Genomic DNA, 72089 nt, shown 5'->3' with positions numbered 1-72089 from the left:
TACCATGCACCATAATAAAGACATACCCATATGTACCATGTACCATAATAAAGACATACCCATATGTACCATGTACCATAATAAAGACATACCCATATGTACCATGTACCATAATAAAAATATACCCATATGTACCATGTACCATAATAAAAACATACCCATATGTACCATCTACCATAATAAAGACATACCCATATGTACCATGTATCATAATAAAAACATACCCATATGTACCATAATAAAAACATACCCATATGTACCATGTACCATAATAAAAACATACCCATATGTACCATAATAAAAACACTGAACAGTTTATAATGCGTTTTAGGGACTCTTGTACCCTGACTGGTGTGGGCACAAGGGGAATCCGAGAAGGGCATTTTCAAGACAAAGCCTCTCGTTCCAACAGTGGGATTCAACTGAGCATAAAAGATGGGTCCTCTCCCTGTGAGACATCCATTTGGAACTAAGAGTCTCAACAGACCTTTCTGGTGAAGCAAAGTCAATAGAGTAGACACTGAATTGTGGTTGTCCAAAACTTTGCAGGGGCAAAAGTATCGTTGCACCACAAGTTGACGTGCCTGTCTCAGACTTTCAACTCCATTGTCAGGCATCCAGGCATCCCTCCTTTTGATTCATATTTAAAGCCTAAAAACAGAAATCAGTGTTAAAGGCAATTGGCCACATCGATTCCCAGATGCCAGGACGTCCATTGTGGTATTTGATGTCAGGGACCGGATGCTGGTGTTTAAAGTGATGTGTGGCCCACAGCTTGCTTTTAGAGGGAGGCCCAGGCTACGCCTATTGCTGAGTGAGTATGGACAATCCCTCCATGGATGAAACTGTCTGAAAACACAACAATGAAGAGCATCACTAGATTCCACAGAGATTAATCTAGGAGTGATAGCCCATGGAAAAGATTTCAGTGAGATTTGAGTCTATTTTGAGATTTGAGAAAAAGCATTATTACTGTAATAATGTTGTTCTGAACATTGAGAGACACTGCATCCTTCCAATATACACTATAACCCAGAGATCATCAACTAGATTCAGCGGGGGGGACCATTTTTTCTTGAGCAGATGGTCTGGTGGCCCAAACAGAATTACAAATAAATTACAAATAATGTAGACTGCAAATTGACCACAAGAAGCCCAAACATATATTATATTTGACTAAAACATAATCATTTCAAACCTTGCTTACACTTGTATACGATCACGTCTCTCTATTATGCGTTGGAATACTTGGGAACAGGAGACGAAACATAAACATTTACAGCGCAGTGAAAAAGGGAGTCCGCACATAAACACTTACAGTGCAGTGAAAAAGAGAGACTGCACATAAACACTTACAGCGCAGTGAAAAAGGGAGACTGCACATAAACACTTAGAGTGCAGTGAAAAAGGGAGAGTGCACATAAACACTTACAGCGCAGTGAAAAAGAGAGACTGCACATAAACACTTACAGCGCAGTGAAAAAGGGAGACTGCACATAAACACTTACAGTGCAGTGAAAAAGGGAGACTGCACATAAATACTTACAGTACAGTGAAAAAGGGAGACTGCACATAAACACTTAGAGTGCAGTGAAAAAGAGAGACTGCACATAAACACTTACAGCGCAGTGAAAAAGGGAGACTGCACATAAATACTTACAGTACAGTGAAAAAGGGAGACTGCACATAAACACTTAGAGTGCAGTGAAAAAGAGAGACTGCACATAAACACTTACAGCGCAGTGAAAAAGGGAGACTGCACATAAACACTTACAGTGCAGTGAAAAAGGGAGACTGCACATAAACACTTACAGCGCAGTGAAAAAGGGAGACTGCACATAAACACTTACAGCGCAGTGAAAAAGGGAGACTGCACATAAACACTTACAGTGCAGTGAAAAGGGAGACTGCACATAAACACTTACAGCGCAGTGAAAAAGGGAGACTGCACATAAACACTTACAGTGCAGTGAAAAAGGGAGACTGCACATAAATACTTACAGTACAGTGAAAAAGGGAGACTGCACATAAATACTTACAGTGCAGTGAAAAAGGGAGACTGCACATAAACACTTAGAGTGCAGTGAAAAAGGGAAACTGCACATAAATACTTACAGTGCAGTGAAAAAGAGAGACTGCACATAAACACTTACAGTGCAGTGCAAAAGGGAGACTGCACATAAACACTTACAGTGCAGTGAAAAAGGGAGACTGCACATAAACACTTACAGCGCAGTGAAATTTGCCCCCTTCCTGATTTTCGACATTTTTGCATATTTTTGGTACTTAATGTTCTTCAACCAAAACCTAATATTAGATGAAGGGAACCTGCATTTAATTAACACAGTTATGCAACACCAAATTCCCCTGTGTGAAAAAGTAATTGCCCCCTTACACTCAATAACTGGTTGTGCCACATTTAGCTGCAATGACTGCAACCAAATGCTTCCTGTAGTTGTTGATCAGTCTCTCACGTCGCTGTGGAAGAATGTTGGCCCACTCTTGCATGCAGAACTGCTTTAACTCAGCAACATTTGTGGGTTTTCAAGAATGAACTGCTAGTTTCAAATCCTGCCACAACATCTCAATTGGGATTAGGTCTGGACTTTGACTAGGCCATTCCAAACTTCAAATGTGTTGTTTTTTAACCATTTTCATGTAGACTTGATTGTGTGTTTTAGATCATTGTCTTGCTGCATGACCCAGCTGCGCTTCAGCTTCAGCTTCAGCTCACAGACGGATGACCTGACATTCTCCTGTAGAATTCTCTGATACAGAGCAGAATTCATGGTTCCTTCTATTAAGGCAAGTTGTCGAGGTCCTGAGGCAGCAAAGCATCCCCAAACCATCACACTAACACCACCATATGCTTGTCCGTTGGTATAAGGTTCATACTATGGAGAGTTTGGTTTTCGCCAGGCATAATGAAACCCATGCAATGGAGTCATTCTAGCTAAAGATGGCACAACCAGTTATTGGGTGTAAGGAGGGAATTACTTTATCACACAGGGTCTTTGGGTGTTGCATAACTTTGTTTATAAAATACTGTAAATGCAATAAGTATATAATTGTTGTGTTATTTGTTCACTCAGGTTCCCTTTATCTAATATTAGGTTTTGGTTGAAGATCTGATAACGTTCAGTATCAAACATCTTCAAAAGTACAGAAAATTAGAAAGGGAGCAAATACTTTTGCACAGCACTGTAGATGTAAACTTTGATTTAGCGAAATTACTGTACAGCCCAACCCAAGCACGTCATTTTGCGTCCTCTCATTGGAGAATAGAACATACAGCACTGTAAACAAAAACCAGTGTCCCAATATTGGGAAAAATGCTATGGATGTGAATCTCTAAAAGAAGCAGAGTTTAGGCGTTCATGTCCTCTCCGTCAGTTTGAGCAATATATTTATTTATTTATCTATAGAATTCAATTTGGAGCCACCATTTCAAGGGCACTGCTTTTCCAATCAGGCTCCTGATGGTGGCATGCGTAGTTATTGATGTTGGACGCTCACACTGCTGGCCCTTTCAAGCAGACCAATTTTCTAGCTATTTACCACACAGCTATGGCCACATTGATTTCAAGTAGGCCTTATGCTATCGCAGTTCATTTTTTATACATGCAATGACAGGCACTGATCAACAGGATTGAACTCTCAGATATAGAGCCGTACATTATATTATCTATGATTGATCCTGCTAAATATGTTTGGGTCTGTTTTGGAGGTAAGAGGTTACAACAACCCATGTCAGTGATAGTGGTTATTAGGGATGGGAGTTTAGCACAATCCCTGTCAATTTTAGTCCTTTTCAAGCCAAAGGTATTTAGTTACCAGACGCAAGTGAATCAAACTGTGAATACGACTGGTATACATGTTGATCAACAAATTCTGTGGATAATCTAGCAATTTGAGAGAAATAAAAGAAGAAACTAGACAGAGTCTGTGTCTCTTTTAAAGCTTGTAGTGAGGGTTACCGCGTCATCAAGGCTGTCCTAGTTCAGGTCTTTCAATGTCCATGGCTCAGCTTGCCTTTCTCCTTTCCTGGAAGCGCTATCAAAAGCACACTAGGTCCTGCAGTCCATTCTTAGGCTGTGCTGAATGCTCAAGGATAAATGACTTTCTCTCTGCTGTAGAACTGCTATAGAAGTTGTAGCAGAAGGGGGGGGGGGGAATAATAGCCCCTTCTTCCTATTCTTTAGACATCATTTAAATGTAACTATACATTGTAACTATGCAGCCAGATAGATATGTTGGAGCAGTTGTTAAAAATCGGAATGCAAGTTTATTGTGCTGAAATGAATTTCCAATTTAGGCAGGTTGAAACAAATGGAACTTGTTACTGCACATCCTGTAAGAGAAACACTTGAGACAAATCATTCTAGCTACATCACATCTGCAACTCTTCAATCAGTCACCATTCTGGTGTGTGACTCTGAACCTATAATAGGAAACCTTGTTTCAAAATGAGAAGGTCGGACACATTCACAGGAAACACTGTTTCAAAACGACAAGGTTGGATATAATCACAGCGAAACACTTGAAATCATGTGTGAGACAGAATTCAAAGCATAAGGTGTTTCTCAGCAGACCCTTCACTCAAATCAAGACTTTTGTGGGACAAATCCTGTATAGACCGAAAACAACCTTGAAAATATTACATTGTATTTAAATTACCTCCTCGAGTACATTCCCTGTGATTATTATGTCAAAATGTAATTTTCTTATCAAGGGTTGCATTGGGGGATACCTAAAACCAGCATATAGCAAAAGAAAATACAGAAATACTGAAATATACTGTGGGGAACTTTCGTTGAATATCAAGGGGCAATGTTGAATCTCCAGACACAAATCCCAACCTAGGAAGTTGCACCGAAGGTTTTATCTTCAAACCCTGGTTGCCTTATCTTATTTTACACCGTCAATTTATGTTATATCAAAGTAAAAACAAACAGAGCAGTGCTTGTTTTCGTCCATCTTCTAAAAGGGTTTTCAATCTCGTCGAGAGCGGATACCATCTCCCTGGGGTGTGCTAAAATAGCCTTCAAGTGTTGACTCAACGTCCGAGGCCAATATCAGACTGAAGAACACCAGGTGACAACGGTACGAAGCGTCAGAGGTGACCTTTAGGTCTGTCTATTTGCTTGTTGGAGGACGTTGGTGGTCCCTCTCCCTGTCACTGTGTCTCTCTGTCACACACACCTCAGCCCCAGGAAAAAAAAAACACACACACACACACACACACACACACACACACACACACACACACACACACACACACACACACACACACACACACACACACACTAACACATCATACAAATACACACCCAGACACACAACACAAACACCCCTAAGCCGCGGAACCAGGTTCAGAATCGGACCCACTGACGTTTACAGGGAACCCCACTGTTCCACAAGAGGCACATAAAAGGTCACCAAGGAAGTTCCTCGTTGTTGTCTTGTGACGTGAACATCAAGCAGGGGGCCACATTCAAACGATACTACAACAACGCCCAATGTGATGGAAAGTGAGTCAATGCATGCTAGATGTGTGTTTAACACTGACAGACATCTGATTCAATACTTCATTCTTTATATTATTTGGATTAATCCTTTTCGTTCTCTTAATTTGTCTGAGAATGTATCTATCAAAATGTGTAGCAATGCATAACCACCTTCTCAATCAATATTCCACTAGCATATTCTCTACCTGCAGATATACAGTCGTCCTTAAAATGAGAATACACACACACACACACACACACACACACACACACACACACACACACACACACACACACACACACACACACACACACACACACACACACACACACACACACACACACACACACACACACACACACACACACACACACACACACACACACACACACACAGAGAGAGAGTGAGTCCTGAGGCCAGTCCATTGGAATGCAGAGCATGTGCTCTGTCTGTCTTTAGCTGAGGCATGCAGTATGAGGTGTCTGAAGACTGGGACCTGCTGCTGCAGCACTGCTTGGGGCAAGATCAGCAAGTCGGCGAGAGCTCACTGACGACACACAAACACAGTCGCACACACACAGACTTGGGCCCCTTGGGCCTTTGAGAGGAGGTGGAGTCCCTCCAGTGTCCCAGAGAGCAATGTAGTACAGCTGACCTGCCGTTCTCAGGGAGGACGCGTGACAAATGTTTTCCGGGGCCCAGCGGCTAGACGCCACAGTAACACCACTACCAAGATGATTGATTTGTGTCAGGACACGACTACCAGGGAGGCCAATAGGGGGCGGAGTGGTGTGTGTGTGTGTGCGCGTGTGTACCATACCAGGCCTGAGATTGGACAAATTCATTATTTAAAGCAACAGTACTAACAACTGTATTAAATCCTCGCCAATGTGTGTTTATAGTTTTGCTGAGATACACAGAGCACTCTGGGAAAGACATCAACAGCACTTTGATTAACAAAACAAACAACAACCAAATACATTAAAGATTCAAGTCAATTGTGATTTTCATGATGAGCGAATTTTGTTGTTGTTGTAAAGAGCAGGAGTTTTTATTTGTTGCCTATCTAACAGCCTAGAGCCTATTAAAGAAGCATACTTTTGTTCTGAACTGTACATTACGTGGATGTTGGATGAGAGGAAGCAGGAATGAGGGGAGGCAGGAGAGGAGTGCAGGGATGAGGGGAGGCAGGAGAGGAGTGCAGGGATGAGGGGAGGCAGGAGAGGAGTGCAGGGATGAGGGGAGGCAGGAGAGGAGTGCAGGGATGAGGGGAGGCAGGAGAGGAGTGCAGAGACCTGGAAGGTATTATTTGTGTGTGTGTGTGTGAGTGTGTCTCTCCATTATCTCTACCTCCACTAGATATTAAGACAATAATGGAGGAGAAAGGATTACGGAGCAACACTCAGGAGAAAATGCTGAAGCAATTCACAGCAGAGAAGGACGGAAGGGAAAAGTGTTGAATGGGAGAATGGATCCATCCAGTGCATTCAATCCAAGGTCCTTCATTCCACGATTGAAAGAGTCAAAATGAAATCGCTGTATTTTTTCTTTCAACCCCTTCTTGAAAATGAATGTTCCCTCGTAATCCGAAAAGCTTAACCCTACTGGCCGTGGAATGTGTATTTGCCGAGGAAAGGTGACAAGCCATGTCAGTTTACAAGATACGATGCATCTCGACAAGCTGCGACCTGATGGCAAATCATGCCTAGCATTATATCTCTGGCTTACTGCCTTGAAAGTATAGATTTCAGGTTTTATCCCTTACATTTTATGTGAGATGGAATACAACCAGAAAACATGAAATACATTGCATCTGTAAAAAATAAAAATAAAATAAAAAATACGTTCCTCAAAATTGAATTGTTAATGCATTTAAGCAATGCATCTGCTGTGTCAGAACCATGATCAAATCTCAGATTTGATATGAGAGTCAAAGTATACTATGGAACTACAAAGAAGCACTAAATGGCTAAACTAAATGGTAACCTCCACCAAGCCTTATTATACCTGCTCTAATAGCAGACTGGCTATGATGTGGTAGATAGATTGTACCTGGGATCCATAACATTTCACAGTGGATTGATTTACACATATCCTTGGCAGGGCCATTTGAATGGCCAGTGAACACAGACTTTATTACAAATGGTAGTCCTACAAGCAGATTTGAATAGGCAGTGAAAGTGAACGTAGACAGGCTCCGATCAAGCCTGGTAGTGGTCATTAGGCCCTTAGCCCTGATACCCTGCCCCATACAGGTCCCTGACGTCCGACTTTGCCATTTACCAAAATAAAACCAGGCCAGGGCTATCTTTATAGCCAACTACACCCCTGACTGGCTGGCTGATCAATGGCAAACAACAAAGACAGCCAGTCCACACATTTGTAGCCTAATGGGGGAGAATGGGAGAGAGTGTATCTTGTACCAGAGGTATGCTTTAAAGTCAAGCCAGGTAATACAGCTAAAGGGAGGAGAAAACCGGCACAGTCTTTTCAGAAGAAGAGGCTATGTATAGGTTCACTCCTGCACCGAGAGAAGATTATTGTTTAATGTTTAACGTTTTGACTCACTAGCTAGGTTTCCATCCAATTGGCAACAGATTTTCTATCACATTGACTGGTTGCAGATAAAAGGCTGTGTGTGATGATGTAGTGCACATATAAATACATTTTAGGGTTTAATTCCCATGTACCGAATAAGAAGTGCAAGTTAAATGGGTTTCCATCGCAACTCTGCAGATGGTTTCTCACACCAAAAAATGGCGTAATATAGGGAATGTGCCCAGTCCGGTATTGGTATTTGCGCTTTAGCCAATAGCGCTATCTGCGTGCTGTTGGCTCGAACGCGCGTATAGTCTACATGATGAGATTATTATTACGGACAAAAGAGCCAGATTATTTTACTTGTCAAACGACAGCCGAGCATCGATGATCATGTCACCAGACTAAGACCCTCGATATTTATTGGAAAGAGGCATCAAGGTCATCACCTTGCACTTTCACCACCCTGTGAAGTTCATCATCATTTCTTCAATCTGAAGGCTAATAAACTTTCCTGACGAGTCATAGTGGGACGACCACACAACATGTCATCATGTGACTCCAAGTTTACTTTAATATGATGGTTATTATATAAATATTTGTGAACAGTGTTAAAAGTGTTTCCACTGACATTTCTCGCATAATTAATTTTACAAACACAAAAAGATCCCACTTTGTCTAGCGTATTTTGTCTTGTCAACATTTGGACTGTTTCGTGAAGAATGTTCGGTTTCAGTCAGGCCTGTCATGACATTTTTTCCCCTGTGCATAAAAGACTGGATGGAAACCTGGTTACTGACTCACTATTGTGGGAGTTGAGTTGTTTTGCTTCTAAATTGACTCATCCTTGTCCTCTGACACAGACTTGAGGCTGGTAATGAAGTCCACAGAAAGTTTAACTGCATTGTTTATTTCCCTGAGCTCATGGTTCAAAACAAGTTACCTGCTCTCAACAGCAACCAGTGTGTGTGTACGATATATGACAATCATCTGTTCACTAATAGCATTAGCCTACAGCACACATAAACACACAATATAATATACACACAGTTTATTATGTACACCCATCTAGTACCGGGTTGGATATCCTTTGCCTACAGAACAGCCTGAATTCTTCAGGGCATGAAATCTACAAGGTGTGGCATTGAAACGCCGCTCAATTGGTATCAAGGGACGGACCTAACATGTGCCAGGAAAACATTCCCCACACCATTACACCACCGCCACCAGTCTGTACCATTACACCAGGCAGGATGGGGCCATGGGCTCATGCTGCTTACGCCAAATCCTAACTCTGCCATCAACATGATGCAACAGGAATTGGGATTCGTAGGACGAGTCGATGTTGTTCCACTCCTCATTGTCCAGTGTTTGTAATCACGTGCCCACTGGAGCAGTTGCTTCTTGATTTTAGCTGATAGGAGTAGAACCCGAGATGCCGTTCTGCACACCACTGTTGTACTGTTCCGTTATTTGTCTATTTGTGGCTTGCCTCTTAGCTTGCATGATTCTTCCAATTCTCCTGTAAACTCTCTCATCATTCTCTGTAAACCCTAGACACTGTCATACGTGAAAAGCCCAGGAGGCCGGACGTTTCTGAGATACTGGAACCGGTGCACCTGGCACCAATGATCATACCACAGTCGATTAGGTCACTCATTTTGTCCATTCTAATGTTCAATCGAACAGTAACTAAATACCTTGATGTCTGTCTGCCTACTTTATATAGCAAGCCACGGTCACTGTCTGTAGCAGCAAACCATTTTCATGAATGGGGTGGTGTACCAACAAAAACTGTGTGTACAGTATATCAGTGTTGTATTATATCAGTGTTGTATTGATAAGGTATTGGTAGTCAGCTCTCTATGACGGGCTGAGTATAGATATTGTTAGTGAAGAAAGAAAGGTTGGTGATTGTGTCTTGAGACTAAAGACGATCAGAGAGACAAATAAGCAGTTGTGCATGTGACTTATTTTAGTTACAATGTTGATATCAGCAACCATAAAAAGAAGACATATATTTGGAAAGTAAAAAAAATACAAAAATCACATTACCATGGGGATCTTTAAAGGAACACTCCACTCGCAAAACTCCCAGCATATGAAGTACAATAATGAAGTTCTGGAAGCTGCATGATCACCCAGCTAGCACATTTGGTTCTTTGGGAAGTTGTGTGAAAGTACGTTTTTGATTTCCCATTGGTTCTGGGAATGAAGCCATACGTTTCCTGACAGGTAAAATGAACGTTTTTTAAACGTTCTGAGAACGGAAGATGTTTCAATAACACTGCTAGTTTAGTTTAACTGTTTTGAACTCCAAGCACAGATAGGACACATGGAAATACATAATGCCAACCCAATCATTTTTTAAATTGTGGCATGGCATCAGTGAGATTTGAACTTATGATCTTCTGTTCTCTGTTCATGGAATTAGTCTACTGCACCACAAGGATGGAGCAAGCATGCCATGTTTTTTATGCATACAAAGCTGTTCAAAGAGAACCCATTTCTAAGGAAACAAGCACTCATTAAGATCAGATGTGGCCATCCAACACACATGAACACACTTAACAAGACTGAGGAACGAGCGAGTTTTGTTGATACTGAGAACGGAATGTATATGAATGTTACTAAAGTTTTCTTGCGGTTTTTATGGAAAGTTTTCTTAATGTTCTCAGAACATGAAGAAAACTGTAGGAAACGTTATGCTGAAGTACTGAAATTCCCACAGAAGAACGTTGTTTCCTAATATTCTCTAAACTATTTGAGACCATTCCCAATGTCAAACCAGTTGGAGAATCTTCCCAGAACATTACCAAGCTCTAAGAAACATATAGTTCTCAGAACGTCATGTACTGGCTGGGAGACACCCTGTCCGTGACCCCACTCTCTGAGAGTGCCTCAGGGGGAGTTTGGATATGCAAAAAGGACGTGTGAAACAGGACAACTATAAGCACCCACCTAATTATTGCTATTAGTCTCATTACACACACACACACACACACACACACACACACACACACACACACACACACTGGGATTGTGTGTGTGTGTGTGTGTGTGTGTGTGTGTGTGTGTGTGTGTGTGTGTGTGTGTGTGTGTGTGTGTGTGTGTGTGTGTGTGTGTGTGTGTGTGTGTGTGTAATGTGTGTGATATTGTATAAGGAAAGGATGTAGAAAACATTCACAGTCAGTTCACATTCACAATCCACCGAATCTTACATCTTTGCTTCCTCTTATTCAACAAAAACATTATTTAAAACACTTGAACTACAACCACTTCTACTGTGGCAATATGTCTTTCCCACCAGTTTATTAAAAGTATCTCATGTTTCGAATAGTTGGACAGAGAGCAACACCAGCGGAGTGCTAGACTGGACTGGACTGGACTAGACTGGACTGGACATGCAGTTGTAAATGAGAAGGCTTGGTATCACATTAAAACCAATAAAGATTAGCCAGAATTGTACATCTCTCATTTCAAAAGGTAGATTTGTTTTTTTAATATAAAGAAAGAATAAGAGTAGTCAACAACAAAAAAATCTTAATGAGATAGTTTTGGATTTTGGCAAGGATTTTTATTTACTTCCCCAGAGTCAGATGAACCTGGATACCATTTTTATGTCTCTGCATCCAGTATGAAGGAAGTTAAAGGTAGTTTGTGAGCCAATGCTAACTAGTGTTAGCGCTAGTCTTCAGATACAGCTAGCAGGTACATCTAGCGTGTAGTGGTTAGTGCTTTTTGAGGTTGGTTTGGTTTCGGTTCCATTATAAAGAAAATTATCACCGGTTTTAATTTTAATTTTGGTAATGTTTTCTGACGTTAAATGCACTATGCATTATGTGGGTTGAATGCTGTAACAACACAGAATAAAACAATGAATAAAAGTCCCATGATGGTAGTGACTGCCCATTACTGCTTATCACTTATTTATTCACATTACTTTACTTTAATAAAATATTTGTTTTATTTGATGACTTTTCTTTAATTCGAAAGTCCTCATCTCATCTCTATAGAGCTGCTGCCTATGCTGCCTGACAAAATCACTATTTTCGCAGTTCTTCAGAGTAAATAAGGCACACTTTTATGATTGCTGAATTCCAACTATCAATAACTTAGATCATGTATTTTCATGCTCGTGACAGGACTGCTTTCCATCCCTCTTGATCTTTTGTTGTCTCTTCTCTCAGTCTCCATATCTGCTCCTCACAGACTGGACAAGCTTAAGCAGGCACGCAATGGATTCATGTCATTATAGTTAATTACCACGTTTTCAGCACTAAACGATGTAGAATATTGGCCTGTTGGAAACTAAAACTCCCTACTACATTACACAGTTCTTATTTATCTCTACAGAAATTGCACATGGAGCTCCCAGAAAAAACCTGAACGAAATAGAATTCAAATAATTGAATCGATGTAGGTCAATTAGTTGTTTAAAAATGGAAAAATAACTGATATTTCGGTCAATCACTCAGCACTACCAACTATCAATCACTTAGATCATGTATTTTCAGCTAGAGATACCTCGCGAAGCAATTGCTTTCTCCACACAGACCGGACAAGTAAGCGGGTAGTTCATTGCCAAGTTTTCCGATCTAAACTATGGAGAACATTGGCCTGTTGGAAACTACATCTCCCTACTACATCGCACAGTTAGTTCGGGCTTGATCTGTTTTATCTTTACATAAACTGAGTATCTAGCTCACAGACAAAAAAATCAAAATAATTTAACAGACATTAGTCAATTAGTTATTTGCAATGTTTTGGTTAATCGCTCAGGACTAATAGCATGCTAAACATTGGCTTGCAAAACTACCTCTAACTTCCTTCAGGAAGATGCCTGTATCTTTGTAGTGACTGGGTGTATTGATACAGCATCAAAGGGATATGCAATGTCTGCTTTTTTTACCCATCTACCAATAGGTTCCCTTCTTTGCAAGGCATTGGAAAACCTCCCTGGTCTTTGGTTGAATCAGTGTTAGAATGTCACTGCTCGACTGAGGGACCTTACAGATAATTGTATGTATGGGGTACAGAGATGAGGTAGTCATGCAAAAATCCCATTAATTCCTTAACCCGTGATTAAATCTAAGTAAAAAAACATATAATTAAATAAAGAAAAATCAATGTTCGTCTGACCATGAGACATCCCGAAAATCAGTCTTCTCACGAAAACATCTGCAGCCTCCGAAAAGTTTGGCAAACTAATATGACCACTACATGGAAAGATGAGACTCTCACGAACACCATGGTGTTCTCTGTTTTGCTCTACGACCCCCACCCTCCCATGCAACTTATTATCTGACTTGTTAACTAAGGTCGATGTCCACGTCCCTGCGGAAATCTGATCAGCATAATAATACGTATCCCATAACAATCTGTCAGTTTAAGCTACAGATATGTGTTTTTTTTGCATTGGATTCATCTCAATCCACCACATCCGCCCATCCGCCTATGGTGAAAAAGCTATAGCGGTGTTTGTCAGACCATGAGACATCCCAAAATCGGTCTCATTCAAATAGTCTGTAGCATCCGAACTGTTTGGCCTACAAACTATTATGACCCCTCTATGGAAAGATGAGACTCTCACAAACACGATGGTGTTAGTTTTGCTCTGTGACCCCCACAAGCGTCTTGGGACTCGTCTGAAGTCGGTACAAAGGATCTGGCAATTTCTGTATGTAGGGTCCAAACAGTTTTGGCTACACACGAATATCGCTCTGTGGAAAAGTGAGACTCTCACAAACACGTACATCTCACTTGTTTTGCTCTAGAATGCCCACAGGCCTCACAAGGCTTGTCTGACGGTCCCTCTGTACCAGTTGTAAAAAAAATATGGAAGTATATATGGGGACTGTTTAGTTAAAAAATTATGTTTCCTGATCTTTTCTTATATCTCTCACATATAGGACAGACACTTCAGAACAACCTTGTGAAGATGCTGGAGGAAACAGGTACAAAAGTATCTATATCCACAGTAAAATGAGTCCTATATCGACATAACCTGAAAGGCTGCTCAGCAAGGAAGAAGCCACTGCTCCAAAACCACCATAAAAAAGCCAGACTACTGTCTGCAACTGCAAACAAAGATCGGGGACAAAGATCATACTTTTTGGGGAAATGTCCTCTGGTCTGATGAAACAAAAATAGAACTGTTTGGCCATAATGACCATCGTTATGTTTGGAGGAAACAGGGGGAAGCTTGCAAGCCGAAGAACACCATCCCAATCGTGAAGCACGGGGGTGGTAGCATCATGTTGCGGAGGTGCTTTGCTGCAGGAGGGACTGGTGCACTTCACAAAATAGATGGCATCATGAGGATGGATAATTATGTAGATATATTGAAGCAAAATCTCAATACATCAGTCAGGAAGTTAAAGCTTGGTTGCAAATGGGTCTTCCAAATGGACAATGACCCCAAGCATACTTCCAAAGTTGTGGCAAAATGGCTTAAGGACAACAAAGTCAAGGTATTGGAGTGGCCATCACAAAGCCCTGACCTCAATCCCATAGACAATTTGTGGGCAGAACTGAAAAAGCATGTGCGAGCAAGGAGGCCTACAAACCTGACTCAGTTACATCAGCTCTGTCAGGAGGAATGGGCCAAAATTCACCCAACATATTGTAGGAAGCTTGTGGAAGGCTACCCGAACCGTTTGACCCAAGTTAAACAATTTAAAGGCAATGCTACCAAATACTAATTGAGTGTATGTAAACTTCTGACCCACTGGGAATGTGATGAAAGAAATAAAAGCTGAAATAAATAATTCTCTCTACTATTATTCTGACATTTCACATTCTTAAAATAAAGTGATGATCGTAACTGACCTAAGTCAGGGAATTTTTACTAGGATTAAATGTCAGGAATTGTGAAAAACTGAGTTTAAATGTATTTGGCTAAGGTGTATGTAAACTTCCGACTTCAACTGTATTGACTCAGCTTTATCATTTTAAACTAATTTGTTAAAGGGGAGTGCATCTTCTTCATTGTGATTTTACACAATGACGAAACCTAATATTACACAAATGACAATGACAGCTATTTGTATCAACATTTTTGCTTTTTATGATAATCAAATGTATTTAAAGGATTACAAATGAGTTTCTAGGGAACAACATGTGCTTCAGAAGTACAGTAGCTGGAATACATATAAGCCCAAACTAGGCAATATCTCAATCGATTAAAAAACAAATATTATGGTGCTCCTAAACAGTATAACCCTATTTATTCAGAACACTTCAGCCCTTTAACACAACTCAATTAGATGGGAGAGAGAGATGGGCAGAGGCAGAGAGAGAGGAAGATGTAGAGAGAAAGAGAGACAAAGAGAAAGAGCAAGGGAGATGCAGAGAGAGAGAGAGACAGAGAGAGAGGGATACGCAGAGAGAGAGACTGAGAGAGAGAGGGATATGCAGAGAGAGAGAGAGACTGAGAGAAAGAGGGATATGCCGAGAGAGAGAGAGAGAGAGACAGACAGAGAGAGAGGGATATGCAGAGAGAGAGAGAGACTGAGAGAAAGAGGGATATGCAGAGAGAGAGGGCAGAGAGAGAGAGGGATACGCAGAGAGAGAGAGACAGAGAAAGAGGGATATGCAGAGAGAGAGGGCAGAGAGAGAGAGGGATATGCAGAGAGAGAGGGCAGAGAGAGAGAGGGATATGCAGAGAGAGAGACTGGGATAGAGAGGGGGATATGAAGAGAGAGAGAGGACAGAGAGAGAGGGCAGAGAGAGAGGGATATGCAGAAAGAGAGCGAGAGAGGGCAGAGAGAGAGGCAGAGAGAGTGAGAAGACCCAAACCCTTCCTGGATATCTGGTCCTTGCAGCCCAGGCTGCAGCTCCCCAATGCCTAATCCATCCAACCCAAACGCTGCATCTCATCCAGGTTTAGCTCTTCCATATGCTAGGGCTTTAGTGCTAACACCGGCTGTGCCCATCATACTGCAGCTCCCAAGGGGGGAGGAGAGAGACCTGTCTTGACTGTCGTTGTGTCCCAAATGGCACCCTATTCCTTATATAGTGGATTACTTTTGAGTATGTTCCATGGGCCCTGGTCAAAAGTAGTGCACTATGAAGGGAATAAGGTGCCATTTGGGTTGAGCCTGGTCCTGGGAGGCTTTACCCCTATCAGATCAGACCACCCTGGTATTTAGCAGGTAGACTGTACCCTATCTACAGTGGCTTCTAGAGAGTAGAGCTGAGCAGAGCTGAGCAGAGCTTCAGGTCTATCAATCATAAATAAATATATTCACCACAGGCCAGAATGTAAGGGGCAGTAGGGATTAACCATGCTGCATCTTTAGGGTTGCGTCTCAAATGGCACCCTGTTCCCTGTATATTGCACTACTTTTAACCAGAGCCCTATGGGCTCGGATCAAAATGAATGCACTATATAGGGAATAGGGTGCAATTTAGGGCCAGGAGGAAAGCGTGAGGGATTCTACTGAAGCACAGCGAGTAAATGGGTCAAAGTGCAATGTCGGAAGTAATCCTGGGTGTACGTAAAGAAATACTGGGGGGATGTAGAGACTGAATGTGGATTTCTCCTAGGTTATCTAATACCCACTCATGAGAAACAAGATCACTGCCAAGAGGATATGTCTACTTTTTATCTCTTTCTCTTTGCTTTCTCTTGAAGATACTCTTTGACTGTAGCTACATGTTACAGTTCTTTCTGACTGGGTCATTAGTAGAGCAGTGATATTGAACAGTCATATACTCAGTTCCAGTGCATTCGGAAAGTATTCAGACACTTTGACTTTTCCACATTCATTTTGTTACATTACAGACGTATTCTAAAATGGATTCAATTGTTTTCCACTCATCAATCTACACACAATACCCCATAATGAAAAATCAGAAACAGATTTTTTGAAATTTTAACAAATGTATATATATATATATATATATAAAAAACATTTACATAAGTATTCAGACCGTTTACTTAGTACTTTGTTGAAGCACCTTTGGCAGCCATTACAGCCTCGAGTCTTCTTGGGTATGCTGCTACAAGCTTGGCAAACCTGTATCAGGAAACCACTCCTGCATTGTCTTAGCTGTGTACTTAGGGCCGTTGTCCTGTTGGAAGGTGAACCTTCACCCCAGTGTGAGGTCCTGAGTGCTCTGGAGCAGGTTTTCATCAAGGATCTCTCTGTACTATGCTCTGTTCACCTTTCCCTCGATCCTGATTAGTCTCCCAGTCTATGCTGCTGAAAAACATGCCCATAGCATGATGCTGCCTCTACCATGGGGATGGTGCCAGGTTTCCTCCAGACGTGACGCTTGGCATTCAGGCCAAAGAGTTCAATCTTGGTTTCATCAGACCAGAGAATCTTGATTCTCATGGTCTGAGAGTCCTTTAGGTGCCAAGTGGGCTGTCCTTTTTTTACTGAGGAGTGGCTTCATCTGGCCACTCTACCATAAAGGCCTAGTTGGTGGAGTGCTGCAGAGACGGTTGTCCTTCTGGAAGGTTCTCCCATCTCCACAGAGGAACTCTGGAGCTCCGTCAGAGTGACCATCGGGTTCTTGGTCACCTCCCTGACCAAGGCCCTTCAACATCGAATGCTTAGTTTGGCCGGGCGGCCAGCTCTAGGAAGCTCTAAGACGCTCTAAGAGTCTAGGAAGAGTCTAGGAAGAGTCTTGGTGGTTCCAAACTTCTTCCATTTAAGTGTTCTTGGGGACCTTCAATGCTGCAGAAATGTTTTGGTACCCTTCCCCAGATCTGTGCCTCGACACAATCCTGTCTCGGAGCTCTACGGACAATTATTTTGACCTCATAGCTTGGTTTTTACTCTGACCATGCACTGTCAACTGTGGGACCTTATATAGACAGCTGTGTGCCTTTCCAAATCATGTCCAATCAATTTAATTTACCGCAGGGGGACTCCAATCAAGTTCTAGAAACAGCTCAATAAATGATCAATGGAAACAGCACTTGAGTTTAATTTCGAGTCTCATAGCAAAGGGTCTGAATACTTATGTAAATAAGATATTTCAGTTTTTTATATTTAATAAATTTGCTAAGAAATCTAAAAACCTGTTTTCGCTTTGTCTTTATGGGGTATTGTGTGGAAATTGATGTGGAAATAAATGAATTTAATCCATTTTAGAATTAGTTGTAAGGTAACAAAATGTGGAAAAAGTCAAGGGGTCTGAATACTTTCAGAATGCACTGGATGCACCTGCGTTCAGTCAATGTGGTCGCTGGAATGGGATATGGGGAGGAATACTGGGTATGATTTTTGATAACGTTCACTTTTCTAGCAGTGAGAAAAGTGAGGGTTTACTCTCCACAGGGACACTTAAAGGCCACCAGGTCATCAGATAAGACATGTGACCTTTAGGGAAGCCAATCAAATGTCTCTCCCATCTCACAGTATTGATCTGACTTCCTGAGCTTTAGTTCTCTCTGTTAATCCCTTACAGGTGTGTACATAATACATACTCAAAGCTCCTGGTCTTACATTCCTGAATATGAAACCCAATGATTTATCTAGAAATTTGCAGAAAATGGAGGTGGAAACAGTCATTCATTGTTCTTTTTCACTGTGACTACCTTATCTTCCTCCCTCCCTCCTTCCCTTCTCTCTTGTCTTGAGAAATTACCCCACGATCCAATTTGTAAACTCAGGAAGGATTGAGGTAGGGAGGAGAAAAATGGGGAGCGAGCCGCAAGATGGAAGAACCCTTCACCATCCATTTAGATGATGACTGTTAGTCTGCTTGTTCTGTTGTCCTCAGAGTGCAGCAACCTTTCCATTACCAGGCACGCAGCCACCTGCTTCTTTTCCCGTCTCATCCCCCCTCTCCCTGTCATCCCCTCTCTCTCTCTCTCTCTCTCTTACACCACTGTCCACTGCCAGGGGGAGGCTGCAGGAGGTGAAGAGGAAAGGGGAGGGAGGGGTGACACACCATAAGGGGGTAGTAAGTAATGTGACATTTTTAGCCTAGTCCTGTCCGGTCTGGTCCAGTCCGGTCTCATCTGGTCTTGTCCAGTCTGACATGATCAGGTCCAGTCCGGTCTGTTCAGCCAAGTGTAATTACTGGCCATGCCTGGCAGGTAGCAGGATGCAACAGAACTTTTATTTACTGTGACCTTTGAACAAATTGAAAATTTTCTCACAGGCAGAGTTAGGGAGTAATTGATTACGTCATCTGATTACAAAAAATGTACTGTAATCAGTTACGTTATCAGCTAAAATATTGTAATCATATTACAGATACTTTTGAAAAATGTTACTTCTTGGATTACTTTCAAATTCATAAAGGATGTTTGTGATAGCACAAATGTGTCATAATTAAAAAAGGTTTTCTCAATGACATCCAATTCAGCATTGAAAAAAAGCACAAGTTTAAGTTTGTTCCATTTGAGCGAGTCTGACAAGTCAGAGACCACTACGAGGACAATTTTGGACATGTAACTAGTAACTGTAATGGATTACATTTAGAAAGTAACCTACCCAACCCTGCGAGAGAGAGAGACAGAGAGAGCGAAGAGGAGAGCCAGAGAGAGGGAGAGCAAAGGGGGGAGCCAGAGAGAGGGAGAGCAAAGGGGGGAGCCAGAGAGAGGGAGAGATAGGAGGGGTGCTGCTTTTTCCCATCCGCCTCCACCTTCTCTCTTTTATTTCCTCAGGATCAGCGGAGTGACTCTGTGGCAACATTTCAATGTCTACTGCTTATCGGAAAGCTGTCCGCTCACATTGATACAGCACATCCTTAATTTACACTGCTTACTCCATGTGAAAGTAACTGACTGAACTTCCTCTATACATCAACAGGCTAAATATAGAGAGCTGGACCTTATTGTGAAGAAGTGCACACTGAGAAAGGAAAATAATTGGAGCTGGAATTCAAACTAGTTAGCAACTTCACATACTTTTTATACCTGTGGGAAATGTTAGCAATGCATCAATGCACATGTTCTCATGTTTATTTGGTTTTATCATACATTTTCAATACAATGTTTGTGTATATCTTTATGTATAGTTTTTGTCTGTGGGTGATTTGGTTCACAGTTAGAGGGTATTCTCAGCTCTAAACTGCTATAATGGGTGTTGTGACCTCTCTTTTTCTTCTCTGCATTGGGATTTACTGTGCGAGGAAAGCTCTGATGGTGTACTGTACTCTTCATATTTTATTGAAACCATAATCTGAGTTGAGTAAACACATTAGAGAATACATTATTAATTCCAATTTCCCTTGATTCTGTTTGTTCAGCCCAGCCCATCAGTGTGTTCAAAATCTCACTATGTCCACACACACACACACACACACACACACACACACACACACACACACACACACACACACACACACACACACACACACACACACACACACACACACACACACACACGTCACTACCATATTTAGGCCCCTGAGGGAGCGGAGGAATGGAGACGCCTGCCTGGAAGGTCAAATGTAAACAGTTTCTCTTCCCAGTGGCTTGTGTTGATTCAGAAGCGTGTGATATGTGCTGTACCGGTTTGAAAGCCTCGGCGTGACAACTTCGATATCCCCCAAAAAGGTCTACACCTACTTGCCGCTGTGAGCCCGGACTAAATCTCTCACAATTAATTACTGTGAGAGTTCCCCCTCTGGCCCCCAGTCCGCCTGTTGTTGTTCCATGTCCAACCTAGAGGGGGTTCTAGAGTCCCACAGTGCGGTGGATTCAACCATATCTGGCCCAAAGAGGGGAAGATTTGTTCTGGTCATCGGGGACCCTCCTACTGTTAGATTGACAGACATATCTGCATAGACAAGATAACACATGATAGCATTACCTTCTACATTACCACTAGAGAGCTTGATGTGCTCGTCATCGAAGCTGAAAGTCTGAAATGCATGACGACCTGGACATTTAAGGAAGATTGATTCAAGGACACCATATTCCTTCAACAATGACAGCGAGAAAATGGAGGGAAAGAGAGAGGTAGAGAAAGAGACAGAGGTAGAGGCAGACTTACACAATGTCAAATTTTTCTGGACACAATCCGTAACGCTTTGGTAGTTTGTCAAAGCCATCATACTGAATCCACCAGCATCTCAGCCCTGAAGAACTCTCTGCCATGTCTGAGCGGAATGATGCATTTTGCACAGTGCATTTGAGAGGTAATAATCACATTAGACTACATTGGAATGAGAAGCCATCTTTCTCCGCATGCAGCAGCAGGACAAAGCTGGTGCTGTCATTTCCTATTATATGGTCAATTGACAAACAGGTTCTCATGGACGTGATTCTATTTCAGGTTGAATTTATGAGAAAACAAAGTATCTGTGGGTACTATAGAGATGGATAAAGGACACACTTTGCCCAAAAGTTAGGAGATGTGCTCTCGCAGTGGTGGAAAAAGTACCCAATTGTTATACCTGAGTAAAAGTAAAGATACCTTCAAAGAAAATGAGTCAAGTAAAAGTGAAAGTCATCCAGGAAAATACTACATGAGCAAAAGTATTTGGTTTTAAATATACATAAGTATCAAAATTAAATGTAATTGCTAAAATATACTTAAGTATCAACAGTAAAAGTATAAATCATTTCAAATTCCTTAACTAACCAGACAGCACCATTTTCTTTTTTTCTTTTTATTTACGGATAGGCAGGGGCACACTCCAACACTCAGACATCTTTACAAATTAAGCATTTATGTTAAGTGAGTGTCACCCCCTGATCTGTTTCACCTGTCCTTGTGCTTATCTCCACCCCCCTCCAGGTGTCGCCCATCTTCTCCACTTATCCCCTGGGTATTTATACCTGTGTTTTCTGTCTGTCTGTGCCAGTTTGTCTTGTTTGTTCAAGTCAACCAGCGGGTTGTCTCACTGCCTGCTTTTCCCCAGTCTCTCTTTTTCCTTGTCCTCCTGGTTTTGACTCTACTCTGGATTACCGGACTCTGCCTGACCTGACCCTGACCCTGGGTCTGCCTGCCGTCCTGTACCTTGGCCCCACTACCCTCGATTATCGACCCCTGCCTACCTTGACCTGTCGTTTGCCTGCCCCTGTTGTTGCAATAAACATTGCTACTTCAACACAGTCTGCACTTGGGTCTTACCTGAAACCAGATAGTGAGTTCGCCAGATCAGAGGCAGTAGGGATGACCAGGGATGTTCTCTCGATAAGTGAGTGAATTTGACAATTTCGCTGTCCTACTAAGCATTCAAAATGTGACAAGTACTTTTTGGCGTCAGGGAAAATTTGAGGAAAGAGTACATACTTTTCTTTAGGAATGTAGTGAAGTAGAAGTTGTCAAATATAAATAATAAAGTACAGACACCCCAAAAAACAATATAAGTAGTACTTTAAAGTATTTTACTTAAGTACTTTACACCACTGAGCTCTCATATCTCTATGGTACTGTAGGTACATGATACAGTAACATGCTAATACTTGTAGATAATGTAAGTTCAACTAAATGATTGACTCCCATCATAGTACTGTACCCAACCATCCTACAATCCTAATGACACAACTACACACCAGCATTTCAAGATTCAGTCGAGTTGTATCAGAAGCAGATTCATTACTTAACAATAACAGCTGCAAATTCCAATAAAACAATGTTTTGAAGTTCACTTTCCTTGCTTTGCCTAACAACAATCTAGCAAATAAGTTTTGTGAGTTTTGAGTGCAGTATTTAGTTTCATTGCACAAACGTTTGTTAGCACGTTTCTCACACTGGCTTTAGCCATGGAGGAAGCAGGCCTGCCCCAGCAAGTGCAGGGGGTTGCCTAGCAACGGGTGCCTCTGAGGGAGTCAATGTCTGCATAACGCAACAAATTCCCATGATTTGTGAATCTGTTCAGACCGAACAGCTTGCGTGACAGCATTCACAAATCATAACCATGATTTGTGAATCTGTTCAGACTGAACAGCTAGCGCGACAGCATTCACAAATCATAAACTATTTACATATAATTGAAATGTTGGTACGTTTGCAGACAAAATGCATACTTACTCAACCTTTAAACATCCAATAAACCACCTTATCGTGTGCCATATCTCTGCCCCAAATCATACATCTGGGCTTAACGTTGACAAAATCGTTTTTATTGTCCGTCAAATTGGCACTTGTGTAACAACAAGCAAGAGGTCAACGTCAATCTACCTCCTGCTCCTCAGCAGGTAGCTTATCAGGGGATCCCATTCCCCGGGCCCAACGCTGCCTGTCGATCGATGGCCTCTGGGCTGGAAGAAGGAGAGGAGGGGTGTGTGTATGTGTGTCTTACACATGTGCGTGTGTGTATGTGTGTGTGCGCACGTGTGTGTCGATGGCCTCTGGCTGGTTGATAGGAGGGGGGAGGTCTATAGCATGGGCTGGATGGCTGCAGAGTATAAACCTAAAGATCACTGTTGGTTTTATCTTTCTTATCGCCAGGCCATTCCCAACAGTAGCAGCCATGCTCTGCTTTCCCTTGCTGCCTGATGGTGACAGTGATGACCAGAACTTATGATAGATCTGATTGATAGATAGATACACATGTCACATACCCTCTTGATAGGGTGATGCAACAAGTGATGGATGCTATGCGAGAATACTACAAAAAGCAGCAATAAACAAAATACATTTTCACTAAATGTCAATGTGGTCGTCAGAATACATAATCAATCATTTGAAAACATGAATATGGCAGTTGTTACCCACATATAAAATCCCAATAGTGTAAGTTATAAAATGAGCCCAAATGTAAAGCAAGTGCCGTGCATAGAATGTTCAACTCTGTGGGACAGCGCTTTTTGTGAAATCGGTGTGTTCATATTTGCTCTTGGAGGAAGGTATTCCTCAACCTACCAGAGTAAGATCGATGTGACATTGTATTGCCAAGAAGTATTGGAAAGTCCTGAGGGTGTTTCACGGTCATTGGAGGTCCTTGGACTGAAATATAAGGTAAAACGTTTTTCTTTCGGCTCTGTCATTGACATTTATCATCAGAGAGACAAAAAAAAAGACACAGCCGGTTACAAAGTATTACGAGCATGAATTTTAAGCCCAAGAGCTACCTGCCCATGCCCGCAACGTTCAGGCCCTACCCTATCCAGGCCCGATTGCTTCTGCCAAATTTAAGGCCCGCCCTGCCCGAAACCCAAAATCAGATAAATTCCTCCATTTGTAAATCCATCAGCTACTCCTCTCTATCTGTCTGTCACTGGCGTCCTGCGTGCAGCTCACTCTGCATTCGCTCTGGTAATGGCGGCTCTGAGTCTGTTAGTATCCATAGCAACGGCTCTGCAGTTAGCTGTTAGCTACTTTGTCACTCTAAACTCAGACAAAACTCATGGAACATTATTATTTTCTGTGAATGATCTCCCGTCCTGTCTTGTATTTGACGAGGTTGAAGCACTTCTGACACCATGTTATGATTTTAGACAGATACATATGACTGTACTGAACAAGCGAACACAAGCAAATGGCTCAGCTTCAAAATGTAATTTAGTGTTAGTGTTAACCCAGCTCGTACCCTAGTTATTGATTATACATCGGCCCTAACCCTATGTATAATGTCAGGGCCTGTCAGGCTCGGTTCAGGTAGCAGAGCTCTACAATGTACAGCTTCGTAGCTAAGTTTTGATGCATGGGTTGTCAGAGATAGGTCCAACTTTACTTTCTGCCACCCCCATTTGCATGACTAGTGCTAGCTTGCTAGCTGTGTGGGAGTGGTTGACGCCATTCGCCGAGGCAACTGTTGTGAGAGGCAAAGCAACGGAATTGGCTGCACTGTGCCAGCGGCGAATTTTGTGATTGATGGTTTATTCTTTCAACTGAAAACTACCAGAATTCTGTGGCTACAGCCCTACAATCAATAAAAAATAGTTAAATACCAGTGAATTGAAAATGTGTCCCATCTATCTTGCTCTGCAGCTGGTTAGCAGGAAGCTCACTCTCTCTTGAGAGGCTAAATATTTGTTGGAAATGGAGCAGTTTATATTCCCATCACTAGAGAAACTCATCAACACTAAAAATAACATTACAATGTAATCCAATTCAAGTGTAGGCCTACCTTTAGAGGTAAGCTATGTTATTGGACTACTGTAGTCTTCTGTGTTACAGTACAGACTTGGTGTGCGCACATGGGCGGTACACCAAGTCACAACGTACACTATCAGTTCTGTGTAAAACATAACATATATGTTAACATTATGACCACCTGACTTGAAGTGAAGTGGTTTAACATGCTGTATTTTTAAAAATTTTTATTAGCATATAAGTATCTATATTTGTATATAGTAGAAAATTTAGATTTCTAATTTCATAAATTGTTACAAACTTTCAGTTTTGCGTAAAGCAAGCAGATTTGTTAATACCCTACCTTAAATTATTGGGCTTAAAGTACTGTAAGTATGTGTTCCATACTGCCTGATTTGCAAGTGTCTAATTTGCATAATATTGCATATTTATTTTATAAATTCTACTTTTATTTTAAAACAAAAGTTTGAATTTAAGATTCCACATAAGTGATTTTGGTGCTTTGGGATGATCATTGACATAGCCGTGACCTTTTTGACATTTTCCAGTCACTTGAAAATAAGATGTCTCAGCAATGGTAAGTCCTATCCTCATTAAATAAAGTGTTCTGTGTTCTCTATAATACAAAATACAAAGTATAACACCAGAACCAAAGTTTAATTTTGATCCCTAACACCCTACTATTGAAAAGAGACATGCACACACACACTCAATCAACCCAATTGAAATGCATTCATACACTTCACAAATTGTAAATAAAAAATTCACATAAGAAGGTAAGAGTAGGCCTAGATCAGACAGACGTGTGAAGTCCCTCAGATAGACAGATAGCCCATTGAGCCCAGTGTTATCACTGTTGAAGCAGTCAGTGATTCAGTTTGCACCATAACCCAGTGTTTGTGCTTAAGAAATGAATGCGTGCGTGTCTATTTGCATGTGTGTGTTTCAGTGTGAGTCGGACTGTGAAGTGTGTGTGAGCAGAGCAGCTCAAACCCACAGAGAGAGAGCCTTGTGGCTGGCTGTGATTGCTCCAGCCCAGTGATTGACGGTAGGTCTGTGGCGACGAGACACTGAACTGAGCAGCTGATCCCACAACAATATCACCCAGGCCCAAATAAACCTGCTGGTTGACTTTACGAGCTGGACTGCTTTTGATTACACTCTTCTGCCCGTCTGCTATAATTTCTCTGTTAGGCAGGAAGCGATAAAGAGTCTAGTCTAATCATCCTGGCTGCCTCCAATGTGGAGATGACTCCATTTTGGTCTAACGTGTCGAGACCAGCTATACACATACTGTATGTACTGTACATAAAGGAAATCATGCTAGAATAGTATTATTTTTGCAAGAGTGTCTTTGTGAGTTGGAAAACATTCAGACGAACAGAAATAAAATGTCCAAATTTGCATTTCTTTGTGAAGCAGTCCTCTGTTGATGCAGCAACGAATGTAGCTAAGGAGCTGGAGGAAATGATCATTTCTCCCACTCAGCCACCTGGTCCTACTGATAGCTTTTCTTCCTATCCTGTCTGTTTCATTTGAGTTATTATGTAGTAGCAGTACTCAGAGAGAAGCTACAGTTTTAACAATAACAGGAACCAGGAATCATTTCCAACTCTACAATATAATATCTGTATTAAATCACACCGTTGTGAAACTCTGTCAAGTTCCCCTTTAAAAGTCTAAGTTATATTAGTCGATAAAACTGAAAAGAGAAGTCATCATAATGCAATGATAAACTGAAACAATCACATCTGTTTTTATTTCACTCATCAAACTGGAAAGACCTAGCTGTATCCTGAGGAGGAAAGTGCTAAAATATGAAATGTAAGGAGATGAACTAGCAGGTGGGGATTTACAAATGATGGTAATTGTCATACGTTGGTTATGGGTGCAATCCTGTCTAGTACAAGTGTTGTAATGCTACCTTAGGAAATAAATAAGAAATGGGGTCAATCAACAATTTTCTATAGTGCCATGCAGGACTGTTGACATATTGGCCATTATGTTAATAATGTCAGGTCTTCATCACAGATTGTCTGTCAGTTTGTCATTCCTTCCGTAGATAAGAAAAGATGACTTGCAGCCACCGCCATCTACATCCCCCCTCTCCCTCCCTCCCTCCCTCCCTCCCTCCCTCCCTCCCCCCTCTCCCTCCCTCCCTCCCTCCCTCCCTCCCCCTCTCTCTCCCTCTCTCCCTCCCTCCCTCCCTCCCCCTCTCCCTCCCTCCCTCCCTCCCTCCCCCTCTCTCTCCCTCTCTCCCTCCCTCTCCCTCCCTCCCCCTCTCCCTCCCTCCCTCCCTCCCTCCCTCCCCCTCTCTCTCCCTCTCTCCCTCCCTCCCTCCCTCCCTCCCCCTCTCCCTCCCTCCCTCCCTCCCTCCCTCCCTCCCCCTTATCCCCTCTCCTAACAAACTGCCTGCAGGTCCATAATCCTCCACAAACAATCAGCCCGTCCAGCTGAATTTTTTACAATGTGAAGATGTCCTGGAAACATTGAAGATTGGCCTAGTAATATTGTCCAGTTTATTGGACCATACAGCTTGGTAAATACACAGGATGAGAGATTTAATATCAGGACAATAAAGATGATAAACACAGGGCAACTACAGTTTGGCCTCTGTATGTCAAAGTCCCAATGATATTTACTACACAAACTGATTTTTTTCACCTTTGACAATAAATATTGTAGGGAAGGGTGTCCAATGTTAACCTTTAACATAAAACTTGATGTTGTCTAACTCATTGTTAATGATATACAGAGCATTTTGTGTATTCAAACAGTCTTTAATGCATCATTAGCAAAATGACCCTTGGGTAATGGTATTTCATACGACCTAATACTAAGAGACATTACAGATAGTGGATGTAGAACTACCATGTTTACCTAATTAGGAAATATCCTGGAATTACAAACCACTCAATGGCATATATATATATATATATATATATACAGTGCATTCGGAAAGTATTCAGACCCCTTCACTTTTTCCACATTTTGTTATGTTACAGCCTTAATCTATAAAAAAAGAAAGAAAGGTTCCTCATCAATCTACACACAATACCCCATAACGACAAAGCAAAAACAGGTTTTTTGAAATGTGTGCAAATGTATTTCAAATAAAAAACAGAAATACCTTCTTTACATAAGTATTCAGACCCTTTGCTATGAGACTTGAAATTGAGCTTAGGTGCATCCTGTTTCCATTGATCATCCTTGAGATGTTTCTACAACTTGATTGGAGTCCACCTGTGGTAAATGTAATTAATTAGACATGATTTGGAAAGGCACACACCTGACAATATAAGGTCCCACAGTTCACAGTGAATGTTAACCAAGCCATGAGGTCATGAAATTGTCCGTAGAGCTCCCAGACAGGATTGCGTGGAAGCACAGATCTGGGGAAGGTTACCAAAAAATTTCTGCAGCATTGAAGGTCCCCAAGAACACAATGGCCGCCATCATTCTTAAATGGAAGTAGTTTGGAACCACCAAGACTTTTCCTAGAGCTGGCCGCCTGGCCAAACTGAGCAAACGGGGGAGAAGGGCCTTGGTCAAAAAGGTGACCAAGAACCCAATGGTCACTCTGACAGAGCTCCTCTGTAGAGATTGAAGAACCTTCAAAAGGCCAGCCATCTCTGCAGCACTCCACCAATCAGGCCTTTATGGTAGAGTGGCCAAACAGAAGCCACTCCTCAGCAAAAGGCACCTAAAGCACTCTCAGACCATAAGAAACAAAATTCTCTGGTCTGATGAAACCAAGATTGAACTCTTTAGCCTGAATGTCAAGCGGCACATCTGGAGGAAACCTGGTACCATCCCTACTGTCACGTTGTATAAGGATTGGAGACAGGCGCAGGAATACGTAATAGGGTTTTTTATTTCTCCACCCAATACAACATGTCATGAAAAAGGCACGGGGACAAAGCCCAAAACAAACACGTATATAAATACACAGGGATGTAACCCAAACAAAAGAGCGAGGTTTAAACCTCTAAATATTACACGGTACGAGACCCGAAATAGCACTTGCACAATACATGTAGCACGAAAGCCGAAACAACAAAGAACAGGTATTATTATTTGACCCTGCTGGTCATCTGAATGTTTGAACACCTTGGCCTTGTTCTGTTATAATCTCCACAGCCAGAAGAGGACTGGCCACCCCGCCTAGCCTGGTTCCTCTCTAGGTTTCTTCCTAGGTTCTGGCCTTTCTAGGGAGTTTTTCCAAGCCACCGTGCTTCTACACCTGCATTGCTTGCTGTTTGGGGTTTTAGGCTGGGTTTCTGTACAGCACTTTCAGATATCAGCTGATGTAAGAAGGGCTTTATAAATACATTTGATTTGATTTGAGGTACTCACAAAACCAACGGACATGGGAACAATAACCGACAAGGACAATGGGGAACAGAGGGCACATATATAGCATACTAATAAGGGGGAATGGGAACCAGGTGTGCTTAATGAGACAAGACAGTCTGGGATTGGTGGTAATGATTCCAGTTCAGTGATGCCTAGAAAGCCGGTGACATAGACCTCTGGAGCTGGTGCACGGAATGAGCAGCAGTACCGGGGGTATCCGTGAGACTACCCCCCGGTGCGCTGCACTAGCAGCGGGACGACACCGGCCTCAGGGACGACCACAGTGGTACGGTACGGGTCGGTCAGGGTTCCGAAGGTGAAAATCCCTGGTCAGCGAAGCATCCAGGATGTCCACCGCAGGAACCCAGCACCGCTCCTCTGGGCTGTACCCCTCCCAGTTGATGAGGTACTGGAGACGCCCCGCCCGACGCCTCGAATCCAAAACTTCACGGACCGAGTACGCCGGACCTCTCTCGATATCCAGAGGAGCAGGCGGGACGTCACTGTATCCAGTCTCAGCGAGGGGACCAGGCGCCACTGGCCTGAGGAGAGACACATGAAAAGCCGAGTTAAAACAGTAATCAGCAGGGAGTTGCAAATGGTACGTTAACTCATTAACCCTCCTCAGGACTTTAAACGGCCCCACAAACCGTGGGCTCAGCTTCAGGCAGGGCAGAAGGAGGTGCAGGTTCCGGGAGGAGAGCCAGACCCGGTCGCCTGGAGAGAAAATAACTGCGGTGGCGGTCGGCCTGTGCCTTGTGCCGACGCACGGCCCACTGGAGTTGTGTGTGCGCAGTGTTCCATGTCTCCTCAGCAAGCCGAAACCACTCGTCCACTGCAGTGGCCTCGGTCTGACTTGGATGCTAAGTTGCCAGGGCCTGCTGATACCCCAACACGCACTGGAAAGGAGTGAGGTTAGTGGAGGCGTGGTGGAGGGAATTCTGCGCTTACTCAGCCCAAGGTAGAAAATCCGCCCACTCCCCCGGCCGGTCCTGACAGTAACACTTCAGGAACCTGCCCACTTCCTGATTGACCCTCTCCACCTGCCCATTAGCTTGAGGTAGACAGACCATGACCCCCAGGCGTTCCATGAACACTTTCCATATGCGTGAGGTGAACTGAGGACCACGATCTGACACAATGTCCTCTGGGATCACATAGTGCCAGAAGACGTGCATAAAAAGAGCCTCTGCGGTTCGCATGGCCGACGGGAGCCCAGGCAAAGGAAGGTGGCGACAAGCTTTGGAAAACTGGTCCACAGCGACGAGAACGGTGGTGTTCCCCTAGGAGGGGGGAAGGTCAGTGACAAAGTCCACCGAGAGGTGAGACCAGGGTCGTTCTGGAACCGGCAGGAGAAAAAGCTTTCCGTAAAGGAGGTGTCTGGTTGTCTTTGACTGAGCACAGATGGAGCAGGAAGAGACGTAAACCCGGGAATCCCTAGCCAAGGTGGGCCACCAGTACTTCTCAGACAGGCAGGTGATGGTACAGCTTATCCCAGGTTGACCCAACACAGGCGCCGTGTGCGCCCGGGTAAGGAGGCTGTCCCGCAAACCCATGGGGCACGTAGGCGCGGTTCTCCAGGCACTGTGCAGGTGTGGGTTCCGTGCACAGGGCCTGCCGTATGTCGGCATCCACGTCCCACACCACTGGGGGCGATGATACGGAACGGGGGGATGAGGGTGGTCTCCTCTCCTCTCCCTGCCTCTCCTCTGCGTCATAGAGGTGAGACAAGGCGTCCTTCAAATTCTTCAAGCCTGGCCTTTAGGAAAGTGTGAATTGGAACCTGCCAAAGATTAGAGCGCACCTGGCCTGTCTCGGGTTTAGCCTCTTCCCTGCCCTGATGTACTCCACGTTGCGGTGGTCCGTCCACACCAGGAAAGAGTGTTTGGACACCTCCAGCCAGTGCCTCCATGTCTACATTTATATAGACAAAATGTTGTCTATATAAACCACTACGCCCCGTCCTAGCATGTCCCGAAACACAGAAAAATAATGTATGAAATGAAATGTATGCATTCACTACTGTAAGTCGCTCTGGATAAGGGCGTCTGCTAAATGACTAAAATGTAAAAAAATACAGAGCCTTCTTGACCACCAAGAGTTCCCGGGCCCTTACGTTGTAGTTCCTCTGGGCTGTGCTCAGCTGCTTGGAGTAGAAGGCGCAGGGCCACAGCTTTTGAGGGGTTCCAGTGCGCTGGGACAGCACTGCTCCGACTCCTCCTTCGGAGGCATGCACCTCGACGATGAAGGGGAGTGAGGGGTCGGGATGTAGCAGCATGGGAGCAGTGGTGAAGCGTGCCTTCAGTGTCTTGAACGCCATCTCCGCCTCCGCCATCCAACAAAGCCGCTGGGGACCTCCTCTCAGCAGGGAGGTAAGAGGCAAGACCACCGTGCTGAAGCCTCGGATGAATCTCCGGGAATAGTTGGCAACTACCAGGAATCACTGGACTGCTTTCACGGAGTTGGGCATGGGCTATGACCTGACTGCGCTGACATGTTGCTCCTCCATCTTAACTCCCTCCGTGGATATATGGTAGCCCAAAAAGGACACGGACCGCTGGAAAAACAAACATTTCTCTTGTTTGACATATAGATCATTCTCCAACAGTCTTCCCAGCACAGACCTGACTAACGAGACATGCTGTGCGTGATCAGCAGAATAGACCAAAATGTTGTCTATATAAACCACTACGCCCCGTCCTAGCATGTCCCGAAACACATAGTTAATAAAGGCCTGGAAGACTGAAGGTGCATTAGACAGGCCAAAAGGCATTTCGAGATACTCGTAATGGCCTAAGGTCATGAAAAAGGCCATTTTCCATTCATCACCTGCACGAAAGCACACCAGATTGTAGGCCAGTTTCGTGAAGTACTGCGCCCCGTGCATTTGTTCGATGATGGTTGTGAGAAGGGGTAAAGGATAGTTGAACTTGACAGTGGCTTTATTCAGAGTTCGGTAATCAAAGCAGGGGTGCAATTCCCCATCTTTCTTTTTAACAAAAAATAAGCTTGAGAAGGTTGGTGACGTAGAGGGGCAGATAAAACCCTGCTGGAGGCTCTCCTATAAGTAGATATCCATGGCCTCGGTCTCCGCATAGGAGAGGGGATAGACATGTCCTCTCAGTAGGGCTGCATCAGACAGCAGGTCAATGGCCCAGTCCCAGGGGCGATGAGGAGGCAGGCGTGTAGTCTGGGTCTTAGAGAAAACCTGGTGCAGATCCTGGTATTCTTCCGGTAAATCCACTTGAGGGCCGTGGTCCGTACTTTTCACCGTAGTGGTGTTGATAGACACCACGAGACACCCCCCCTGACACTCCTAGGTGGGAACAGGAGAACTCCCTGGCTTGTCACCTCCTCGCCTATTTGTGGCTAGAGAGCAGGTCGGGGAGAAATGACTCCTCTCTCCAGAATTGGAGCAGAGGACCAGATTCCTCCTTCTCCTACGCTCTGCCTCGGGAAAACATGCAGAGCAGGAACGCCTGGGGGTCATGCATGGGCTCTGGATTCCACACGGGTCCTTGTCGGACCCGCAGGATGTTCTCCAACCGGATCGCCATGCTGATGATCTGATCAAGTGACAAGTTGTCATCACGGCAGGCTAACTCCAGCGGAGTGGAGGCCATGATGGTCAGGAACTCCAGGGCTCCGAGGCGGTCCTAGATCCCTGGCGTAGTTGGAGTAGATGCTCACCCCCCTCTCGGCCCTCCACATGATGATCAAACATCGAGCAGAAGAGGAGAGTGAAGTGCACGTAGGACTCGAACTCGGGTCCGCCCGTTTCCCAGACCGCGGCACCCCAATCCAGGGCCCATCCGGTCAGGGCTGAGATGACGGTTGCAACTCTGTCTCTCCCGGAAATAGCCTCAGTGTAGCGAGCAAGGTTCAGGACGCATTGCAGAAGGAATCTCTTGCATCTCGATGATGGGCCGTCAAATCTCTTTCAGGAGGGACAGTGGTCAGATGGAACGGAGGCAGGTAGTGGTGGTGTGGGGGCTGGTGCCGGAACCGGTGACAGAACCGGTGCATTCCTCTCCAAATGCAGGATGGTTGCTAGCACGCTGTCCATGGCGCTGCCGAGTCTGACGAGACAGTCCTTGTGATGCTTGACTGTCTCTATGATGGTCGCCAGCTCGGCCTTTCCCACTGTCTCCATTTTTGGTTGGTTATTCTCTCACGTTGCTTAAGGATCGGAGACAGGTCGTAGAAATACGTGATAGGGGTTTTTATTACTCCACCCAAAATACAACATGTCATGAAAAAGGCACGGGGACGAAGCCCAAAACAACATGTATATAAAATACACAGGGATGTAACCCAAACAAAAAGAGCGAGGTTTAAACCTCTAAATATTACACAGGACGAGACCCGTAATAACACGACACGGGACGAAATCCGAAATAACACTTGCACAATACACGTAGCATGAAAGCCGAAACAACAAGCCGAGGTACTCACAAGACCAACGGACCTGGGAACAATAACCCAAAAAGGACAATAGGGAACAGAGGGCACATATATAACATACTAATCAGGGGGAATGAGAACCAGCTGTACGTAATGAGACAAGACAGTCCGGGGTTGGTGGTAATGAATCCAGTTCAGTGACGCCTAGAAAGCCAGTGAATGAGCAGTAGTACCGGGGGAATCCATGACACCTACGGTGAAGCATGGTGTTGGCAGGATCACTTTGGGGATGCTTTTCAGTGGCATGGACTGGGAGACTAGTCAGGATCGAGGGAAAGATGAACGGAGCATAGTGCAGAGTGACCCTTGATGAAAACCTGCTTCATAGTGCTCAGGACCTCAAACTGGGTGGAAGGTTCACCTTCCAACAAGACAATGACCCTAAACACACATCCAAGACAACTCAGCAGTGGCTTCAGGACAAGTCTGAATATCCTTGAGTGGCTCAGCCATAGCCCGGACTGACAGAGCTTGAGAGGATCTGCAGAGAAAAGTGGTAGAAACTCCCCAAATACAGGTGTGCCAAGCTTGTAGCGTCATGCCCAAGAAGACCCGAGGATGTAATCACTGCCAAAAGGTGCTTCAACAAAGTACTGAGTAAAGGTTCTGAATACTTATGTAAATGTATTATTTTTGCTTTGTCATTATAGCGTATTATGTGTAGATTGATGAGGAAAAAACGATTTAATCAATTTTAGAGTAAGGCTGTAACATAACAAAATGTAGAAAAAGTCAAGGGGTCTGAATACTTTCCAAAGGCACAGTATATATATATATGTCGCCATTTCTCTTTTTCTGACCTGTCATCTCTAATGATTCTGTTTCCAAATGGCAGCTACTTTAAACCTGAAACTTAATTAGGCTAAATAGGTGTTTCTTTTTTGCAAAGTGGAAACGATATGAACATTCACTTTCTTTCCTTCCTCTCCTTCCATCCTGTCGGCAGTTTTAGATCCAGTGCAAGGCGAGTAGGTATGGTCTCACTGATTATCACCCTCCACTCACCTGACAGTGTCATTACCCACTGGCTCTGGTTCGATAGCTCCCAGAAAGGCCTTTTCAAAGGAGTAGGTAGCATTTAATTAACATTGTTACAAACAGGGATATATGAAGGCTGTGGAAGCGGTGGTAGGAAGGAAGAAAGGTATGATTGTAATTATACCACTGTGAAGCTAGCTGTATCACTCCAGACTTCTGAATATAATAAAGATGGCTGCTGATGGTGAGAAGTATTTAACAGCTCTCTTCAGAGAGGTGTGAGGAGTGTACATATTTGTGGCTGCTGATATTTGTACTTTTAACTCCTGCTCGGCTAGTTTTTTTGTGTGTATCCTTTCAGGTAAAGGTAGCATTACTGACATGTAAGTTTCTCATCACAACTTTAAGAACATTCGATTACAGATTCATAAGCTACAATTACTGTTAAAACACTATCAAACGTTAACTTGGTAGCTTCATAGTACCCTCTAAAATGTTTTTCTTCATGCGAGTGCATAAGAAGGTTTCCTTTTTCTAAAGCTTGAGGATAGGACTTGTATGACATTGTAGAATTAATTTATTTCTCTGATTTGAATCCTCCTTATGACTGATGTAACAGAGATTGGCTTAGCCACTACAAAATGGATGGTAGGCCTATCTGTCGCCAGAGAAAACTCTGATTAACTCATTAAAAACGGCTGAATGTATAATTGATGCACAATTATGTAAATGTTATTACATTTTCATATCTTTTTCCAAGAAGAATTAAATACATCATATTGAAACTTTAATTATTTACAGCCAGAGAAGTGTGTGACAGAGACAGAGAATGATACGGCTTTTTGAATAGATTTAAATCTATCCAATTGTTTCGGGCAAGGTTGGAAATCAATCTTACTATTAATGGGTGATCAGACACGTTAACATTTCGACAGGCAGAGAAGTTATTTGAAAATTAATAATTGCAAGGTGTAGTTATTTCATAAATAATTAAATCTGTTTCGGTAATTGTGAACATTTTGTTTATGCTAAACCAGTTATAATAGGCGTAACATTGACCTCTGTTCAGTTTTGTAGTAGACCTGTCTCGAGACGACATATTGAGTGTCTCGGTCTTGTCTTGGTCTTGGATACATTTTTTATGGATGTTGACTCAGTTTCGGACAATGAGGACTCATAATATCTTCCCGAGACCAGCTGAGACCAGCGGAGTAAAAACCTCATAATTATCCTAAAACTTTGTTGGTAACTAGGTAGTGGTGTGTTCTTCAGTGGCTGTGGGCGTTAGTTATGTTAATTAAGACTAAGTTAGAGTGAATGAGGCTTGTGTGGGGTTGTCTGGGATTGATATTTTTATAAAATATGATGTAATGTCAGGTAGAACCTGACCCAGGAGTCATGACTTAACAATACGATTGTTACACATATTAATATATGTAACATGGAAAATATTATCATGCTACATTCGTAAGATCATTGAAGATCTCTTGCAGATATGAACATAATTCTATCCACTGATGCTGCAGATATCAGTTTTCTTGAAATTACATCCCACAGATACAGGAGAACACACCCCTACCTAATTACCAACCCCCCAAATCAGTCCCCAGCAAATCAGATGTTTACAAAAAATTGCTGAAACCACGTGGACAAAAAAACAGCATGGAAATTCCAAAAAATGTATAACTCCACCACGCCACTCTCACGTTGGTATGAATAAGTCGGGAGACAGGCGCAGGAATGCGTAATAGTTTTTTTTATTATACCCAAAATACGGCGTGGGGACTGATTTGCTGGGGACTGATTTGGGGGGTTGGTAAATGCATGGGGAGGAAGACCAAACAAACACTATACAAAACACAGGGTAGAAACCCAAACAAAAGAGCGAGGAGTACCTTGAATAAATAACACAAGAGCACAATGATTAACCCACGGGATGAGACCCATAATCATCTGCGCAATCCACAACGGCACAAAAGCCAAAACACACAGCACAGGTTCTCACACGCATCAACAGACATTGTAACAATAATCGACAGGACAATGGTAAACCAAGGACACACTTATACAATTACTAATCACTGGGAATATGGGCCAGGTGTGCGTAATGAAAGTTCTGGAGGGATCCGTGACAGCCACTCCTCATTACCAACAATTTTTGACAGATCGGACCCTACATGATCTACTGTCACTCAATAAGCCATGTCAACTACCTTATTATTATATACATGTTTTAGATTTTTTGTGATATCCAATTGGTAGTTACAGTCTTGTCCCATTGCTGTAACTCCCGTACGGACTCGGGAGAGGCAAAGGTCGAGAGCCATGCGTCTGCCGAAACACAACCCTGCCAAGCTGCGCTGCTTCTTGACATACTGCTCGTAGCCACCCAGAAGCCAGCCACACCAATATGTTGGAGGAAAAACCATACAAAGGGTAACCGTGTCAGCATGCATGCGCCCAGCCTGCCACAGGAGTCGCTAGAGCGCGATGGGACAAGGAAATCCTGGGCAACCAAACCTTCTCCTAACCCGGACCACATTGGGCCAATTGTGCGCCGCCTCATGGGTCTTCCGGTCAGCTGTGACATAGCCTAGGATTGAACCCGGGTCTGTTGTAACCACCTCAAGCGCCTTAGACCTCTGCGTCACTCGGGAGGCCCAGCTAACTATTTTTTGATTGGTAAGTTAGTCTAGCCAAATATCTAAACTTGTAGTTATCATGGACTAATAACGAGCGGGCAAACAGGACATGTGCACATTGATTTTGTCATGGCAAAATGTGTAGAATTGCAAGAAATTAACTTTAAAACTGCAAAGATTTCTCTCCATTCCATAGTAAAATTGCAGGAAATTAGCTTTAAAACGGCCATTTGCTTATCTCTGCCCCATGGCAAAATGAGTAGAATTTAATGAAATTTGTTAGAACATTTTTAACATTTCTCTACGCCCCATGGCAAACTGTGTAGATTAGCAGAAAACTTGCTTAAAAACTGCAGAATTTCCTCTCCCCATGGCAAAATTGTCACTCCGCATTCAAGAGGGGGGTCACTAAAATGATTTGCCCGCAAGTTGGGGGGGGGCACCCCAACCAAATCTCGCTTAGGACCCCATGTTTTCATGAGCTAGGGTCCAATTGAATACACAGAATTTCTCATTTGGGTCCCAGGCTGAAAAGGTTTATGAACCCCTGGTCTAAAGAATCCCTATGTTCTTCAGAAATATGAACACAGAAATGCTGAACACTATTATTATGGTGCCGATTTGACACAATTGTAATCATGGTCTTGAATTGGACTAAAAATTTTCTGGTCTTGGTCTTGACTCGGTCTTGCTTTAGGTAGTCTCGTTTAATATGGCATGACAGATAAACACTAGCCTGCTGTAAACCGGTGCGGCAGGCACCAACTAATATACCCCGTTCAAAGGCAGTTAAATATTTTCTCTTGCCCGTTCACCCTCTGAATAGCACACATACACAATCTATGTCTCAACTGTCTCTTAAAAATATATTTTTTTACATGTCCCCTCCCCTTCATCTACATTGATTGAAATGGATTTAACAGGTGACGTCAATAAGGGATCATAGCTTTCACCTGGATTCACCTGTTCAGTCTGTGTTTTGTACACTCTGTGTATATTACAAGATTATTCGAACACAAATCAACGAATCCATGACTTAATAGATAAATAAATGAATAGACACCTTCATAAACCACATGCAACTGGGTCCTGGACTTTCTGACGGGCCGCCCCCAGGTGGTGAAATTAGGAAACAACATCTCCACCTCGCTGACTCTCACCACTGGGGCCCCACAAGGGTGCATGCTCAGCCTCCTCCTGTACTCCCTGTTCACCCACGACCGTGTGGCCATGCACGCCTCCAACTCAATCATCAAGTTTGCAGACAACACAACAGTAGTGGGCTTGATTACCAACAACAACGAGACAGCCTACAGGGAGGAGGTGAGGGCACTCGGAGTGTGGTGTCAGGAAAACAACCTCTCACTCAGCGTCAACAAAACAAAGTAGATGATCGTGGACGTCAAGAAACATCCAGAGTGAGCACCACCCTATCCACATCGAAGGGACAACAGTGGAGGAAGTGGAAAGTTTAAAGTTCCCCGGTGTACACATCAACGACAAACTGAAATGGTCCACCCACACAAATAGTGTGGGTGGAGTTTGTCCCCGCATCACCGGGGGCAAACTACCTGCCCTCCATGACACCTATAGCACCCGATGTCACAGGAAGGGGACCAGAAGCATTTCAATACACTCGCATTAACATCTGCCAACCATGTGTATGTGACAAATAGTGTTCAGATCCTAGAGAGAGAGAGAGAGAGAGAGAGAGACAGAGAGAGAGAGAGAGAGAGACAGAGAGAGACAGAGAGAGACAGAGAGAGAGACAGAGAGAGAGACAGAGAGAGAGACAGAGAGAGAGCTCCTCAGCCTGGTCAAGAGGCCTGAATTTTCTCCCTTTCTATATGCTTACATCCCACTCTTTCTTTTCTTCCTCTCTCTACCTCTCACTTTCTAATTTATCTGTATATTTCCCTCTCTCCCCTCTCAGAAGGCTGATATCCAGGAATTTAAGACGGTTTAAGGACAGGGAACTTTAAGAATCTGTCCACCGTTCCATGCATGATACTAAGATTTTTTATATATTTTTTAAGGAAACTAATCTCTGTCTACCTCGTCCATCCTTGACATCTGATACAACGCATTTGGAAAGAATTCCTTTATTTTCCCACTTTTTGTTACGTTACAGCCTTATTCTTAAATTGATTAAGTATTTGTTGTTTTCTCCTCAATCTACACACAATACCCCATAATGATAAAGTGAAATCAGGTTTTTACCTTATTTACATAAGTATTCAGACCCTTTGCTATAAGACTCAAAATTGAGCTCAGGTGCATCCTGTTTCCATTGATCATCCTTGAGATGTTTCTACAACTTCACTGGAGTCCACCTGCGGTTAATTCAATTGATTGGACATGATTTGGAAAGGCATACACCTGTCTATATAAGGTCCCACAGCCATGAGGTTGAAGGAATTGTCCGTAGAGCTCCGATACATAAAGGGTACCAAAGAATGTCTACAGCATTGAAGGTCCCCAAGAACACAGTGGCCTCCATCATTCTTAAATGGAAGAAGTTTGGAACCACCAAGTCTCTTCCTAGAGCTGGCCGCCCGGCAAAACTGAGCACTGGGGAGAAGGACCTTGGTCAGGGAGTTGACCAAGAACACATTTTCACTCTGACAGAGCTCTAGAGTTCCTCTGTGGAGATGGAAGACCCTTACAAAAGGACAACCATTTCTGCAGCACTCCACCAATCAGGCCTTTTTTGTAGACTGGCCAGACAGAAGTCACTCCTCAGTAAAAGGTACATGATAGCCTGCTTGGGGTTTGCACCTAAAGGACTCTCAGACTATGAGAAACTAAATTCTCTGGTCTGATGAAACCAAGATTGAACTCTTTGGTCTAAATGCCAAGCGTCACGTCTCGAGGAAACCTGGCACCATCCCTACGGTGAAGCATGGAGGTGGAAGCATCATGCTGTGGGGATGTTTTTCAGCGGCAGGGACTGGGAGACTAGTCAGGACTGAGGGAAAGATGAACGGAGCAAAGTACAGAGAGATCCTTGATGAAAACCTACACCAGAGCGCCCAGGACCTCAGACTGGGGGGAAGGTTAACCTTCCAACAGGATGGCCCTAAGCACAGAGCCAAGACAAGGCAGGATTGGCTTCAGGACAAGTCATGTAGCATCATACCCAAGAAGACTCTAGGCTGTAATCGCTGCCAAAGGTGCTTCAACAAAGTAAAGGGTCTGAATACTTATGTAAATGTAATATTTAAGTTACCTGTTTTCTAGAAATCTGTTGCATTGTCATTATGGGGTATTGTGTGTAGATTAATGAGGGGGAAAAAATAATTTAATCAGTTTTAGAATAAGGCTGTAACATAACAAAATGTGGAAAAAGTCAAGGAGTCTGAATACTTTCCAAATGTACTGTATAAGCTGTGTGATGTGCTGTAAATGTAAATGTAGGGTGAACCTTTACCTCCAAATTCTTGATCATAGCTGGATAGCCATACACTAGCCATAAACTATGGCTGCTGAGATGAAGGCCCATAGGCTGTGGTGTGGTTGTTATTCTCTGGCCACAGACAGACAGACCTTTCAGTGGAATTTAAGGACACTGCCAGGTCTTTGTCTGAGGTCTACTAAATGGAGTTAGACTGTAGTCAGAATACTAGAAATGCCTTGAGAGTGTTGATGTTAGGTTGCTGAGGGCTTTGTGTATGGCGAAGCAGTAGGGGAATTGAATGCACTCTACAGCAGACACGTCAACTGCCCCAAGAGTACTTTCTGTAAGTTCAATAAAAATAAATAGCCATGACAATGGGATACGGTATAACATAATATTAGAAGTATGTAATTAGATTTGATTAACGTAAATGTGACTACATTAAACCAGATTACATTTATATGGCATTATCATGGTCATAAAAAGGGTAACTTACCTTTCAGTGGGCATGGCAACACATTTCAACACAATTAATAGCAGCAGATATTATGATATATTAATATTTTCACAATTGCTGTAAAATTTGTTTTTAATGATTTTGGTATAACAATGCAGTAATTCCTTTGTAAACATAAGACAACATTTCCCTTTGACCATGTTCTCTAACCAACACAGTGCTTTCAGACCTGTGGTCACAAAGGGTTAGCAAATGGAACACAAGGCATGGAATCCACTGAAAAGAACTGCAATATTCAGCCCATCTTCTCAACTTGCAGCAGATGAGAAGAACCTTGCTAGCTACAACTGGGTCAAATTTACTGGAGGTAGCTATTCATCTGAAGTAATTTGTTTCTGTCTGCCGCAACGCCTTTGAATTGTATACATTTTGGATTTCAACTTTTTCTGTGGGTCACTTGTCACTGTGTCTGTGTTGTTGAAGCTTTTCCGCTTCACCAGAGCTGGTCCTCACGCACGGAGCCCGGCCTCACCAGCCTCACCTACACATGTTAACAGCAGGAAATTAGACTGCACATGGCACCCACTCAAGTAAGTAAGCAATAAGAAGAAGACTATTCAAAGACAGGGGGGGAAGGTATAATATGAGGAGCATGTGTAGGGCAGGTTGACGATTGTTGGGGTGAGTCTAGTCTTGGAGGCAGAACTGAAGGATCAAAATGTGACACACCATCTCAATTCGGTCTTATGTAGCAACATTTTAAATGTTGTTTATTTCACTGGATAAATGTACAGACTCAGAGCTACAAAATGGTATATCATAGACTGCAGTTGAGGAACAATGTGAAAGTAATTCTGCTTTGTGAAATTTGATAAACTTGTGAGAAAATGGCCCTTGAATGTTTTGGTACACCTTGTGGAGAGCTATTCTTGGTCTACACCCATTCAGCATCCTTCACACCCTCTTAAACTTTAGCCCCAACCATCTCTTTATTAGGATTCACATGTGAGGCCATGTGCTAAAGAGAGTGAGTAAGGTAGTGTAGTAAACAACCAAAGATTTCAATACTAAAAGTGGTGAAAGTAGTAGCAAAAAAATAGTAGTAAAAATACACTTTATCTAGTCCTTGGCCTATATCCTAATCTGACTTTGGTGCAGGTCATGTTGTTCTTCACATTACTGTCTCTGGTAAACACACACTATACAAAATAAAATCTAAGTTTATTTGTCACATTTGTTATTTGTTACATACAGGTGTAAACGGTACAGTGAAATGGTTACTTGCATATTTGCATAGTAGCAATATCAAAAATAGAATGTGTCAACATACAAAATATTGTATGAATATTATATTATGTTTACTCAGACACACTTGTCTAAATTCATAGGTAATGTGAAAGAAAGGCTATAACCACTATCCAGTCACATCTAGCTAAGTGGATGGGTCTCTATTGTCTAGATATGTACACATGTTCATGAAATACAATAGATGGCTGTAATCATCCCCAGACACACCTGGCTAACTCTCATGCCTCAGCCGGATCGCCAGGCTCCCCTGCCTCAGCCTTCCAGCCGGCGACAGGTAATATTGTGAACTTTTCAGTACATATGTGGCAATTATTTATTTCAGAAGGAGCCAGCAAAACTAGTGCACTCTATGTGCTCTAGGTCATTGGACACCATTAGACATGCAGGTGGTTATTCTTGTAACTGTTATGGCCAACTATGGTTACACCGCTTGGGTTTTTTCCAGAACAGGGGTTCCCCTTTCAGTGGAGTCAGCAGGATAACATCTATTGGTTATTCCTGTAGAGTGCCAAGGTCTGTTGCTATGGTCCTACATGCATGAAACTATTTCTGTGACTCTACATGTTGCATGTCCTAATATGAAGGCAATATGATGACGGTGGCTAAATGCTAGAGGTGATGAGCCATAAAGAGGAGTTACTATGAGTATGATGTAAGGAGGACAAATGTATAAAACGTGTGCCAAGGCTGGAAGGCAGTTGTTTTCATGATTCCAGCTCGGCTTTTATTATGAAGTAATAAAAAGTCTATTTGAACTCACAGGCTCCGGTATTTGTGAAATATGATTGACCAAATATTTCCACGACATTAACCGCATATCAGCAGGGGTGAACGGTCTGCTCCTGATCCCCAGGATCGTCCCTTGGGTTGGCGTCCAGCAGCTGGAGCCTAACGCGCCGGGGAAGGGGTACCATCACGTATGCTCTCTCTCTGGCGCTCTAGGTCACCATGCTCCCACGCCTCAGCCGGACTGACAGGTTTCCCACGCCTCATCAGAGGTGACTGGTCCGCTCTGATCCTTGGAATCGTCATTTTGGTCGGCGTCCTGCGGCTGGAGCCACGAGTCGGGGAGGGGGTACTGTCACGTGTCCTCCCTCTCCGACCTCCAGGTCACCAGGCTGCTTGTTATGGCGCACACCTGTTATGGCGCACACCATCGTTGCGTGCACCTGCGCATCATCAGACTCACCTGGACTACATCACTTCCCTGATTACCTTCCCTATATATGTCACTCTCTTTGGTTCCTTCCCTAGGCGTTATTGTTTCTGTTCTTGTGTCATGTTTGTACGTTGTCTGTGTTTCTTATTTTGTATTATGTTGTGTTTATTTATTAAAACACTCACTCCCTGAACATGCTTTCCGACTCTCAGCGCACATCGTCACAAAAACAAAACTGATTTGAGCATTAAGGCCTGCAGTCTGAGCAAGGCTTTAGTAGTTCCCTTATGCGTTGAGGATTCATAGAATCATATTGTCTATATCATTAATTTTTTATATATTTTGTAATGATAATTTCAGTTATTAGCCTAAAGTGCATATTAAGTTCCTTCAACATATAACTCCATTCTTCAAACAGACAAGTATATCATTATATTCTGTTTTGACTATAAGACTCTTCTAACAATGGCAGGGGCGAATTGGAATTTCAGGGAAATTTTAGATGGGCTGGTCCATTTTTTTGCCCAGTGGGCATGCATGACTTGAGTTTAAAAAAAAATAATTATTAGACCTGTACCAGGATGGGCACATACGCATCTCATCTCAACAGACAAGAGAGGGTATACATTTTTACAGTATACAGTGCGAATGGATGACAAGGTGATATCAAACTTTGCCCTCATTAAAAACACTACAATGTACTGTATCTCCTGGATACTGGCTAGACGTGTCGAACAAATATGTCCAGTGGCGATTTTAGCATGTAAATCTTGTTGGGGCCAAATGCATTCCAGCAAAGCCACTACACAACACAACACTAAACAATACATTAATTGCACTATAACGGTGACAAACGGTGCCCAAAAACTGTTAGGGCTGACATAAAGTCCCAACAGCAGTCCCAACATCTTACCACTGCTACACCTGGCTATCAGTGGAGCCTTGTCTGAGAGCGAAACAGTTTATTCAGCCTCCTTTACTGCCTTTTAATAAAACATAACTGATATGGCTGACTTGCTTTAAAAAACTCTTAAGGAGCCATCCCTTTTTTCAATTTTTGCCTAAATGTCATACCCAAATCTAACTGCCTGTAACTCAGGCCCTGAAGCAAGGATATGCATATTCTTGGTACCATTTGAAGGGACACACTTTGAAGTTTGCGGAAATGTGAAAGGAATGTAGGAGAATACAATTGATCTGGTAAAAGATAATACAAAGAAAAAAACAACCGTTCTTTTGTATTTGTTTTGTACCATCATCTTTGAAATGCAAGAGAAAGGCCATAATGTATTATTCCATCCCAGCAGCAATTTAGATTTTGGTCACTAGATGGCAGCACTGTATGTGCAAAGTTTTAGACTGTTCACATGAACCATTGCATTTCTGCTCAAAATGTTGTATCAAGACTGCCCAAATGTGCCTCATTTGTTTATTAATAACTTTTCATGTTCAAAACTGTGCACTCTCCTCAAACAATAGCATGGCATTCTTTCACTGTAATAGCTACTATAAATTGGACAGCGCTCTAACCACAGGGTAGCCTAGTATTTGTCAACTATTTGTTTAGCACTTTTGAAATGTAGAGTGACAGAATATAGAACATGGGTCTTTCTTACTGTGCTCTCCCTGTACAACAAGTTAGAACTTTAGGATAAATAAAGGGGATATATAAGCAGACAATGAAAGCTCTTACAATATTCAATGATTACGTTTCTCTAAAACAGGTTATAGGCTACAGTAGAACAGTCAGAACAGCAGGCGAAATTAAGAGGGGTAAATAGACCAAATTATTAAATCAAATCAAGTCAAACTTTATTTGTCACAAGCGCCGAATACAACAAGTGTAGACTTTACCGTGAAATGCTTACTTACAAGCCCTTAACCAACAGTGCAGTTCAAGAAGAAGAAAATATTTACCATGTAGGCTAAAATGAAAAGTAATAATAAAAATAAAAATAATGAGGGAATATACAGGGGGCACCTGTACCAAGTCAGTGTGCAGGGGTACAGGCTAGTTGAGGTAATCTGTACATGTAGGTGGGGGCGAAGTGACTATGCATAGGTAACAAGCAAACAGCAGTGTACAAGGGGGGGTGTCAATGTAAATTGTCCAGTGCCGATTTTTATGAATTGTTCGGCAGAACAATTGGGGTAGAAGCTGTTGAGGAGCCTTTGGTCCTAGACTTGGCGCTCTGGTAGCGCTTGCCTTGCGGTAGCAGAGAAAACAGTCTATAACTTGGGTGACTGGAGTCTCTGACAATTTTATGGGCTTTCCTCTGACACCGGCCAATTATATAGGTCCTGGATGTCAGAAAGCTTGGCCCCAGTGATGCACTGAGTCATTCGCACTACCCTTTGTAGCACCTTACGGTTAGATGCCGAGCAGTTGCCTTACCAGGCGGTGATGCAACCGGTCAGGATGCTCTTGATGGTGCAGCTGTAGAACCTTTTGAGGATCTGGGGAGCCATGCCAAATATTTTCAGTCTCCTGAGGGGGAATAGGGGTTGTCGTGTCCTCTTCAAGACTGTCTTGGTATATTTGGACCATGATAATTCGTTGGTGATGTGGACACCAAGGAACTTGAAACTCTCGACCCGCTCCACTACAGCCCCGTCGATGTGAATGGGGACCTGTTCAGACCGCCTTTTCCTGTAGTCCACGATCAGCTTCTTTGTCTTGCTCACATTGAGGGAGAGGTTGTTGTCATGGCACCACACTAACAGTTCTCTGACCTCCTCCCTATAGGGCCTCTCATTGTTGTTGGTGATCAGGCCTACCACTGTTGTGTCGTCAGCAAACTTAATGATGGTGTTGGAGTCATGTTAGGCCATGCAGTTGTGGGTGAACAGGGAATACAGGAAGGGACTAAGTACACACCCCCGAGGGGCCCCAGTGTTAAGGATCAGCATGGCAGACATATTGTTGCCTACTCTTACCACCTGGGGGCGGCCCGTCAGGAAGTCCAGGATCCAGTTGCAGAGGGAGGTGTTTAGTCCCAGAGTCCTTAGCTTGGTGATGAGCTTCGTGGGCATTAGGGTGAGGCAGATGGGCTACTAACATCTTACTACACAACATACACTTATAATTACTTTCTTAGCTACAGTATACATAACTCCCTGGCATATTACATAATTTATGAAGCAGCATACAATACATTTTTGGACTCACATTGTTATGCTCGGCTCACTTGAACAGGAAGGTGACACGGCTGTCCTCCAAGTTAACAGTTGTTTTGAGCGTGACACAAATCATGCTTTATTGACAGCATGGCCAATGTTGAATGTTTATCATTTTAAGCCCCTTAATCCCAGATTCGGGACCACACAGCCACTGTCACTAATTCCTTCCAAATCACTTGTTGAATTTGCGATTTCCAACTTGTTGTGTAATGTTTATGTCTATAATTTCTCTTCATTATTTCTTTTCATTAAGACAAGAATTAAAAACGATTTGCCAGTAGATTGTCGACTTCATTCATGATGATGACTACTAGCTAAGATTGTGAAAGTATGATGTTGACATGATCAGTCCAATCAAAGCTACTGTACATATAATGTGATTTGATGTCATTTTATCTGTGGCAATTGACCTTGAGCCTTCCTGGATTGGCACTTCTATGGCAGCAGCCGAAGGGCTATAATTTTCAAGATCTGTTCTTACACCTGGCAGTGATGTAAAGTCCACATGAGTGACAGAACACTGAGCCAATCAGGGCGCAACGCTCTGTATTTTCTGCTGGCTTGCCCCACCACCACAGAAAGCACTGAGCTAGGCTGAAACACCTGCATTTTGGAGCTGTTTTTATGTGGCTTTATTAACTCAATGATATATATTTTTAAACTGTTTGCAAACTGATATGTGACACGTATTAATGCCAAAATAACATGCAAAACAGGCAAGCCCCCCCACACACAAAAAAAACATATTTTACTTTATTTTTCAAAAAATGTAGGGCTCTGCCCCACCTGCCTTGAATGACAGTTCGCCACTGAATATGTCTATTGGTAGGAGGGGGGGGGGGGGGGGGGGCGTGCATGCATGTGTGAGTGCGGGCCTGCGCATGCGTGCGTTTGTGTGTGTGGAGGTTGCTTGGCTCTCTGCCAGGTCTAAATTGCCGCCTGTGAGTGTCTCCTAGCCATATGGGTCTATGTGTAGCGAGCTAAATGGGACCCAGTGCAGGTTAAGATGTGTCACATTTAACTGGGGATTAATTGGTGCTGGGAATGGACCATGCCATCTGTGCAATCAGCCTGTTCTTTCTGTGGTGAGAGTCCAATTCCCTTCCTACTCCCCCTAACGCTCCTCCTCCTATGTTCTGGGGGAGCACTGCTTGCCCCATAGAGAATTGGAGGCTGGGGGTAAGAATGGGGATTTGGGGGTGGGAGGACCACCAATGTGTTCCCTGAGCTCTGAACAGCGGGTGTGTGTGCAAGTAACCAGCCATTGAAAACGTACAAATTGATTATCTGGGACAGTATTCCTATATGCATTTTTCTCCCTCTTTACTTCTCTCGACCTCTTTTTTTGTCTCGTCCTCTCTTCATGTAAATCCTTCTTTTCAGAGCCAGTATAAATGACTGGCCACGACACCCACCTGAATGAGGGTGCTCTGAATGTGAATATTTAAAAGGTAATCTTTTAATGGGAGGTGATTTATGAATATAAGAAAACAGTCTGGAATTTGAAAACCCATTATGTTAGATCTCATGTATTTAGCCCACCAAAAATCCACAGTACAAATTCTGATACAAAGGCTGCTACTGCCTTCTACTACTATTATCAAAGTTCAAGTCTTTTGTGTATTTGTAGTGGTGCAATGTAGCAAAAATGTGAATCATTCAGTTCAAAAGACAATTGCAAAAATTATTCGGGTTAACACATTGTTTGAATAATTTCATGGAAAACCACCACGCAAAAGGTTTCTTCTTTTTTTTCCTCGATCATTGTGTTCTCCTTATCCACTGTTTATATAGTGCATTCAGAAAGTATTCAGACCCCTTGACTTTTTCCACATTTTGTTACGTTATAGCCTTATTTGAAAATGTATGAAATAGTTTTTTTCCCTCATAAATCTACACAAAATACCCCATAACAACAAAGCAAAAACAGTTTTTTAGACATGTTTTCAAATTTATTACAAATAAAAAACTTAAATATCACATTTACATAAGCATTCAGACCCTTTAATCAGTACTTTGTTGAAGCACCTTTGGCAGCAATTACAACCTTGAGTCTTCTCGGTATGACGCTACAAGCTTGGCACACCTGTATTTGGGAAGTTTCTCCCATTCTTCTCTGCAGAGCCACTCAAGCTCTGTCAGGTTGGATCGGGAGCATCGCTGCACAGCTATTTTCAGGTCTCTCCAGAAATGTTTGATCGGGTTCAAGTCCGGGCTCTGCCTGGGCCACTCAAGGACATTCAGAGACTTGTCCTGAAGTCACTGCTGCGTTGTCTTGGTTTTGTGCGTAGAGTCGCTGTCCTGTGGGAAGGTGAACCTTCGCCCCAGTCTGATGTCCTGAGCACTCTGAAACAGGTTTTCATGAAGGATCTCTCTGAACTTTGCTCCGTTCCTCTTTCCCTCGATCCTGACTAGTCTCCCAGTCCCTGCCCCATGAAAAACATCCCCACAGCATGATGCTGCCACCACCATGCTTCACCATAGGGATGGTGCCAGGTTCACTTGTGGTGCCAGTTCAATCTTGGTTTCATCAGACCAGAGAATTAGGTTTCTTATGGTCTGAAATTCTTTAGGTGCCTTTTGGCAAACTCCAAGCGGGTTGTCATGTGCCTTTTACAGAGGAGTGGCTTCCGTCTGGCCACTCTACCATAAAAGCCTGATTGGTGGAGTGCTGCAGAGATGGTTGTCCGTCTGGAAGGTTCTCCCATCTCCACAGAGGAACTCTGAAGCTTTGTCAGAGTGAACATCAGGTTTTTGGTCACCTCTCTGACCAAGGCCCTTTTCCTCAGATTGCTCAGTTTGGACGGGTGGCCAGCTCTAGGAAGAGACTTGGTGGTTCCAAACTTCTTCCATTTAAGAATAATGGTGGCCACTGTGTTCTTGGGGACCTTCAATGCAGCAGACATTTTTTGGTACCCTTCCCCAGTTCTGTGCCTCGACACAATCCTGTCTCGGAGTTCTACAGACAATTCCTTTGACCTCATGGCTTGATTTTTGCTCCGACATGCACTGTCAACTATGGGACCTTATATAGACAGGTGTGCGCCTTTCCAAATCATGTCCAATCAATTGAATTTACCACAGGTGGACTCCAATCAAGTTGTATTAACATCTTAAGGATGATCAATGGAAACAGGGTACACCTGAGCTCATTTTCGAGTCTCATAGCAAAGGGTCTGAATATTTCTTTAAATAAGGTATTTCTGTTTTTGTTTTTTCATAAATTTGCTGAAATGTCTAAAAACCTATTTCGCTTTGTCATTATGGGGTATTGTTTGTAGACTGAAGAGGAAAACATTTAATTTCATCTATTTTAGAATAATGCTGTAACGTAACAAAATGTGGAAAAAGTCAAGGGGTCTGAATAATTTCCAAATGCACTGTAAATGCCTGCACCTGTAAATGCTGGCGCAGCTTCACTCAGGGATAATTGCTACCTAGAACAACGAGATGAAAATCATTGTTTTCATTCTTCAAACAATTACATGCGGTCCTAGATCCTTGTAACAGTGAAATAATCAGAGATAACAAAAACGACTCAAGATAGACCCACCGAGACAATTGCTTTCTAGACCTTGAAAGACTCTTATGTGACATGAAGATCACTTTAAGGTCCGTTGAAATCACAAAGGGTAGAGCAATACAACCAACAAAAATATAAAAATGGTTCCATGTGGTCAGATAGAAACAACCCAATGTGCACACCATGATTTCCACATGGGCATTTGGGTAAGATTTGATTGAGATGTTGATCAATGAGATTTCAACCTTTATTCATCCATTCAAAAAGACAGCCAACAGTTATATTTTAATTGTGGTACTATCGAGTCTGGAAACTATACTCTACATTTAAAATATTGGAGTGAGGTTGAGTACACATTGTGATCTGATTTGACCTTAACACACCGTGAATTCAACCGGGGATTATCACCAATCTATGAAGTGTGTTGATTAGATGTTTAGAAGTAGTTGCCATTTTGTGATGTAGGCTTCTTCACATTAAATAAAGATAACAACTAAGAATTAGGAGAACAAATTGAGTGTTTTTTTTAATGTTCCACACTTGATGTTGTACACCCGGATATGTATAATTCAATTCTACTCATGGTGCAAAATGTATATTCCAGATATAGTGTCTGTACTACTGTTGGCAATTGTCCGTCTGTGTAACAATTAGAGCAGTAACTTGGAACAGCACTGTGTAAACCTTTGTCCAGGTAAAAACTTATGGGCCCAAAAGTGTTTTGTCAATGTCAAGAACAGTTGAAATGAAAATGCATTGTACCACAAAAGTAGACATATAAGCCCCCCAAAAATATAAAAACTGCACATCTGCCACAGGCTTCTGGAAACACAATTTAGATATACAATAAACCAGAAAAAGTCACTGTTAGAGATTCTTAAGAACTCTTTCATCCTCTTACTCATTGGCCATCCCACTGCCCTCTTGTGGTCAGGTGCATATTTCAGGCAGGTTGACGTCGCCTGTAGTATTTCTGCCTCAAGCCTTTGATTCGCTAAGACTCGCACACACACCTGCTGTAAAGGGGAAAAACAAATATTAGCTAGAGAAGGTATTCAAATGTCATTGAAAATGTCATGATTTGGGTCTATAATGACGCTGCAAAGGTTAGAGTCCTCAAAGGCCCTCTTTCCTTTCATATTTATTGTCGATAAGAGTCCATTTGTCAGGGTTCTATATAGAACACAAAATATGTACTTTACAAGCAACACACCATGACTAAATTTAGAAGTGAAACAAATATAGTACTAGTTTACGGGCGCATTGCTCTATTTACCTGGTCCAGGATGACTTTGAGATATCTGTAATTTTACGAAATGACACTAATTCATTACACACGTACAGGATTTTTTAATTCTAGTACTACATGGCAATGTGTCATTCAACTCATACCAATGAAACATTTCATTTCTCACCATTAGCTGCTCCTCTATCTTTAGTAAATCTTCCTCCGTCTCGTTCAGGTTGAAGTCAAATTCCTTAACCGGACAACTGTCCTCTAAAAAGGTCACAGATCTGACAAAAGAGAAAGGACTTTTTTTTTATTCTGAAAACAAAGTAGTTTTAAATTTGTTCATTTCCAAATATAAATCTAGTTTCAATATAATTTAAAATGGTTTAAAAATAAATGTCATACTTGCTTCCAGTATATAAAAAGTGTCTGAGCCTTTGCAGTGCTTTGATAAGGGGGATATCTCATCTGAAGAGGCAAAAGGAGACTGCGGTCTCCCACATGACCTATATCTAGAGCATGAAGGCTCAAGATTCTCTGCAGTAAAATATTGGACAACATCATGGCATTTCTTGGTACAATTAGAATATCTTTCCCAAATACATTGTTCAAGAACAAGGAGTTGGCTTACGTTGTGAAGGGTCCTCCTCACTAATCACTTGGTGGCTTGCGTGATGTTTTAGTTTGCCATTTATCCTCACCACCAATACTTGCTGGCTCGCAGGGAGTTTTAGCCTTTGATTCTAGGTGACTCAGGCATAGGATTTCTGGCGCGTCGGAGCAGATTTTAGTAATTTTTTTTACACACATTTATAAGGCAACCTCAACAATTAAGTGTCTACCAAAATTTAAACCAAAATTCTAAATTGAGAGTTTCATACTTGTGTCTGTCACAGGAAAAGGGTCTGATCCTTTGCAGTGATTTGGTGAGGGGATCCCTCAATTAAGGCAGAAGGAGACCTCAAGCCCTAATGCTCCAGTGTTAAGCTATGTAAGAGACCAATATGATTCTCTGCAATAAAAAATTGGACAACATCATGCCAATTGTTTTTACAATTAGAATACCTTTCTCAAATTCAGTGATTAAGAATAAGGTGTTGGCTTAGATCATGAAGGGTCATCCTCGCAGTCATTACTTTGTGGCTTGTGTTGAGTTTTAGCCTTTTGCTTCTTGGTAGCAGTGGCACAAGTTTTCTTGTGCTTCGGGGCATATTTTGGTGGGGGCTTGGGTAAGTGTAAAATAACATCCAGCCTGTTCTACACACATTTCTCATGTGTATACGTTTGTTTTGAAGTGGAAGAAGACTCAGTCAACACATTACCAAACCTTAAACAAAAATTCTACAACATGTCAAAGTTACCCTCTCAAGGCCATACCCATTAGCCTGGAAATCCAGATGGATTTCAGCTCAGTTTCACATTAGTTTTACTACAATAACAAATGGTGACACATGGATTGATTCCATCTGGGTTGAGGCTAACTTCCCACTAGCCACATGCTTGTAGATCAGTTCAAGTAATAGGATCAAATGTCCTCCCAGTCTATCAAAAGGCAAGGTGGTTGTTCAGAGGCTAGGGTTTAGGGACAAGGGGTTGATTAGTAATTGACATAGTAGCCTGCTATACTTACACAACTTGGACACAATAGGGGCTGGAGGTAGATTACATTCCACATGCGATTCTAATCACACATTTACCAGATGTCAATTTTATCCTTAGAAGCTGTAATTTTACATTTACATTTTTACATTTACATCATTTAGCAGACGCTCTTATCCAGAGCGACTTACAAACTGGTGCATTCACCTTATGATATCTAGTGGAACAACCACTTTACAATAGTACATCTATATATTTTTGGGGGGGAGGGTGGGGGGGGGGAGGGTGGGGGGGGGGGGGGTAGAAGGATTACTTAATCCTATCCCAGGTATTCCTTAAAGAGGTGGGGTTTCAGGTGTCTCCGGAAGGTGGTGATTGACTCCGCTGTCCTGGCGTCGTGAGGGAGCTTGTCCCACCATTGGGGTGCCAGAGCAGCGAACAGTTTTGACTGGGCTGAGCGGGAACTGTGCTTCCGCAGAGGTAGGGAGGCGAGCAGGCCAGAGGTGGATGAACGCAGTGCCATTCTTTGGGTGTAGGGACTGATCAGAGCCTGAAGGTACGGAGGTGCCGTTACCCTCACAGCATGGTCTTGTAGCAGATGCGAGCTTCAACTGGAAACCAGTGGAGTGTGCGGAGGAGCGGGGTGACGTGAGAGAACTTGGGAAGGTTGAAAACCAGACGGGCTGCGGCGTTCTGGATGAGGGGTTGTAGGGGTTTGATGGCACAGACAGGGAGCCCCGCCAACAGCGAGTTGCAGTAATCCAGACGGGAGATGACAAGTGCCTGGATTAGGACCTGCGCCGCTTCCTGTGTGAGGCAGGGTCGTACTCTGCGAATGTTGTAGAGCATGAACCTACAGGATCAGGTCACCGCCTTGATGTTAGCGGAGAACGACCGGGTGTTGTCCAGGGTCCCGCCAAGGCTCTTAGCACTCTGGGAGGAGGACACAATGGAGTTGTCAACCGTGATGGTGAGATCATGGAACGGGCAGTCCTTCCCCGGGAGGAAGAGCAGCTCCGTCTTGCCAAGGTTCAGCTTGAGGTGGTGATCCGTCATCCACACTGATATGTCTGCCAGATATGCAGAGATGCGATTCGCCACCTGGTTATCAGAAGGGGGAAAGGAGAAGATTAATTGTGTGTCGTCTGCGTAGCAATGATAGAAGAGACCATGTGAGGATATGACAGAGCCAAGTGACTTGGTGTATAGCGAGAATAGGAGAGGGCCTAGAACTGAGCCCTGGGGGACACCAGTGGCTTCCATTTCAGAGAGGGTGTGGACCAATCCTTTATTGCCTTGTCTTATTTATTTGGGAGCCACCACACAGTTTGGTCTTTGATCCAGCGCTCTGGAATAACACCTACCTCCTCATTTCCCATCCACACTGCTCTGGCCCACATCCTGAGATTAGAACCTGCGGAAATAGACAGATATAGACAATATAAGCTATAACTGCAAACAAAACTATTCTAATATATATGATTTTACTTGGCAAACCCGCAGAGGGATCACTATATCTTGCCTATGATAGGGCATACAGCCTAGCTAATGAGGTTCTCAGGAAAATAATTTATTCAGCAGAAATTTGAGACAGTTGTGATATTTAAGTCTTTGGAGGCACATGGAAGAATGTAGAAGATGCCAGTTTGAGTATGGTGATTGACATCACAGACAAGGTTTTCATCGTCTCATTTATTTGACAAATGCATATTTAATCCTGGAGGAGGAAGCAACCATCTAGCATGTTATTCTTGATGTATATTTGGATGTTCTTGGCCATATGTTTCACTTTGCTTGGTTCAGACAGTAGCCTCGTCACTTGCACCAATGGATTATGTATCAGGTATGAAGATAAGACCCAGACGCAGACCACATCAAATAAACAATAGTTTAATATTCCATCAGGGGCAGGCAATAGACAGGTCAAGGCAGGCAGGGGTCAGTAAACCAGAGGTTGGGCAATGGTACCGGGCAGAAGGCAGGCTCAGGGTCAGGCAGAGGTTGGTAATCCAGAAGGGGGCATAGGTACAGGTCGGCAGGCAGGCTCAGGCGGAGTGGTCAGGCAGGGGGGCTCAGAGTCAGGACAGGCTTTTGATGGCACGTTTAAGCCACTGCAAATGGTTTTCAAACAAAGCAATTAAGGTCTTTATTTAAAAAATATATATTTGAACCTTTATTTAACTAGGCAAGTCAGTTAAGAACAAATTCTTATTTACGATGACGGCCTACTCCAGCCAAACCCTAACGACGCTGGGCCAATTCTTCTCCGCCCTATGGGACTCCCAATCACAGCCGGTTGTGGAATCAAACCAGGCTCTGTAGTGACACCTCTAACACTGAGAAGCAGTGCTTTAGACCGCTGCACCACTCGGGAGCCTGACTGGCCAAGGTCATTGAGTGAGCAGTTGTGAAATGCAACATCTGCCATGTGAGTGAGACCAAGTGCATCGTACACTGTAATTGCATCAACATAGACTCTCTTTCTGATCTCAACAAAGTGCATCATCATCTGTTTGGCATAATCAAGGTAATGCCTCCTCCTGTCATCATCTGAATCTAGCAAAATTGACATGCCTTCACTGAGGGACATAAAGTGGTCATAGACCTTTGTGGAAACATCCTTAAATACTATGGGACCCATGTAGAGCAATAACTACTTGTACTCAGTGGACTTCCATCGGTCAAGTTCTGCCAGTGATATTTTGGCAATAAGCCTCAAAGGAAGATCAGAGCCACTGGCAACTTGGTTTTCTGAGAGGAAGACAGTCTGCATATTCTAGGGCAGGGGTATTCAACTCTTACCCTACGAGGTCCGCAGCCTGCTGGATTTCTGTTCTACCTGATAATTAATTGTACCCACCTGGTGTCCCATGTCTAAATCAGTCGCTGATTAGAGCAGAACATTTAAAAAATGCCTTGGCACTGGCTTCGAGGTCCAGAGTTGAGATTGATGGTTCTAGGGCCATGTTTAAGAAAAAAATGATTAACATCCTCCTCATAACACCCAAGCACACCATATGCATAAACCTGGAAATACAAGTAACTCCAGCATCTATCAATGGAGATCTACTTGATGGCTAGCTCTCAAATGCTAGGCGACATTCTGCCTTCTCCCTACAGTTCTCAGCCATTAGTGTCGCCCATGACTGCCTCATGTAAACTGCAATCCCAACGCTGTATTTTAACGTTTAGAAATGTCAATATGCGTCACTTGCGATATGGCTTTTGATATGAAGCTCCTTATGCTTCCAAAACCATACCTCAAGGGATGCATGTTAATGTTAAGACCGAACGTCAGGGAACTTAAAACTCCCCTCTACAGAAGATGCCGCCGTCCAATGACGTATGTGTAATGTAATGGAACAGTGTCATGATCAAGGGCTACCTGATGGCTAGCCATGTAGGCCAAGTTAGTGAATTTACCATCATTTCTCTCTGGATGTGTCCAGTCAGAGTGCAACACTACACTTCCAAGAGCCTTTAATCTGACATCCTTCACATGCAAAATATCTACTATGGGATCTGATGCATTTTAGCAAGGCTCACACTGGTGCATCAAAGGAACGTTTTGGATTGTGAGATGGTAATGACTAACTAGGGCTGTGATGATACCAGTAGCCCAATATTTTTCCTTGGCATTTTTTTTTTACACGAAGCAGACCCAACTCTTTGGTCCTTTGAAAACCTGCTGTATGTAAAATATCATTGGCTATAGCTTGGAAAATAAATGTGACTCTGGATGACGGGATGATGATTTTTGATTCCAACATTAGGGCCGTTTTCCTAAAGAAGTTAAATCCGATTTGTGTTTCGTTTCCTTGCCACGATACTAACGAGTATCGTGATACTGGTATCGTCCGACCCTTGTAATGACAATTTGTCAGAATGATACTTGAAACTTTCAACTCAGATAGGACTCAGGTACTCATCCAAAGGCACTGGCGTAGCCTATCCAGCAAATGGATGGACAAATGGATGGAAATTTACAAATGTAATAATAAAATCTATTGAATCCTCAATGAAATCTGGATGCTCAACCAGTCTTCACTATACACTGCTCAACACCAAAATATGCATAGTTATCCTCACATTTCACAATAGTGTTGCAATCTAGGCATATGCTTAGGTGTTTTTTGCATCTCTTGGCACATTAAGCCCCACTTCTCTGAAATGTAATAAACTACTTACTGCACCCCTGGGGATTTTGTTTCCATTAGCCCAAGATGCCAGTGTCACACATATACCACCCTTTGTGGTTTGAGAATATCCTCCTTCAATCACTACCAGACGACCTCTCAATCTCATCACTATCAAACAAACTTTCAGTACGATCACTTAAAACACTGGAGGTGTCAATCAAGTTACCATCTACACTAGTTTCAGTAGAAATGTCAGATGTTCCATTATCGCTAGACTCTGCCAGAGCTAAAACATCCGTATGGAATTTACGCCACGGTTTATGATAAACCATAGCTAAATTGCAGTAGTTCAACAAACAATCAAACTAAGTTCCATTTGCATTCATAGGTCTCAAAATGATTGCGTCTTACCTCTTCAGCGATTGTCTTCTCCTCCACAGGGATTGATTTACTTGACATTGGTTGTCCACTGTTAATTATTGTAGGCTACTCATATTAATAAGGCAATCAGGTCAATAGGGTGCATTTTTCAGACGACGTTGCGAACAGGTTGACAAGTGCAAGGGTCTGCGATTGTGAGGCCGGTTAGACATACTTCCGTCATCTTGAAGTGCTTTGAGAGAATAGTCAAGGATCATATCATCTCCACCCTACCTGACACCCTAGACCCACTCCAATCTGCTTACCGCCCCAATAGGTCCACAGACGGCGCAATCACACTGCACACTGCCCTAACCCATCTGGACAAGAGGAATACCTATGTAAGAATGCTGTTCATCAACTACAGCTCAGCATTAAACACCATAGTACCCTCCAAACTCGTCATTAAGCTCGAGACCCTGGGTCTCGACCCCGCCCTGTGCAACTGGGTCCTCGACTTTCTGACGGGACGCCCCCAGGTGGTGAGGGTAGGACATACAACCTTTTCAACCCTGCTGATCCTCAACACTGGATGCCCCACAAGGGTGCATTCTCAGCCCTCTTCTGTACTCCCTGTTCACCCATGACTGCGTGGCCATGCACGCCTCCAACTCAATCATCATATTTGCAGACGACACTACAGTGGTAGGCTTGATTGCCAACAACAACGAGACAGCCTACAGGTAGGAGGTGAGGGCCCTTGGAGTGTAGTGTCAGGAAAATAACCTCACACTCAACATCAACAAAACAAAGGAGATGATCGTGGACTTCAGGAAACAGCAGAGGGAGCAACCCCCCTATCCACATTGGCGGGACAGTAGTGGAGAAGGTGGAAAGCTTTATGTTCCTTGGCGTACACATAACGGACAAACTGAAATGGTCCACCCACACAGACAGTGTTGTGAAGAAAGCGCAACAGCGCCTCTTCAACCTCAGGAGGCTAAAGAAATTTGGCTTGTCACCAAAAACACTCACAAACTTTTACAGATGCACAATCGAGATCATCCTGTCGGGCTGTATCACCGCCTGGTACGGCAGCTGCTCCGCCCATAATCCGGAAGGCTCTCCAGAGGGTAGTGAGGTCTGCACAACGCATCACCGGGGGCAAATTACCTGCCCTCCAGGACACCTACACCACCCGATGTCACAGGAAGGCCAAAAAGATCATCAAGGACAACAACCACCCGAGTCACTGCCTGTTCACCCCGCTATCATCCAGAAGGCGAGGTCAGTACAGGTGCATCAAAGCTGGGACCGAGAGACTGAAAAACAGCTTCCATCTCAAGGCCATCAGACTGTTAAACAGCAATCACTAACATTGAGTGGCTGCTGCCAACATACTGACTCAAATCTCTAGCCACTTTAAAAATTTAAAATTGGGTGTAATAAATGTATCACTAGTCACTTTATTAAACAATGCCACTTTATATAATGTTTACATACCCTACATTACTCATCTCATATGTATATACTGTACTCCATACCATCTACTGCATCTTGCTTATGCCGTTCGGCCATCGCTCATCCATATATTTATACGTACATATTCTTATTCATTCGCTTACACTTGTGTGTAAAAGGTGGTTGTTGTGAAATTGTTAGATTACTTGTTAGATATTACTGCATGGTCGGAACTAGAAGCACAAGCATCTCGCTACACTCGCACTAACATCAGCTAACCATGTGTATGTGACCAATACAATTTGATTTGATTATAATCATATGATTGAAAACAACATTTAGTTCCAGTCAAGTGCCTGGTTTCCCGATAGCGATTGAACTTAGGCTTACGAGTGTTTTAACAATGCGTCTTTTCTACAATGGCCGAAGGTGTAACGTGTTTCCCAAAACACCACGCAGAGAGAATTAACAGTCACTACGTGCGTCGTTCGAGCATGTGTCAACACTGAAATGATCGAGGGAAAAAAGGGATCGCTGCTCTCAGATTAGCTTTCTCCATTCAAATCTTTCCTTAACATTAGAATTATTTCACAATACTGACGACAGATCAGCTCCTAGAGTGATATTATCACCTACGGCTACAAATATTGAGGCGGCTTATTCTAATGGTTACACAATAAAAAGGCACTAAATCACCAATTTATTGTGCACATGTTTGGCTAGACATCATGAAATATATTGAGGCAACTTAGACAGTAGCCTACAAGTAGCAAAATAGAACTCAATTGATTGAAGATTAAATGTATTTCAATATGACTGAAATAGGCCTATAGCCTACTGTTTATGTCATCTTGGTTTTCATTTCAAGCATATTATTATGTCAGTGGTTTGTATCAATTGCAAAGACATTAGCAACATTGTATTTGTTGTAGTCAACTTTATTCTGAGGTTATCGGCGGTCACTGTAACAATGCCTCCGAGTAGGAGGGGGGAGGGGGGGGTGGGTGTAGGAATCAGGAGCAGGAGAGCGGAGAAGTTCCAGTGGCACACAACGTTTAATCAGGCGGTCCCGAAGGCACAATACCAACAAATGGGAAAACACGCACCAACGTAGTCGCCACCCACAGGGAATAAATTGAGCACACGGAGGAGAAACCTCGACTCCACAAACAAAGTCTCGTAAGCACACGGTAAACATTTACCGCAAAATATAAACAAAACCACGTGGTGCAGGCACGCACCCCTTACATGCAAATACACAACAAATAATCCCGCACAAAGCCTAGCCTGCAGCGGGGTGTATATAAACCCACCGAAATCAACTAAACTGAACACAGGTGTGAAAAACCAGACAGAAACAAACGAAAACTAAAATGGGATCGGTGGCAGCTAGTAGGCCGGCGACGACGACCGCCGAGCGCCGCCCGAACAGGGAGAGGAGCCACCTTCGGTGGAAGTCGTGTCAGTCACATAGAGACGGATGTGATTCTATTCTATGAGAACCATGTGATTCTATGTTTAGCGGTGATCTTCTGTGTATAAAGTGATGCAGGAGGTTAAAGAAGCATCTAACGAAGTACTTAGCTGTTCTACTAGTGGTCTGAGGCAGAAGATATATTACTCAGCTGTTCTAGTGGTCTGGGACAGAAGTTATATTACTTAGCTGTTCTACGAGTGGTCTGAGGCAGAAGTTATATTACTCAGCTGTTCTAGTGGTCTGGGACAGAAGTTAGATTACTCAGCTGTTCGAGTGGTCTGAGGCAGAAGTTAGATTACTCAGCTGTTCTATGAGTGGTCTGAGGCAGAAGTTATATTACTCAGCTGTTCTAGTGGTCTGGGACAGAAGTTAGATTACTCAGCTGTTCTACGAGTGGTCTGAGGCAGAAGTTAGATTACTCAGCTGTTCTAGTGGTCTGAGGCAGAAGTTATATTACTCAGCTGTTCTATGAGTGGTCGGAGGCAGAAGTTGGATTACTCAGCTATTCTAGTGGTCTGAGGCAGAAGTTAGATTACTCAGCTGTTTTACGAGTGGTCTGAGGCAGAAGTTGGATTACTCAGCTGTTCTACGAGTGGTCTGAGGCAGAAGTTAGATTACTCAGCTGTTCTAGTGGTCTGAGGCAGAAGTTGGATTACTCAGCTGTTCTAGTGGTCTGAGGCAGAAGTTATATTACTCAGCTGTTCTATGAGTGGTCGGAGGCAGAAGTTGGATTACTCAGCTGTTCTACGAGTGGTCTGAGGCAGAAGTTAGATTACTCAGCTGTTCTAGTGGTCTGAGGCAGAAGTTGGATTACTCAGCTGTTCTATACGAGTGGTCTGAGGCAGAAGTTATATTACTCAGATGTTCTATGAGTGGTCGGAGGCAGAAGTTGGATTACTCAGCTGTTCTACGAGTGGTCTGAGGCAGAAGTTAGATTACTCAGCTGTTCTAGTGGTCTGAGGCAGAAGTTGGATTACTCAGCTGTTCTACACGAGTGGTCTGAGGCAGAAGTTATATTACTCAGCTGTTCTACGAGTGGTCTGAGGCAGAAGTTAGATTACTCAGCTGTTCTAGTGGTCTGAGGCAGAAGTTAGATTACTCAGCTGTTCTACGAGTGGTCTGAGGCAGAAGTTATGTTACTCAGCTGTTCTAGTGGTCTGAGGCAGAAGTTATATTACTCAGCTGTTCTAGTGGTCTGAGGCAGAAGTTATATTACTCAGCTGTTCTAGTGGTCTGAGGCAAAAGTTATATTACTCAGCTGTTCTAGTGGTCTGAGGCAGAAGTTAGATTACTCAGCTGTTCTAGTGGTCTGAGGCAGAAGTTAGATTACACAGCTGTTCTACGAGTGGTCTGAGGCAGAAGTTAGATTACTCCGCTGTTCTAGTGGTCTGAGGCAGAAGTTAGATTACTCAGCTGTTCTAGTGGTCTGAGACAAAAGTTATATTACTCAGCTGTTCTAGTGGTCTGAGGCAGAAGTTAGATTACTCAGCTGTTCTAGTGGTCTGAGGCAGAAGTTAGATTACTCAGCTGTTCTAGTGGTCTGAGGCAGAAGTTAGATTACTCAGCTGTTCTACGAGTGGTCTGAGGCAGAAGTTATGTTACTCAGCTGTTCTAGTGGTCTGAGGCAGAAGTTAGATTACTCAGCTGTTCTACGAGTGGTCTGAGGCAGAAGTTATATTACTCAGCTGTTCTAGTGGTCTGAGGCAGAAGTTATATTACTCAGCTGTTCTAGTGGTCTGAGGCAGAAGTTATATTACTCAGCTGTTCTAGTGGTCTGAGGCAAAAGTTATATTACTCAGCTGTTCTAGTGGTCTGAGGCAGAAGTTAGATTACTCAGCTGTTCTAGTGGTCTGAGGCAGAAGTTAGATTACTCAGCTGTTCTACACGAGTGGTCTGAGGCAGAAGTTAGATTACTCAGCTGTTCTACGAATGACTGAGGCAGAAGTTATATTACTCAGCTGTTCTAGTGGTCTGAGGCAGAAGTTAGATTACTCAGCTGTTCTAGTGGTCTGAGGCAGAAGTTGGATTACTCAGCTGTTCTAGTGGTCTGAGGCAGAAGTTATATTACTCAGCTGTTCTATGAGTGGTCGGAGGCAGAAGTTGGATTACTCAGCTGTTCTACGAGTGGTCTGAGGCAGAAGTTAGATTACTCAGCTGTTCTAGTGGTCTGAGGCAGAAGTTGGATTACTCAGCTGTTCTATACGAGTGGTCTGAGGCAGAAGTTATATTACTCAGATGTTCTATGAGTGGTCGGAGGCAGAAGTTGGATTACTCAGCTGTTCTACGAGTGGTCTGAGGCAGAAGTTAGATTACTCAGCTGTTCTAGTGGTCTGAGGCAGAAGTTGGATTACTCAGCTGTTCTACACGAGTGGTCTGAGGCAGAAGTTATATTACTCAGCTGTTCTACGAGTGGTCTGAGGCAGAAGTTAGATTACTCAGCTGTTCTACGAGTGGTCTGAGGCAGAAGTTAGATTACTCAGCTGTTCTGGTGGTCTGAGGCAGAAGTTAGATTACTCAGCTGTTCTACGAGTGGTCTGAGGCAGAAGTTATGTTACTCAGCTGTTCTAGTGGTCTGAGGCAGAAGTTAGATTACTCAGCTGTTCTACGAGTGGTCTGAGGCAGAAGTTATATTACTCAGCTGTTCTAGTGGTCTGAGGCAGAAGTTATATTACTCAGCTGTTCTAGTGGTCTGAGGCAGAAGTTATATTACTCCGCTGTTCTAGTGGTTTGAGGCATAAGTTATATTACTCAGCTGTTCTAGTGGTCTGAGGCAGAAGTTAGATTACTCAGCTGTTCTAGTGGTCTGAGGCAGAAGTTAGATTACACAGCTGTTCTACGAGTGGTCTGAGGCAGAAGTTAGATTACTCCGCTGTTCTAGTGGTCTGAGGCAGAAGTTAGATTAGTCAGCTGTTCTAGTGGTCTGAGACAAAAGTTATATTACTCAGCTGTTCTAGTGGTCTGAGGCAGAAGTTAGATTACTCAGCTGTTCTAGTGGTCTGAGGCAGAAGTTAGATTACTCAGCTGTTCTAGTGGTCTGAGGCAGAAGTTAGATTACTCAGCTGTTCTACGAGTGGTCTGAGGCAGAAGTTATATTACTCAGCTGTTCTAGTGGTCTGAGGCAGAAGTTATATTACTCAGCTGTTCTAGTGGTCTGAGGCAGAAGTTATATTACTCAGCTGTTCTAGTGGTCTGAGGCAAAAGTTATATTACTCAGCTGTTCTAGTGGTCTGAGGCAGAAGTTAGATTACTCAGCTGTTCTAGTGGTCTGAGGCAGAAGTTAGATTACACAGCTGTTCTACGAGTGGTCTGAGGCAGAAGTTAGATTACTCCGCTGTTCTAGTGGTCTGAGGCAGAAGTTAGATTACTCAGCTGTTCTACACGAGTGGTCTGAGGCAGAAGTTATATTACTCAGCTGTTCTAGTGGTCTGAGGCAGAAGTTATATTACTCAGCTGTTCTAGTGGTCTGAGGCAAAAGTTATATTACTCAGCTGTTCTAGTGGTCTGAGGCAGAAGTTAGATTACTCAGCTGTTCTAGTGGTCTGAGGCAGAAGTTAGATTACACAGCTGTTCTACGAGTGGTCTGAGGCAGAAGTTAGATTACTCCGCTGTTCTAGTGGTCTGAGGCAGAAGTTAGATTACTCAGCTGTTCTACACGAGTGGTCTGAGGCAGAAGTTAGATTACTCAGCTGTTCTACGAGTGGTCTGAGGCAGAAGTTATATTACTCAGCTGTTCTAGTGGTCTGAGGCAGAAGTTATATTACTCAGCTGTTCTAGTTGTCTGAGGCAGAAGTTAGATTACTCAGCTGTTCTAGTGGTCTGAGGCAGAAGTTATATTACTCAGCTGTTCTACGAGTGGTCTGAGGCAGAAGTTAGATTACTCAGCTGTTCTACACGAGTGGTCTGAGGCAGAAGTTAGATTACTCAGCTGTTCTACGAGTGGTCTGAGGCAGAAGTTATATTACTCAGCTGTTCTAGTTGTCTGAGGCAGAAGTTATATTACTCAGCTGTTCTAGTGGTCTGAGGCAAAAGTTATATTACTCAGCTGTTCTAGTGGTCTGAGGCAGAAGTTAGATTACTCAGCTGTTCTAGTGGTCTGAGGCAGAAGTTAGATTACACAGCTGTTCTACGAGTGGTCTGAGGCAGAAGTTAGATTACTCCGCTGTTCTAGTGGTCTGAGGCAGAAGTTAGATTACTCAGCTGTTCTACGAGTGGTCTGAGGCAGAAGTTGGATTACTCAGCTGTTCTACGAGTGGTCTGAGGCAGAAGTTAGATTACTCAGCTGTTCTAGTGGTCTGAGGCAGGAGTTATATTACTCAGCTGTTCTAGTTGTCTGAGGCAGAAGTTATATTACTCAGCTGTTCTAGTGGTCTGAGGCAAAAGTTATATTACTCAGCTGTTCTAGTGGTCTGAGGCAGAAGTTAGATTACTCAGCTGTTCTAGTGGTCTGAGGCAGAAGTTAGATTACACAGCTGTTCTACGAGTGGTCTGAGGCAGAAGTTAGATTACTCCGCTGTTCTAGTGGTCTGAGGCAGAAGTTATATTACTCAGCTGTTCTAGTGGTCTGAGGCAGAAGTTATATTACTCAGCTGTTCTAGTGGTCTGAGGCAGAAGTTATATTACTCAGCTGTTCTAGTGGTCTGAGGCAAAAGTTATATTACTCAGCTGTTCTAGTGGTCTGAGGCAAAAGTTATATTACTCAGCTGTTCTAGTGGTCTGAGGCAGAAGTTAGATTACTCAGCTGTTCTAGTGGTCTGAGGCAGAAGTTAGATTACACAGCTGTTCTACGAGTGGTCTGAGGCAGAAGTTAGATTACTCAGCTGTTCTAGTGGTCTGAGGCAGAAGTTAGATTACTCAGCTGTTCTACACGAGTGGTCTGAGGCAGAAGTTAGATTACTCAGCTGTTCTACGAGTGGTCTGAGGCAGAAGTTATATTACTCAGCTGTTCTAGTGGTCTGAGGCAGAAGTTATATTACTCAGCTGTTCTAGTTGTCTGAGGCAGAAGTTAGATTACTCAGCTGTTCTAGTGGTCTGAGGCAGAAGTTATATTACTCAGCTGTTCTACGAGTGGTCTGAGGCAGAAGTTAGATTACTCAGCTGTTCTACACGAGTGGTCTGAGGCAGAAGTTAGATTACTCAGCTGTTCTAGTGGTCTGAGGCAGAAGTTAGATTACTCAGCTGTTCTAGTGGTCTGAGGCAGAAGTTATATTACTCAGCTGTTCTATGAGTGGTCTGAGGCAGAAGATGGATTACTCAGCTGTTCTACGAGTGGTCTGAGGCAGAAGTTAGATTACTCAGCTGTTCTAGTGGTCTGAGGCAGAAGTTGGATTACTCAGCTGTTCTATACGAGTGGTCTGAGGCAGAAGTTATATTACTCAGATGTTCTATGAGTGGTCGGAGGCAGAAGTTGGATTACTCAGCTGTTCTACGAGTGGTCTGAGGCAGAAGTTAGATTACTCAGCTGTTCTAGTGGTCTGATGCAGAAGTTGGATTACTCAGCTGTTCTACACGAGTGGTCTGAGGCAGAAGTTAGATTACTCAGCTGTTCTACGAGTGGTCTGAGGCAGAAGTTAGATTACTCAGCTGTTCTACGAGTGGTCTGAGGCAGAAGTTAGATTACTCAGCTGTTCTAGTGGTCTGAGGCAGAAGTTAGATTACTCAGCTGTTCTACGAGTGGTCTGAGGCAGAAGTTATATTACTCAGCTGTTCTAGTGGTCTGAGGCAGAAGTTAGATTACTCAGCTGTTCTACGAGTGGTCTGAGGCAGAAGTTATATTACTCAGCTGTTCTAGTGGTCTGAGGCAGAAGTTATATTACTCAGCTGTTCTAGTGGTCTGAGGCAGAAGTTATATTACTCCGCTGTTCTAGTGGTTTGAGGCATAAGTTATATTACTCAGCTGTTCTAGTGGTCTGAGGCAGAAGTTAGATTACTCAGCTGTTCTAGTGGTCTGAGTCAGAAGTTAGATTACACAGCTGTTCTACGAGTGGTCTGAGGCAGAAGTTAGATTACTCCGCTGTTCTAGTGGTCTGAGGCAGAAGTTAGATTAGTCAGCTGTTCTAGTGGTCTGAGACAAAAGTTATATTACTCAGCTGTTCTAGTGGTCTGAGGCAGAAGTTAGATTACTCAGCTGTTCTAGTGGTCTGAGGCAGAAGTTAGATTACTCAGCTGTTCTAGTGGTCTGAGGCAGAAGTTATATTACTCAGCTGTTCTAGTTGTCTGAGGCAGAAGTTAGATTACTCAGCTGTTCTAGTGGTCTGAGGCAGAAGTTAGATTACTCAGCTGTTCTACGAGTGGTCTGAGGCAGAAGTTAGATTACTCAGCTGTTCTACACGAGTGGTCTGAGGCAGAAGTTAGATTACTCAGCTGTTCTACGAGTGGTCTGAGGCAGAAGTTATATTACTCAGCTGTTCTAGTTGTCTGAGGCAGAAGTTATATTACTCAGCTGTTCTAGTGGTCTGAGGCAGAAGTTATATTACTCAGCTGTTCTAGTGGTCTGAGGCAGAAGTTAGATTACTCAGCTGTTCTAGTGGTCTGAGGCAGAAGTTAGATTACACAGCTGTTCTACGAGTGGTCTGAGGCAGAAGTTAGATTACTCCGCTGTTCTAGTGGTCTGAGGCAGAAGTTAGATTACTCAGCTGTTCTACGAGTGGTCTGAGGCAGAAGTTGGATTACTCAGCTGTTCTACGAGTGGTCTGAGGCAGAAGTTAGATTACTCAGCTGTTCTAGTGGTCTGAGGCAGAAGTTATATTACTCAGCTGTTCTAGTTGTCTGAGGCAGAAGTTATATTACTCAGCTGTTCTAGTGGTCTGAGGCAGAAGTTATATTACTCAGCTGTTCTAGTGGTCTGAGGCAGAAGTTAGATTACTCAGCTGTTCTAGTGGTCTGAGGCAGAAGTTAGATTACACAGCTGTTCTACGAGTGGTCTGAGGCAGAAGTTAGATTACTCCGCTGTTCTAGTGGTCTGAGGCAGAAGTTATATTACTCAGCTGTTCTAGTGGTCTGAGGCAGAAGTTATATTACTCAGCTGTTCTAGTGGTCTGAGGCAGAAGTTATATTACTCAGCTGTTCTAGTGGTCTGAGGCAGAAGTTATATTACTCAGCTGTTCTAGTGGTCTGAGGCAGAAGTTAGATTACTCAGCTGTTCTAGTGGTCTGAGGCAGAAGTTAGATTACACAGCTGTTCTACGAGTGGTCTGAGGCAGAAGTTAGATTACTCAGCTGTTCTAGTGGTCTGAGGCAGAAGTTAGATTACTCAGCTGTTCTACACGAGTGGTCTGAGGCAGAAGTTAGATTACTCAGCTGTTCTACGAGTGGTCTGAGGCAGAAGTTATATTACTCAGCTGTTCTAGTGGTCTGAGGCAGAAGTTATATTACTCAGCTGTTCTAGTTGTCTGAGGCAGAAGTTAGATTACTCAGCTGTTCTAGTGGTCTGAGGCAGAAGTTAGATTACTCAGCTGTTCTACGAGTGGTCTGAGGCAGAAGTTAGATTACTCAGCTGTTCTACACGAGTGGTCTGAGGCAGAAGTTAGATTACTCAGCTGTTCTAGTGGTCTGAGGCAGAAGTTGGATTACTCAGCTGTTCTAGTGGTCTGAGGCAGAAGTTAGATTACTCAGCTGTTCTATGAGTGGTCTGAGGCAGAAGATGGATTACTCAGCTGTTCTACGAGTGGTCTGAGGCAGAAGTTAGATTACTCAGCTGTTCTAGTGGTCTGATGCAGAAGTTGGATTACTCAGCTGTTCTACACGAGTGGTCTGAGGCAGAAGTTATATTACTCAGATGTTCTATGAGTGGTCTGAGGCAGAAGTTGGATTACTCAGCTGTTCTACGAGTGGTCTGAGGCAGAAGTTAGATTACTCAGCTGTTCTAGTGGTCTGAGGCAGAAGTTGGATTACTCAGCTGTTCTACACGAGTGGTCTGAGGCAGAAGTTATATTACTCAGCTGTTCTACGAGTGGTCTGAGGCAGAAGTTAGATTACTCAGCTGTTCTACGAGTGGTCTGAGGCAGAAGTTAGATTACTCAGCTGTTCTAGTGGTCTGAGGCAGAAGTTAGATTACTCAGCTGTTCTACGAGTGGTCTGAGGCAGAAGTTATGTTACTCAGCTGTTCTAGTGGTCTGAGGCAGAAGTTAGATTACTCAGCTGTTCTAGTGGTCTGAGGCAGAAGTTATATTACTCAGCTGTTCTAGTGGTCTGAGGCAGAAGTTATATTACTCCGCTGTTCTAGTGGTTTGAGGCATAAGTTATATTACTCAGCTGTTCTAGTGGTCTGAGGCAGAAGTTAGATTACTCAGCTGTTCTAGTGGTCTGAGGCAGAAGTTAGATTACACAGCTGTTCTACGAGTGGTCTGAGGCAGAAGTTAGATTACTCCGCTGTTCTAGTGGTCTGAGGCAGAAGTTAGATTAGTCAGCTGTTCTAGTGGTCTGAGACAAAAGTTATATTACTCAGCTGTTCTAGTGGTCTGAGGCAGAAGTTAGATTACTCAGCTGTTCTAGTGGTCTGAGGCAGAAGTTAGATTACTCAGCTGTTCTACGAGTGGTCTGAGGCAGAAGTTATGTTACTCAGCTGTTCTAGTGGTCTGAGGCAGAAGTTAGATTACTCAGCTGTTCTAGTGGTCTGAGGCAGAAGTTATATTACTCAGCTGTTCTAGTGGTCTGAGGCAGAAGTTATATTACTCAGCTGTTCTAGTGGTCTGAGGCAGAAGTTAGATTACTCAGCTGTTCTAGTGGTCTGATGCAGAAGTTGGATTACTCAGCTGTTCTACACGAGTGGTCTGAGGCAGAAGTTAGATTACTCCGCTGTTCTAGTGGTCTGAGGCAGAAGTTAGATTACTCAGCTGTTCTAGTGGTCTGAGGCAGAAGTTGGATTACTCAGCTGTTCTACACGAGTGGTCTGAGGCAGAAGTTATATTACTCAGCTGTTCTACGAGTGGTCTGAGGCAGAAGTTAGATTACTCAGCTGTTCTACGAGTGGTCTGAGGCAGAAGTTAGATTACTCAGCTGTTCTAGTGGTCTGAGGCAGAAGTTAGATTACTCAGCTGTTCTACGAGTGGTCTGAGGCAGAAGTTATGTTACTCAGCTGTTCTAGTGGTCTGAGGCAGAAGTTAGATTACTCAGCTGTTCTACGAGTGGTCTGAGGCAGAAGTTATATTACTCAGCTGTTCTAGTGGTCTGAGGCAGAAGTTATATTACTCAGCTGTTCTAGTGGTCTGAGGCAGAAGTTATATTACTCCGCTGTTCTAGTGGTTTGAGGCATAAGTTATATTACTCAGCTGTTCTAGTGGTCTGAGGCAGAAGTTAGATTACTCAGCTGTTCTAGTGGTCTGAGGCAGAAGTTAGATTACACAGCTGTTCTACGAGTGGTCTGAGGCAGAAGTTAGATTACTCCGCTGTTCTAGTGGTCTGAGGCAGAAGTTAGATTAGTCAGCTGTTCTAGTGGTCTGAGACAAAAGTTATATTACTCAGCTGTTCTAGTGGTCTGAGGCAGAAGTTAGATTACTCAGCTGTTCTAGTGGTCTGAGGCAGAAGTTAGATTACTCAGCTGTTCTAGTGGTCTGAGGCAGAAGTTATATTACTCAGCTGTTCTAGTTGTCTGAGGCAGAAGTTAGATTACTCAGCTGTTCTAGTGGTCTGAGGCAGAAGTTAGATTACTCAGCTGTTCTACGAGTGGTCTGAGGCAGAAGTTAGATTACTCAGCTGTTCTACACGAGTGGTCTGAGGCAGAAGTTAGATTACTCAGCTGTTCTACGAGTGGTCTGAGGCAGAAGTTATATTACTCAGCTGTTCTAGTTGTCTGAGGCAGAAGTTATATTACTCAGCTGTTCTAGTGGTCTGAGGCAGAAGTTATATTACTCAGCTGTTCTAGTGGTCTGAGGCAGAAGTTAGATTACTCAGCTGTTCTAGTGGTCTGAGGCAGAAGTTAGATTACTCAGCTGTTCTACGAGTGGTCTGAGGCAGAAGTTAGATTACTCAGCTGTTCTAGTGGTCTGAGGCAGAAGTTAGATTACTCAGCTGTTCTACGAGTGGTCTGAGGCAGAAGTTGGATTACTCAGCTGTTCTACGAGTGGTCTGAGGCAGAAGTTAGATTACTCAGCTGTTCTAGTGGTCTGAGGCAGAAGTTATATTACTCAGCTGTTCTAGTTGTCTGAGGCAGAAGTTATATTACTCAGCTGTTCTAGTGGTCTGAGGCAGAAGTTATATTACTCAGCTGTTCTAGTGGTCTGAGGCAGAAGTTAGATTACTCAGCTGTTCTAGTGGTCTGAGGCAGAAGTTAGATTACACAGCTGTTCTACGAGTGGTCTGAGGCAGAAGTTAGATTACTCAGCTGTTCTAGTGGTCTGAGGCAGAAGTTATATTACTCAGCTGTTCTAGTGGTCTGAGGCAGAAGTTATATTACTCAGCTGTTCTAGTGGTCTGAGGCAGAAGTTATATTACTCAGCTGTTCTAGTGGTCTGAGGCAAAAGTTATATTACTCAGCTGTTCTAGTGGTCTGAGGCAGAAGTTAGATTACTCAGCTGTTCTAGTGGTCTGAGGCAGAAGTTAGATTACACAGCTGTTCTACGAGTGGTCTGAGGCAGAAGTTAGATTACTCAGCTGTTCTAGTGGTCTGAGGCAGAAGTTAGATTACTCAGCTGTTCTACACGAGTGGTCTGAGGCAGAAGTTAGATTACTCAGCTGTTCTAGTGGTCTGAGGCAGAAGTTATATTACTCAGCTGTTCTAGTGGTCTGAGGCAGAAGTTATATTACTCAGCTGTTCTAGTTGTCTGAGGCAGAAGTTAGATTACTCAGCTGTTCTAGTGGTCTGAGGCAGAAGTTATATTACTCAGCTGTTCTACGAGTGGTCTGAGGCAGAAGTTAGATTACTCAGCTGTTCTACACGAGTGGTCTGAGGCAGAAGTTAGATTACTCAGCTGTTCTAGTGGTCTGAGGCAGAAGTTGGATTACTCAGCTGTTCTAGTGGTCTGAGGCAGAAGTTATATTACTCAGCTGTTCTATGAGTGGTCGGAGGCAGAAGTTGGATTACTCAGCTGTTCTACACGAGTGGTCTGAGGCAGAAGTTATATTACTCAGCTGTTCTACGAGTGGTCTGAGGCAGAAGTTAGATTACTCAGCTGTTCTACGAGTGGTCTGAGGCAGAAGTTAGATTACTCAGCTGTTCTAGTGGTCTGAGGCAGAAGTTAGATTACTCAGCTGTTCTACGAGTGGTCTGAGGCAGAAGTTAGATTACTCAGCTGTTCTAGTGGTCTGAGGCAGAAGTTAGATTACTCAGCTGTTCTAGTGGTCTGAGGCAGAAGTTATATTACTCAGCTGTTCTAGTGGTCTGAGGCAGAAGTTATATTACTCCGCTGTTCTAGTGGTTTG

The sequence above is a fragment of the Salmo trutta genome, chromosome 2 (genome assembly GCF_901001165.1).
Source record: "Salmo trutta chromosome 2, fSalTru1.1, whole genome shotgun sequence".
NCBI classification, from domain to species: Eukaryota; Metazoa; Chordata; class Actinopteri; order Salmoniformes; family Salmonidae; genus Salmo; species Salmo trutta.
The sequence above is the reverse complement of the archived record's forward strand: the minus strand, read 5'-3'. Positions refer to the sequence as shown.